Here is a 72,089-nt window from a genome sequence, read left to right as displayed (position 1 = left end):
TTATGTTTCAGATTCAACCAGCAATCCATTCTGATGCACAGACAAAATGTATTGTTATGAAATTCACTGCGATAATATTGAAAAGTCACTTTAACAAACAATAATGAAGTGGTTTTAATAGCAGAAATCAAAGAAGAAATAGAGTCACAGTCCCTCCAAACACTCACTCACACTGACACTGACTGACTCTGACTCTCCCTTCCCACAGCTACTGACTGTGCAGTAGCAAGAAATGTTACATGTTGTCTCTCAGCCATTCAGCATCATTCAGTTTCATGTTCTCACCATCTGCAGAATTTATTATTATTATTTTTTGCTGTCGAATAGTTATTTCATGACTGATTTTTACTTGTTTTTAATGGAGGAGGTAGGTTAGAAAAATCAAGTTTTACACAAACAAGCAATCGAAATTAAAATTTTGTTCTTTCTTTCTTTCTTTCTTTCTTTCTTTCTTTCTTTCTTTCTTTCTTTCTTTCTTTCTTTCTTTCTTTCTTTCTTTCTTTCTTTCTTTCTTTCTTTCTTTCTTTCTTTCTTTCTTTCTTTCTTTCTTTCTTTCTTTCTTTCTTTGTATTTTAACTGCAAAAGACCATAACATTTCTTCAAGCCTTCATGGTACCCCTCTGAGGATATTGCAGCCCCACAAAGGTTCATGGACCACAGATTAAGAATCTATGTTCTATGCATTCTCTTATTACTTTAGTTTGTATGATTTGTTTAATTATGTAAACTGCCCTGAGTAGTATTTTACTAAGCCAGGCAGTCAAAAAGCTCAATACATAAATAAAATACATAAATATTTCCTAAGGCTTCAGAATCTTCAAGGTTGGTCTGCTCCAGCATATCATTTCACCCAAGAGGTATCACTCATGTGTATGTCCGACTAACCTTAGCTAACAGTTTGATTATTTTATGCAATAAAATTTTAAGCTTCAGTATCCAGTCCTATATATTCTAATACCTGTGCAGATTTACTTCATATTTGTTATTTGAAATAGCATCTCAAAAATAGATGCCATTTTTGTCACCAAGATAAATGTACTGTTTGATATTCTAATAAAATCCAACATTTCTTATGCTGTGCCAGTTTGATTCAAGATGACATTTTTAATAGACTGAGAGACTGTGCTTGACCAAGCAGATATTTTATTTTTCATGTCTTAAAACACTTTGATCTGGGCATTCAAATACATGAACACAAGAAATGAAAGATGAGAAAAGAAGAAGCAGAGCTTTGGGTAAAATTTGCACACACCCACACACAAGAATCAAAGCAATACACATAGGGTCACAGTTATGAAAATCAGGCTTCAGAATGTGACATCTTTGGACACTGCTAGGGCTCCAGCAGCATAACAATGAATTGATTGTTGTCACCTTGACACCTGCCCCCGCACATGACTTTCATCTCATGTGAGTCACCTGTGCTCCAAGCTCAAACAGGACGTCTTTAATTAGTCACAATTTGTCATTGACTACGACACCAATCACAGACACAGGTTAGCAACAGGATACTGGCCATTAACAACCTTTTGTGTCACATATGAAGACAGCTAGAATTCCATGGGTTAATTTTAATTTAATGTAAAGTCAACAAGTATATAGATTTATAATGTACAGATGAAAAACCAGGCGCCTTGACTGCAATTAAAAAAAGGAATACAATACAATACACCTAACTTCTGTGGGGAAGACAGCAACGAAGTGACCAACTTGTTTCCTCAGACTGCTGTCTGGATGCTGAACCATGGAACTCTTTAGGACTGAAGAGAAGGATAGCATAGCATGCCACGGCATAACTCAACTCTTCATAAGCAACTTCAAGACTTCCTTTTTGTACTTAACCTTGTAAACAAACTTGGGCTGGATAGTGCTTCAAGGAGTAGATGTTTTACCTAGCAGCCTTTCAAAACAAAATATTTCCAGTGTAAAACAGTATTAAACACACGGCCACCCTACACAGCAGGAACCCATTCCTTCTGATCCTCTCAGCTATTTCTCTCTGTTGGAAGAAGCCTCGTACTGCATGCATTAAGTTCATTATGTTAGCCTCCTCTTCTCAGGTGTAGTGGTCTGGCGGAAACAGATCCACCACAAGTGCTAAAAGAGTTAAATCACACAAAGCGTTTCATATATAATATATTACGTGATTACTAGTCCCAGTGCTGCATGTTTGCTGACCACATTATTCCCCTCTTATCTGCATGTGGAGCTTAGTAAGTGAATTTCTTTCTTGCAGGCCAGTTCCCTTACTTTCATCCATTATGTGCTCCGGAGATTAGATGTTCTGGAAACAGAAAAGAACAAAAAGAAGGGGGGGGGATCCAAACTTTCCATTAGAAATGCTGTTTGAAATAAAGGAACATCTGGCAAATTGTCTATAAAGTACGCATGCATAGATGTAATTTTGGAAACCCAGAGGAAAAATTTGTCTTGAACATCATGGAAATTACATTGCTTTGCAAGTCAGAAGATCTGCTGATTTTAAATCGGGGCATACTAAGGTTACTATCCTGATATGTTTGAAATCTGGAAAACTCAGAAGGGTATTTATTATATCTTCTGAATAAAGGGGGCACAGAACTTTACCTAACGCAAATGTACTCAGGGAAAAATATTGGAGCAGTTTTGATGGAAGCCAAAAAAAAAGGTTTTGATATTTGTCTGGTGCATAAATACTCCTCACAAAACACAAGAAAACATCTTTGTAATGTGAAATGTCAGTGGGTGAATGCTATTCTGGAATTGATCATTGTTATCTTTCATGGTTGCACATTGTATGTTCTGCATTGTCTGCTTGGGATATATACTCAATGAGTAGTTCCTTGTTTACTGGTTTAGAGTGGGTTCTGTTTCAAGACAAAGGAGTAATGTTTATTAGAAACTACAATGTTTTGTAATAGAGAGGGATGCCACAGCTAGCAACATGCCTAGAGAAGAGAGGGTTTCAACTGAGAGTGAGGAAGTGAACCCCCCCTTAAGATTATAGGTCTATTCAGCCATTAACTATTTGTGTCTACTCATCATATATAGAGGAGGCCGTTTTAATCTACTCTGTCCCCAGTTTTGACACCTGTTTGTGGGGACTCTTCATATGAGCTAGAGTCCTGATTTTCTCAGGTTCCAAGCTCAGAAAGGTTCAGAACAACAATTAGAAATTTGGGCACCTGTGGCAACTGATACCATCTTCCATCTCACCATGATGTATGAACATGAGTATGGCCTCATAAGGTAAAGGAAAATGAGAAATGTGGTGCTCTCCTCCCTACCCCCCCCCCCCCAAAAAAAGAAACATGCTTTTAAAAGAGGAAGCAAATAAGGTCAGAAAGTGTTCGTCCCCCAGAGCCAACCCAGGAAGAATGCAAAATGTAGGCAGATGGGCTGGCCCATATCAACAAGTGAGGAGCAGGTCTTTTGTGAATTGAATGGCTCTTTATTCCCCACCCAAGACAAACACATCCTCAAATACTTTGCATTACAAAAAAGGCAGCTTGCAAGAACATCTGTTTCCTCAGAAAATCCATTTCTGTCCCAGCTCCTGAGAGAAGTGCAGGTAAGTAAGCTTACGGAGAGAACAGAGCAGTCTGTGGAGGTGGTGGATGGCAGATAGTAATGTCATAGTCCTTGCTACGTAGAAAGGCCTTAGATGCTTTGACCCTGCAAGCCCTGGGTCCACTACCACCCTCTGCACAACCATATTTTAACCATCTTCAGTGCACAGAAGTCATCCACAATACAGGGCATTTGACATAAACCAGCTTGTATAAACTGAGATTTCACTAGCTCAAAGCTCCGTGCCAGGCCCAGCCAGATGCACCATTACCTAAATATAGCACCTGAAAGACTAAGAAGTTGTATCTAGGATTAACTTCTGTGGAATGCCATCTCCATCATCCAGCACATAGAGTGTTACCTGAACAGTTAACAGTCTTCAGGTGAGAGGGTAATCTACGTATGTGTCTGTGAAGAACTGCAAAATCAGCAATTTCCCATTCCCTGAGATTTAAAGGATGAAACCGTGCCCATGGATTTTTCCACGGGCTTGAGTAACTGTGTGTACAGACAATGTCGATTTACTGCACCCCTCCTAAACAAAGATTATGCGAGTAACATATATATGTACACATTCACACCAAGTCAGATGAGCCCTGGTGCCACCACACGTAATAAAATAAATGTTTCCTTGCTTTAAGATTTTTCTCCCCCTTCTACTTCCCAAATCCAAGGAAGCATAGTTATTCGCTGAGTCATGAAACCTGGCAACCATATGTAGATGAGAGGGAGACAGGTCAAGAGAGAACAAAATACTTCCTTTTTATTACACTGATAGTGTGTTAAAGTGAAGGACAAACCCTGAATGGCATGAATGGAGGTTAATGTCTGTACTTGGTATGTTGGGCATAACGTAATCTTCCACATCAAAAGTTAAAATGGATATAACCCTTGGGATATTTTCTAATGTATTGATTCTAAACCGATAACCACCAAGGAAAGGAAATGCCACAAGAAGCAGGAAGATGATGAATGGTATTGGTGTGTTATTTATATTATGCAAAGCAAGAGGCTGAGTGAGCAGGCAGGACTGCCAATGAAAGATGAAGAGGCAGAACCATCAATTTTAATTGTACACAGTGATGCTAATGTTGCCTTAGTAAGTTGACACAAATCACTTCATTTTCTTTTTAATTTTATTTTTTATTAACTATTACAAAGACAACTATATAACAACAGGGGGGGAAATGGAATTGACAGCTAAAAACAACAAAAAATGTATAAACAGGAGGATATTTGTTTTCATACAATATCTAAAAAGCTCTTGACTTCATGACTGTGATGTAGTAATCTCTAATGCATTCTCTTATATCTGTTTCTGGGCCCAATCGTAAAACGTTTTCCAACTTTCCTTAATATATATTCTCAGGTTCTCACGTAGTGTCTCTGATAAGCTATCCATTTCTGCAATATCTAATAACTTTTAAGGTAAGTCCTCTTTCTTCAGAATTCCCTGCATTTTCCACCTCTGGGCCCAGTTCAACCTGGCAGCTGTGAATATGTGCAACAGCATATACAGTAATTGATTTTTTTATCAATAATTTATGGAATTACACAAACCACTTCATAAGCATAAACCTACTATTATTCAAAAATACCAGACAATGTCAATCAAAATTATAAAAACACTGACTGGTATTATATAACAGATACAAATTTTAAGCAACAACCTAAGTACAGTATCTATTAAATATCAGCACAGTAGGTATGCTATTCCTAATACTGTATTGCTGATTTTTTATAGCTCTGATGGTGTGATTTCTGAGATCTGCAACTGCTTATAATACAGTGTGAAATTTCTTGGTGTTGTTCCCAAAGCCCCAATGACTATGGGGACCACTGAAGTGTGTTTCATCCACAAGCGAGATGTTTCAATTGCCAGTTCTTTGTAATTCGTTAGTTTTTCCAATTCTTTATTTTTAACTCTGGCATCCCCTGGAACTGCAGTGTCAATAATCCAGACATTTCTTTGTTCTATTCCTACTATGTCTGATGTGGTATGTTTGGATCCCGAAATCCCACAAGATCTTGACTTTGTCATTTTCTGCATCTCTTGCTGTGGCTATTTGAGGAAGTGCTGGGAGTGTCTTGGTCACATGTTTAGTTACGTGCTGAAATGCACAACGAAGACACAACCCAGCACTTTGTCAGCTAGCTGCAATTACTTACAGCAAGTAAATAAACCTTACTTGAATGCCAATAAGATTCTGGACATACTGGAAAAGTATTGACCAAAAGGCTATATATTTAGTGATGTAAAAAAGGTATCTCAGGTTCATCTAGCATGATTGGGAGTGCTTGGAAGACTCCTACATCTGCTATAAGGAGGGTTTTGTTTGGTCTGTATTTCTGCATTATTCACATTTCCAAGATTGGAAGCTGAATGGAACACAGTTCGTGTTCTCCATTTTTTTCCTGTATACAGTACTTCTTGGGTATGAACCATATATCAACATTGATTTCATTGACTGATTTAACTTAAAATGCCTATAATTAAAATGCATAAATTAAAATAGTTGTATAATATCTATTTCAGCCTTTGGATGCCAAATGCATATTTTGTGATTGATCAATTGTTTGATTGTAATACTCTTGGATTGATGGAAGAAATAAAGCTGTTACTGAACATAAGTGAAACAAATGAATAGCTTTTGTAAAGCAAGATGCAAGACCGCCCACTCTGGAGATGATTTGTCTGTGACAATGATCTGTGACATTTATTCCTTTATCAATGATTAAATATAATGGTTTCAAGGGCAGTACACATAGTGTCTCTTTTGCTAAAGCAGAAGAGCTCTGGTTACTGTTTGGAGGGAAGGTACAGTAATCTTAAAACCTTACCCAAACAATCTTGAGTTCTGTGGGAGTTGTGACGAAGATGTTTGCTCCTTTTGTCCCAGAAAAGCACACTTTTCTAATGTAATGTAAGAGAGAGAGAGACACAAAATATTTTGCAATTTGAGACAGATCACCTGACTTCTGTTTCCTCCTCCTCCAGTGCTCTGCTTCTTATCTTTTCTACACCTTTAATTCTGCCCACCATCAGATGGCAGAGCGATGGTTGATGTATTTACCTGTTGCTCTCCAGGTATCTGTAGGAAAAGCTGTAATACAGCCTACAAAATGTCAGTGAACTCTATCTAGCCACAGGAACAAAAGACTAGCCAACAACACCCATCAATCACAGTGACAGATCATCTCCCACCTTATTACAACAAAACACCCATAACAAAAAACACCCTGATCACAGGAAATGCCCAATCTCCTGAAAAGAACAAAAAGTTGATCCCACAGCTACAAATATTCAACTATCCCACACACTACACCAGAACACAGACAGAGTTCTAGCTCCTGTCCTCTGAAGATGCGGGCCACAGGAACTGGTGAAATGTTAGGAAGAAAAACCTCCAGAACACAGCCAAACAGCCTGAAAAATCCATAACAAGCAAACACAGGATTCATTTGTCAGTCTGATTATTCAAGTATGGCACTTGGAAGGAATTGTATATCTGGAAGTAAAACGACATCATGACAAAAAAAAATTTCTTTAATGTGTGCTCTGATTTGCAGCTGCAAAGAGAACATTCTTCTTACATTTCTACAGAGTGGGGGGAAAGGGGTTTTTCTCCCCCACGTGTGTTTTTTTATTTTATTTTTTAACCAAGTAAGATGACAGTAAGACTCCTGTGCTTAAGACTGAACCAGAGGCATCTCAATTCCACCAATTTCTGCAAAAGGCACAGTGCTTTCTCACAAAGCGTAAAAATAAGAATAATTTTTAAAAGGATCAAGATCTGAGAAGATGTTGGCCCTAACTAGTGCTACTGTTGCATTATCATAGGTGGAGTGGGGCAGGGACAAAAATATTTTTTTATAAAAACATTTTTCTCACCCTGTTGAAATGATGATCATGACAGGGATTTGTTCAATGTGGAAAGATAAACATAGTTTCTTCTTATCCAGTCATAGCACGACTATTAATGGACTTACTTGTTCCTCTGAAACTCTGAAGCAATTTTGGTCTCAGCTCCCTGCCCATTAATTATAAATTAGCTTGAAATAAAATAATGTTACATTAGTATTGTGTATTAGAGCCAGTGTTATTCTGATCCTAAGGACTGTGTCTTTTGTGAACCGTTTGGTGTGGTATCTGTCTGTCAGTCTCACAAGACAAAACTGTGCACTGTGAGAAACAACATGGGATTCCCAATCCTCCTTAGGATAATGGTGAAGTGATGTTGCACTTGTTCAGGTAATTAAGGTAGAAAGGTATGTTACAGATAACCTGTCATTATAGTTGAAACAAGTGTTGCAGAGCACTGCTCTGGGCAGACTTCTGTTTCTGAGGCATCAGGCCCACAAAGAAAGCTTGTATTCAGGTCTCAAAGACCAATCACCAAACAAAGCACAATAATTGTCAGATTACATGGGGTAGGAAAGCTCCTGAGGTGAGAAAAGCTCTTGCAGTAAAGATCACAAGATATCAGCATTTAACAAATTCCCTCTCCTAAGGATGATTGTCTGGAATGTATAGGTGTGTCCTCACAAGAAAATTAGTACAGTACTTAACCGTTTCCCCAGCCACCAATGCTCCACTACAAGCCCCATTCTCTGAGCATTGAGGTGTGTATGCAAGAAGCAGGATACAATTGGATACAGTGGTGCCTTGCTAGCCGATGATAATACGTTCCACTGAAATCGCTGTTTAGCGAAATCATTGTCTAGTGAAAAGCATTTCCCCATTGGAATGCATTGAAACCTGTTTAATGTGTCCCAATGGGGAAGAATCATCGTTGTCTAGCGAAGATCGGCCATAGGAAAGCTGCTTTGCGAACTGTTCATCAGCTGTTTAAATTGCTGTCTTGCGAAGCTTAGGTCCCGAAAATACCTGTTTTGCGAGCGCGGAGGGGGCTGTCGAAATCGTCGTCTAGCGAAAATCGGTTTGCGAAGCAGGAACCAAACATTGTCCAGCAAAATTCCCCCATAGGAATCACTGTTTTGCGAATCGCTATAGTGGTTGCAAAAAGTCAATGTCTAGCAAAAAAAACTGTCATGTGGGGTAACTGTCTAGCGAGGCACCACTGTACTACAATTGGGTCCCATCAGTGGATCCAAGAATATATAATTTCCATTTGCATGCAGTGCCCACACTATGACATACTCCTTCTCTCTCCCCTCCAAATGCTAACACTGCCTGCCACCTAGTTGGTCTTCGTTTATTTTTCCCCCATGGCCCTGAAACTGAAAAGAAAGTTCAATTGTGGGAAGAATGACCAGTGAAGGGCATTGGCAGCAGAGAATTAGAAAGCCACTCCTGTGGTTGAGCACCTATTTCCCCCTTCACAGGCCTTATTTGCCCCCAAGTCCATGTACAGATTTGAGAACATGTCTTTGCCAAGGTAATGTGTAGCTGCATGCTCGGCTTCCCCTACACGAGAAGGGAAGGCACAGTGACTTCTAAGGATGAAATATCCGTAAGGGCAAAAGGACATGAAGGTGACTAAACACTTTGCCCATCAAGCATTTCATCAGGTTTAGTGACATGTATCACATTTCCTTCTTTCCAAGTCTGACCTCTGGCTGCCATAGTATACTGTTGGTCCATTCCCATAGTTCCTCTACTTGTGTTTTCTCATTAAAAAATGTCTTTTTGGTACTCACTAAGACATGGAAGAAGTCCCAAGAGAACCCGTTTCATAAGGAGAAGAAAAAGGGGCAAAAGAAACCTATTTCACATTTAGATTGTCATATATTCATTTGGTTAGTCTGGACAGAGTTAGTTTGCTCCTGTTCTTGAATCACATTGATGCTAAAGGTTGATTGCAACAGGGATACAATACCCAGCAGCTTTTCAAACATCATAAACTAATTAACCCACTCTGAAAAAAAACTATTTCCATATGTTATCATATACCATGATGCACTCATTTAAATGCCCACACTTGCCACCCACATATGTTCACAATTTCTCCTTATGGCAGCAATTCAACAGCAAGTCTGCTTTAACAAAAGCTTTAGTGTAGGAATATGACAACTCTCATGCTGAGTTTCATTGCATTTCTGAGTCCAGCCTGGCTTCCCCTCCCACCTTTTGTCTCTGTCATGTGAAAATTCTTTCTGTTTTGCTTTCCATGTGGACATTTCTATACAATTTATGTTTGAATTTCCTGTAGCATACTGGCTTACTTATTTTACAAATCTCTGCATGCTTTTCCCTCTTTGGCAAAAATGTACAGTATTCGTTTCTGGTCTTCAGCTGATAACAATTCTAGCTAGGGCAGTGCATAAAAATGTACCACGAAATTAGCGAACATACAAATTCCTAAGGCAAGATGCCATTTGCCTCCAAACAGATTTTACAAGGCAAGAAATAGATAACATTGGCAAGCACCTCAAAATCAACAAAGTTATTCCCTATCTCTTCTTATTTGTCCTGCCATTTATGTAGATGGTGCATGGCACAAAGCCTCATCATTTCTGAACCTTCACTGTCAATATTCTCACATTCCATCTCACACTAAATGAGGAGTGGGTGGGTATCAAATTCACAGGATCTACCTGTTGCTTTCCTGGATGCCCACCAAAATGCAGGCTCAAGTGGGTGGATGTACAGTATGTTAAGAATTAAAGAACAGTGTTCCTATGAATGCAAACTGAGCCAGAAATCAGTATCAGTATCAGTACTGTGATCAGTATCAGAGGCAAGTTCACAAATCATTGCACACATAAAAATCCATTCCTTGTTTTCCTCAAGGATTTTTTTTCCAGCAACTCTCTTCAAGGGTACAAAGATTTTGTTGAGTAAATGGGCGTCAGCCAGACATCCTTGGTGACTGGCTACAAACTACCAAAGATCTAGCACTAGATCTTAATCTACCATCTGAGCTCACCCCACATAAATCTTTTTGAAGCTATGAGTAGACTTTTCTTGATGACAGACTCGGCCATAAGCAGTAGATTCCAGTTACCTGTTTTCCATGAAGTGGTTATGTCTTTTGAATACAAGAGTATTCACTACACAACTCCAATATTGTACAGTATCTGGAAAATATTAACTAGATGTCACTGTTTCAGTATTCTCTTTAAAAACACAGAGCCAACCCCAGGAGAAGAAACAATAGTAAAAAAAATAATACATTACAGTAGGCCCACTTGAATCAGTTGATTTAGTTAATAGAAACGAGCCTGTTCTAACTGCAATTTACTGTGCTTAACGTCTTGACTCATTAAATCCCCCTGATTCAATGGGCCTAATCTAGTGCAGTTTACTACACTAAATAACAGTATTTTTGGCTTTTGTGTCTTTCAGAATAACTAAGAAACATAATATTTTTTTAAAAATTGAAAACTGCTTTGGTGCAATTCATGGAAAAGATGGAAAAGACAAAACGATGGAAACTAAACACAGCTTTGCTCTTTGTGCAGATTGATAGGGCTGAGCTGTCCCCCTTCCCTCTGATTTGGAAAGATTACAGCTGAAAATATTTTTTTTCCAAAATAAATTAAAAATAAGTTTCTTCCCCCACACCATCACATTCTAAAGTTTTGTCCCTGCTCTATTCTCACTTTCATGAAAGAAACTAAGAAGAGAGTCTAAAGGTCTGTCTGTTCTTATCCTTTTCACAAAACATCCAGAGATCACACCAAGGAAGGCTGAGAGTGAGGACCCTGTTAAACAGTGGTGGGATTCAAATAAATTAACAACAGGTTCTATGTCCTAATGACAAACAAACAAACAAACAAACAAATAAACAAATAAATAAATGCCCAGGACAGTGGGATCCAATGAGGGTTTTTTCCACAGTGGTCTCCCTACTGCCTATCATTACAACTACTTCTCACATGATTAAGACATCTGGATAAGTGTATCTGTTTGGGCATACCGCTGCTGTTACCCTCACCGTGGGCATGTGCCAAACACACACAAACAAACACACACCTCACAGTGGGTGCTTATGACCAAGTTTGACAGAGAACTGACACATCTCTCCTTCCCTTTACCTCCTATTTCACCCTATAGCTCACCAGTAAAAATTGCTTCCATCCCCTTTCCTGCTCCTGAAATGACTGATAGCCCTGTTTGCTGTTACCTGGAGGCCGCCTTTGCGCACCTGTTGTGGAGTTATTCTCCCCCCCCCCCGCTTCCTTCTGGCTTGGAAGGTATGGTCTCTTTTCAATCTGTCACCACTCCACCTCAACCCCACCACCTCAATCGGTCCTTCAGTTACTGACTCCTCTGAGGTCTCCTCCTTCTCCATCTTTCCCCTCCATCCTGCGCCCACCACTTCTCCTCGCCAGTTGCTTTGAGGGGCATTGGTGTTGGTGGCGGTGCTGGTTGTGATGATGGCTTCCCTCAGAGCCCTGGCAAGCTCCACCTCCCCCACTCACCCTCAGCGGCCACTTCCTCCTCTCAGTTCCCTCTTTCCCTTCATGCCACCGTGGCACAGGTGGCATGGTTGGCGAGTTGTCCTCACAGCACACCAGACTCATGGTACATCCCATCCAACCATGGTACATCCCATACAGTACCCACCGTGGCAGGTAGGTGCTTTTGACTGTGGCACCTACAGCGGCCTTCGGTGTCACTGAGCTCCGGCTGTCCAGAGGGGGCAGGTCAGAACTCCCTCTCCCCCCCCCCCACATACACACACACAATGCCCAGAGTGCAGGCTCTGCACCTGGCACTTGCAGCTGTGCCTGAGCATGGAAGGGGCTGCTGAGCCTTCTCTTACACACGCACCCTGCTCCTCCCCCTGCTGCCCTCCCTGTTTCGGATTCCTGTCCCCCCCCCCGCACCCCACTATTCCCTGCTTCCATGCCGATCTCTCTTCCCCCCCCCGGCATGCCGTAAAAGGGGTAATTCAAGGATGAAGCTCCCCCCCTCCCGAAACACCTCAGGGAGTGGCAAAGAGGGGAGGAGAGCAGCCTTAGGTGTCCAGCCAGAGGAACTGTTGAATTAGATGGCACCGTGCCGAGAGGGAGAGAAAGAGGGAGCGGGGAAATGACTTTTCCCATGAGTGAGACAGACGGACACGGAGACATCAGTCCAGTGACAGTGTCTCAGAAACAAAAGGCGGCCGAGGTATGGGAAGCTGGTGGTGGGGCAAGTTCATGGAAACTGGCACACACGATTAAACTATCCTCTGAGAGCAACAAAGAGAAGCAGTGTTGGGTGGAGAATGAAAGGCATGGCATAATAATAGGGAAGAGCAGGGCACTCCGACCCTGGAGCGGTCAAGCAGCAGCAGGCAAGGCACAGGGTCAGGATGGAAAAAGGTAAAAAACAGCACAAAAGCTCATCTCCCTTCCCACTACCAAACACACAGATAGTACTGATCCAAATAATTGTTTCCTATTCATTGGAGAGGGCAGCTCTGGTTTACTTCAGCCTCCAGCATACACTCAGGATGCAGGGTTAAATCTGAACGCGCAGATACTGAACATGACAATCTTCCTAAGCTGAGTCCCAAAGAGAGTCCCACAATGCCCACAGCTGTATTGAACCATGCCAACAAACAGGTGCTAGCAATTTTCGTTTCCACCAGGGACAGGTATTTTGTCAAGTTTATGGGTTTTAACTGTCAATTCCAGACCAGCCCATCTCCAAATGCTGCATATTATTATTATGACAGGAGGGATCACTCGCAGCAGTGTGTTGTTGTTAGAAATATGGATTTCCCCACCACTAGCTACTGTGAGAATTGCAGCTAAATTCATGAAACAAACAGGGGGTGTTGCTTTGGGTTGGAGAAGATCCGTTGGAGCTGCTTTCCTGGGGAAGTCAAGAAGATAACTATTTATCCTGCCCTGTGCCTGCCAGGCAGTTTACAGAACTTCAATAGAACTCAGGGTGTTCCCCCAGAAAGAACTCCAGATTCATCATATGGAAGTTAAACTCGCTTTGGCTCACTCCAAAAACTCTCCCCCCCCCGTAATCTTCCGTTCTATAAATGATATTTAATCTATGCACAACCCGGATCTCTCCGTATTTACACAGGAGAAGTCCCCTTGAGATCAAGATGGTTTAAGCAAAGAGAATACACCTGTTTCAATTCACACGTGCATACACACAAACAGCCATGCTTGGATCATCCCTTTTCCCCTCCTGCTAAAAATGGAATCAATCCTGATGATGTTTGGGGGATGGCCTTCCTTTCTCCTTTTACACCCGGGATTTTTCCCCCACAGAAATGGTATGGCCTGTACTGATTTTGGTCAATATAGCACCTTGGAAAGGTTGTGTACCATTCTACATATCTATATTTCTTCATATGCTAAATTACATGTCTCATATTTTAAAAAAATCCTATGAACAAAAAGAAGCATTCTTACTTGAAAGTAATCTCAGAAATGAAAGCTTGAAAGCCAATCTCAACACTCCAGTCCTCTGAAAATGCCGGCCACAGAGACTGGCGAAACGTCAGGAAGAACAACCTTCAGAAAATGGCCAAAGAGCCCAAAAAACCCACAACAACCAATATCAACAAATGTTTGATTAGTATGCTCTCATGTATGTCTTTTCTGGAGAATGCTGCCTTCTCATGATGGTCCCTCCCCCTCGGAGTCCCTCCGGCCCCCACCCATCCCCCATATTGACCTGTGGTCAAGATGCACCTGAATGTCTGGAGAGAAGAGTTTAGATTCCCCTTATCTATTGATATGTTTATGTGTTTTCCTTTCTTGGCCCTGGATATATGGCTTTCAAGAACAGCAAATCTTACTAGTGCTAAAATACTGATAGCTGTCTTCCTCCTTCTAACAGAGTGGGCCATCTGTGTGCCATTTGTCTCCCGAAATTGTCAGTTTTGGGGCAGGAGGAAGAGTTCTTTGTTATTCTAAATGAGGCTTGGAGGTTTGGGTGTGATCTCTTTATGGTGTGAGTGGCTTTTCTATTGCATACCTTGCTTGCATGGATCAGTGAGACTGTCACCGGTTCATGCATTGGATATTCTCTGAGATTAAAAAAAACTGTTGCTAGGCAGAGCAACAGTCTTATGTGGTACCTTTAAGTTGAAAAAAATCATAATAAAACCAGGACGGTTGGGTGTTTGACTGAAGTGGTCTCACCCCAAAACTTTTTCCCTCTGTGTCCTGCCCTCATGCCTTGTCAATCACCCCTCCGCCTCGAGGCCATGGGCTTTCCTCCAGTGACGTCAAGGACTCATCCTCCCCCCTCTTTCCCCCAGTGACGCCTCTGCTCTTTCCAGGGCTTTATCTCTCTCACCCACACCCCACCTCAGACGGCTCAGTGTGGCGTGGGAAGGGAGGCAGCTAATTGTGCCCCCCTCCCCCCTGCTTGTCACTGGTCACCTGGCCCCTCCTCCTTCATTCATCTCAGGCCAGCAAACGGTTCTAAGAACCAATAGTACATTTAGGAAGCGGTTCTATAGAATAGGTGCGAACCTGCTGAATCCCACCTCTGCTGTTAAATTACAAGTGTGGTAAGAACATGCTTTACCAACATCTAGATCAGTGGTGCCGAACCTTGGGCCCCTAGATGTTCTTGGATTACAGCTCCCAGGAAATCCTGGCCAGCACAGCTAGTGGTGAATACTTCTGGAATTTTAGTCCAAGAACATCTGGGGACCCAAAGTTCGGAATCACTGATCTATGTAAGTAGGCATTTCCAATGGCTCCTAATAGGAATAGTGAACTACCAAACAGGGGACGATCAAAATGAAAACAAATGTTAGCTCTGTTACATTCATGAGGAAACAACAACAAAATCCACAATTCGCCATGTCATCATTAGGACCATTTACATTAGCTTTCAAGGGCTGTAGAACTTGGCAACCCTGTATGCACTTGAAATAAGTCATGATGGAGCAGTAGCTTGCACAAAAGTACATGATGATGATGTTGATGATGACAATCATTTTCCCTCTTTGGCCTACAAACCCCATCAACCATATCAAGAGATTAAGGAAGTTACATTCCAAAAAAGATCCCGTTTCTGGTGTAGAAACACTACCTCTGCTTCCAGGTAAGAGGGCTGGTGAAACAAACTGTGATATTCAAAACATAATTTAACCCAGCCTCATTCCGATCAAAAGGATTAGAACCCTGACAGAGGCTCATGGGAAAGAATCAAGATATAAATGACAGACTAGGTTGCTAATTGTCTAAAAATGCATTTCCCAGCCTCCCATACAAGGTGTTTCTGGTATCATATTTATTTTGAAGAAATTTTCCATTTCTTCTTATACTTTCTTCTGAAAGTCTTCATTGTTTAAAAGATTTGTATTTAATCTCCTTTATAGAACTTTGGAAGATGTCTGTAATTGCAGTAATATTGGACTACGGTCTGCAAAAGTATTTGCAAGAATGTCTGTTTCTTTCATTTCTTTAAACAAATTTGTCAATATCCAGCAGGCATCAATTCTTGACCAGCTTTTATGTCTATTTGAGAAATGTGTATAATCTCTTTGTGTCGGATATTTTGTTCTCCATGCATTTACAATACGTAAACCTCTAAATGCTTTCTAATAGGCATGTAAGATTTCTTCTATAAGAAATTTTGATACAAGGGTAGTTTTAAACAAGCACCACCTCCTTTGTGCTCTGATGTGGTTTCATTCTGGCACAAGGTCGTACTGTTCAGAAACAGCCTGGTTGAATCAGCTGTTTCTCACCTTTTTCCATGCTGTGCCAGCAGGACTTTTAAAATTTGCGTACTTCATCATCAACAGTGAAATAGAATAAAAAATTAGTAGTCAGGATTGTTAGCATTTTGAAAGGTATGTTAATTTAATCGGAGCTTTTAAACTTCATATTACCCGTCAATTTTACTTGAGCAGCCATTCATCTTAATAAATTACCTGACTTTCTTCTTTAAAGACAGCTGCAAATACAAAGATAACTCCTCGGATAGCTCTCTAAAGGGAAAAGTGCTATAATGAATATTGGCTGGGAAAAAATACTATAATGAAAACTGCATCAATGATTGTTATTATAGCCTCCATCTGACAACAAATGTGCATTCTCCTCAGCCTTTCTTCTTCTTCTTCTTCTTCTTCTTCTTCTTCTTCTTCTTCTTCTTCTTCTTCTTCTTCTTCTTCGAGTATTTCAAAATATTACGGCATGTTTCTCCACAGTTAAAAGCATCTGACTGAAATATATACCACACTGGGAGTTGGAGAGCTTCTTGGTATTACAAATGGATGCAGTTTGAAACTGTTTTCCCTGAATAATATCCTGTTATTCCAGATCAGTTGGTAAACACAGCAAGCACCCAATGCATATCAGATTTATTTTAGAGTGTCTGTGTTATAAACATAGTGCCATGTATACGTATATAACTTCAAAAACTACGTAAGTGGCTATCACCACCAATTAGTAAATAAGCTTACCTACACCAATAATTTCCCATAATGATATCCCACAGGTAAACAGCGTTCCAAATCTAACTCGCGCTGGCCATGTGACAACGGAAACTGTCTTTGGACAAATGCTGGCTCTCCAGCTTGGAAATGGGGATGAGCACCGCCCCCCTAGAGTCGAACACGAATGACTAAAATGTCAAGGGGAACCTTTACCTTACCTTATTCTAACACCCTCTCTTCTTAGAACTATTCATGTCCTTCCTTCCTTTATCTATTTACGTACCATTTTTCTCCCTATGTAAGGGACTCAAGTAGTTTACAACATTTAAAAGACATATAAAACACAATCAATAAAGCATGAAAAAGCAATAGGAAAAACAAGAATTAAAATCACTAAAGCATGAATAAAACATATATAAATATTAAAATACCAAAGTCTACCCATTTTACTCAATCTAGTCTGGAGGTGCAACTGAGGGGCCTAACGCTGAGAGAGGCCCGGAAGGAAAAAACAAGAAACCGGGTCTTCTTGGTGGTGACTCCTCGGTTGTGGAACAACTTACCTTCAGAGATCCGTATGGCCCCTTCGCTGGGTGTTTTTAAAAGCCAATTAAAACCATGGCTGTTTAGGTAGGCCTTCCCTCCGGCCATTATTTGATTTTTTTTTTCTTTTCCATCTTGAACGATTATTCATTTTATTTTTGGATGCTAATATTATTTTAATTGTGTTGTGTTTGATGTATGCCGCCCAGAGTAGTCGAAATGACTAGATGGGCAGTATAGAAATGTAATAAATACAATAAATAATAAAATAAACTACTGTACTAAACTCCATCTTATTTGCAGGCACATGGAGGGCAAACACTAGAACAAGAAAAAATCTGCATTTCCCACAATGGGTGGTTTGATTCTTAGAATGGTTATGTTGGACAGAGTAAACCAGCCTAATTTGAGCTGTTGTGCTCCTGATGTTAACGGGAACATACAACTCCCCTGTTACAGTAGCTCCCCTGGCTACCAATCCGTTTCCGAGCACAATTCAAAGTGCTGGTTTTAACCTTTAAAGCCCTAAACAGCTTGGGTCCAAGCTATTTAAAAGACCACATCTCCCTCTTTGAGCCTGTCTGGGAATTAAGATCAGCAGAGAAGGCCTTTCTCTTGCCCTCCCCCCCAGGCACACGTGGTGGTGACATAGCAGAGGGCATTCTCCCAGACTCTGGAACTCCCTCCCATGGGAAGCTAGGCTGACCCCATCTTTGCTGTCCTTCCATAGGCAAAGACCTTTCTCTTCAGGCAGACTTTTCCTTAGTGATTGGCATCCTGAGGGTTTTTTTGAATAGGGACTATTGTCAAACCAGTTTTGAGTCTCAAATCTGAGCAAACAAAATCATGGGCAGCTGCTGTACATAGACACCATTCCTACTGTCGGTAAACAATTCTGCTAATAATATTTAACTCCTACGATGAATTATTCTCAGCTACCTCCATTATGCCACAAGCTGTATTTAAAACAAAGTCTGGCAAAATAAATCTCATACAACTTATAAATGTGATTTGCTTCTTCCTGTGAATACTGTCTAGTGAATGTGCAAAGATATTTCTAATTTATATACATATTTATTTCATGTCAGGTGTTACAGTCAGAAGGTGTTTGTGAATGGGTTGTGTTGTAATAAAGCTATTGGGTAAGGGCAGTATTTCTTAGTTCAGAAAGAGGAGGGGGAATAATTGAATGGGGAAAATATATTTCTTTCTCCTCAGACTTTAATCGGGGGCAATAAATGGTGGAATAGATCACCAACACATGGCAAATAACAGGGAAAGGAGTAGTTAGATAAACAGCTGAAGTATGTTTCTCTTTTCTTTTCTTTTCTAAATCTAAGTCACTACTCTTAGGCTTTCTCCTTTCCTTCTTCTTTCTCTGAGGTTGAATCTTTCCTCCCCAATGTTTGCTACAGAAGGGCAGACTCACATGTGGTCTCCATGAGAGCTGCCTGAGGACATAGACCTGTAAACATAGCCTAATGTAGGGCTTTTCTTCAAATAATTTAAATTTCTTTCTATGCACCACCCAAGTATGGATTTCTCTAAACAATAACAATGAAGATCTATGACTCCGTCCCCCACTGTGCCTTACTACCAGTCCATATATTGATTATTTCTATCTATTCAGTAGGCACAGGGCACCTCTCTCTGCTGCCCTGCTGTAAACTCGGCAACCCCACCACCCTTTGCCTTCTACTCAGAGTACATATCCACAAAACTAATGGTTGAACAGTGCTAAATATGGAGGATCTTTCAACTGTCTTGCCCTCTCTGCAACGGCACCCTGCTTAAAAAAAGTAGTTAGACAAGTTGCTATCTCTCAGTCTGATTTCACAGTATATTCCATTTAAATTCTGTGGGACTTACCTTCAATATATTCGCGAAGGCTTTCACGGCCAGGATCTAATGGTTGTTGTGGGTTTTTTGGGCTCTTTGGCCATGTTCTGAAGGTTGTTCTTCCTAATGTTTTGCCAGTCTGGCGAAACGTTAGGAAGAACAACCTTCAGAACATGGCCAAAGAGCCCGAAAAACCCACAACAACCGCTTACCTTCAAGTTCAAACCAACACAAAAAGGGGTAGGTATAAGCTTCTACTGCCCTATCCAGTTTTTCCATGACACAGTCATACTATAGGACTTTATACAGAAGGATTTCTCTTTATTGAAATCGTAGGGCATCTTATTTGATAGACAGAGAGTCGTGTACTTTCCTATGACACATGCTATCTTAAGATCTACAAATCCCATACTTCTTGAATACCTTGTGACATTCTGTATACCTGAAAGTCAACAAGGCAAGTGAGTGGTTGTGAGAAACACAATAACCCTGAGTAATGATCCAAAGAAGCAAAAGAAGGGAGCCATTTCTACTTGTTCATTCATTAATTCTGTATCGCAACCTTCCATGTGGCAACCTAACATCTGTTAACAATTCTAAATCTGCACTTGTCCTTGATGTACAATTCTACAGACTCGTCAGGAGTTTATGACAATTATATTTTGTGATAAAAATATTTCAGAAATAAGTTAATTTGTATTTATATTGTATATATTTGTTTATAAAGTTGTTCGGGTGGATATAATGTATTATTTTAAAATTTTCTTCATTTAAAAATAGTTATATTTATTCATGTTTATTTGGCATAGTGTGAACACACCTGAGCATGATGTAGCAGGAAAAAATGGCACAAGATAATCAAGTGATTATGATAATCTCTTGATTTAGATACACAGAGAACTTGAATGTGAAAAGTAGGATGAAAGCTGTGTTTTATCTTCCTTCCCATGGCATGCTGGAGACTGTTCTGTTCTTGCATGAATTATGGACTTGATCTTGGAAGAAGCACATCCACAATAAAAATGATAATGATAAAATGCCAGTGATTTTACTTTAAAAACCCACACAAATACTGCCTGATTTTCAAAGTTTTTCATTTATTTCGTACAAGAGAACAAACTCAGTCTTGCAATATAATACATACATCATTGCTCTCCTCAACTTGTAGGGTCTACAGTGCAAACAATGATTATAGCCAGACAAATAGAAGAGAGAAGGACACAGTATTAAAACTTGTGACCCCTAAGTGCACTTATAGGACATAAAACAAACTGAAACTGATAGGACTTTCTTTGGAGAAATTGCTCCTATGGAGTTAGCAAACAGTCCTGACAGAACTGCTGAACTAAATGAACACTTAAACCCTATAGCAGGGGAAATAACTACAAACTTACTTTGAACTCATTCAGTAGTGGAAGGAAGAGTGGAAGGAATCATAAAGAACAGGGCCAAAACAACACAACAAAAAATTGTATTACAGCAGTAGTGTATTACAGCAATATAAAACATTAAACATTGTTCATCAAAAATGGTCCATACTCTTTGAGAAAAAGTGCTAATATAAAATAACAAAAATATAGCAACATTATCAAAGAGGCACCGAACAAGGGGAAATCCCAGAAGATGACTCCTTTGTTCATCACTTAGCTACTTCTCACCAAACCACAAAGCAATTGTCAGGGCTGTTTTTCAAAAAGTGAGAATGGTAGTGAGCACAAGGGGGTATCCTTAGACCATCTTGACTGCTGCCATTGGTGTTGGGCTGCCCTTTGCTATGTAAACATTGGCATCCTTTTTGCTGCTGGTAGCGCAGGCAAGATATTGTGAAGCAATATCGGACCATTTCCTGGCATTTTGAATTCTTAATGCAGAAACACAATATTGCACATTCATGAACTGCAGGTTTTTTTAAGAACTGAATTTGCAAATGGATGGAAAGGAAGTTTAAAAAAAATAGCATGTGGGAGAAATGAAAATTGACAGACTTGTCCATATACACCTAGTGTTTTGACTGCCTAATTCTTCAAATCTTGGTTTGAGGTTCCATGCATTTTAGATATGTTACTGTTGAATCCGAGTGGCCACCTCTTTGTGTAAAACTCCTCATCCTTAAAATATATATGGACATAAAGGTCCTTTCCATGCTGCAAATAGTGGCATCTACTGAACTGTGCAAAGAATTTACAGAAGTTTCAAATAACTTTTTTTAAAAAGCAGGGAGGGATAAAGGCCATAAAGGAACAAAAGGAAGCAATTCCGAATGCAAACAAAAACAAGATATTTACAAATCAGGATCTGCATCAACTTAAAATAAATAAAAAGAAATGACAGAACAAATATTTATTCCAATATCTTCCAAGCCTATTAATCAAATTCAAAGTGTTTTAAAATAATGACCATAAAACCCAATTTGAATGTAGAGATCCAAATATCAAAAGGTCAAATTAAAAAAATCAGAAATATTTGCAAAATCAGAAATACACATACAAAAGAGGGTTTCAACTCTAGTTGACAATTACATGCAGAAGTTTCAAAACAACATCAAATGCATTTTGACCTTTTGGTCTTCTGCAGTGGCTTTTCAAATACATGATAAAATGAAGGCCAGACTTATGGGACACCCCAGGAAACTATTACTACAGGTAAATGTCAAAATGAAATGAAATGAAATAAGATAAAATATAAAAGCTGTACATTTAGCAGAAAAACAATTCTAAATAATGTACATTCTCTCCTCTGAGCTGTGGCACTGAAAAAAAATTAGTCTACAGGTTTAAAGTAGTGAGATAGAATAATCCTCAACAAACTGTTTTTATAGCTCCATTCAAACATCCTTTAAGGATGGTCTAATAAAAAGTAGACAACATTATTTGATTTCTCATTTAACAATGAACCTTCCATTGAAGAAAAATATATAAACCACATAAAAACTTTAGTAAGCATTTATATAAAAAGAAACCAATATGTAACTGGTGATATTCAAACCACATACAAGTACATTCCTTCTCAGTTACTGTATCATCTCTTAAGAACTATAGGGTAAACTATTGTACAACATCACATAGTGACCAACTGCTATGGCACAACAAAGTTTCTTTCAATAATTGGCCCTGGGTAATCAATATGCTGTTAAGTTGTTGTCTCAACATTATATAAGAAAGTAACAAAATGGAACTGCTTAACTTTTTTTCCCTTTGTCTTTTGGGTCAGATAGCTTATTTGGCCAGCCAGTTATACAGTGCCACATAAACTATAAACAGTCATGTGAAAAAGAGAGCGCAAACTCTTTGAACTCTATGGTTATACATATCAGGACATAATAAAAACCATCTGGTCCTTAGTAAGTCTGAAAATTAGGTAAGTACAGCCTCATATGAACAACAACTCTTGATATATTACACTGTGTCATGATTTATTTTATAAAAATAAAGCCAAAATGAAGATGTGATGAGTGAAAAACTAACCATACCCTTACTGATTCCATAGGAATTAAGAGTCTAAGTAGCAGTCAGGTTCTGCTAACCAAATGCCCTTGAGTAACTGAACATCAGCAAGTATGACCACCTCTATAAAAGCCAAAGTTTTACAAGATGGTCTGGATCATTCTTGTGTGAGCTAACACAATGCTATAAGAGGCAAAACAACAGAAATGATCTTAGAGAATCAGTTGTTGCGGCTTACAAATTTGGGAAGGGTTATATGGCCATTTCAAAACAATTTAAAGTCCATCATTCTACAGTGGGGAAGATTATTCTAGAGTCAAATGTGAGGCCATCTGTCTGACAGCCAAAGCTTAGCTGAAACTGGGTCATGAAACAAAACAATGATCTCAAGCACAACATAATAGCTGGAAAAAAAAGAATCAAGGTATTGCAATTGCCCAGTTGAATTCAAGACCTCAACCCAATTGCAATGCTGTAGTGGGCCCTTAAGAGACCTGTGCTTTAACAAACGCCCACAAATTCAATGAACTGAAGCAATGTTGTGAAGAAGAGTGGGCCAAAATTCCTCCACAACAATGTGAAAGACTGATAAAGTCATGCAGAAAACAATTACTTCAAGTTATTGCAGTTAAAGATGGTTCTCTAAGTTACTGAATCATAAGGTGTACTTACTTTTTCACACATGACTTCTCAATTTTGGCTTTATTTTTATAAAATAAATCATGATACAGTGTAATATGTCATATGTCTGAGGTTGTATTTAATCTAATTTTGAGACCTGCTAAGGACCAGATGGTTTTTATTATGTTCTGATACTTAAAACCATAGGATTCAAAGAGGATGGATTTTCACATGACTGTATGTAAAAAACCTGTTCTTTCACATGCCTCACTTGGAAACTCCAACCTTCAGGTTCATTTAATTTAACAGACCAAAAACTAGACTCCAAAGATGGTTAGCTCATTAACTAGTTCCTCAAAGACAAATTAAATGTTACAATTCTCAGAAGCTCAGAGCTGCCCCATAAAGTCCTCACTAAATCTACTTCAGGTGTTCAAAACGTTGAGAGGAAAATAATAGAAAAGGAAAAACCAGAGACCTGTTCAGGAAAATTGGAGATATTAAAGGAACATTTTGTGCAAAGATGGACATGATAAAGGACAAAAATGGAAGGGACCTCACAGAAGCAGAGGACATCAAGAAGAGGTGGCGAGAATACACAGAGGGATTATACCAGAAAGATTTGAATATCCCGGACAACCCAGACAATGTAGTTGCTGACCTAGAGCCAGACATCCTGGAGAGTGAAGTCAAGTGGGCCTTAGAAAGCCTGGCTAACAACAAGGCCAGCGGAGGTGATGGCATTCCAGTTGAACTGTTTAAATTCTTAAAAGATGAGGCTGTTAAGGTGCTGCATTCAATATGCCAGCAGGTTTGGAAAACTTAACAGTGGCCATAGGACTGAAAAAGATCAGTCTACATCCCAATCCCAAAGAAGGGCAGTGCCAAAGAATGCTCCAACTACCGTACAATTGCACTCATTCCACACGCTAGCAAGGTTATGCTGAAAATCCTACGAGGTAGGCTTCAGCAGTATGTGGACCAAGAAGTCCCAGAAGTATAAGCTGGATTTCGAAGGGGCAGAGGAACTAGAGACCAAATTGCTAACATGTGCTGGATTATGGAGAAAGCCAGAGAGTTCAAGAAAAACATCTAGTTGTGCTTCATTGACTATGCAAAAGCCTTTGACTGTGTGGACCACAGCAAACTACGGCAAGTCCTTAAAGAAATGGGAGTGCCTGACCACCTTACCTCATGGCGCAGTGGTTAAACTGCTGTACTGCAGCCAAAACTGTGCTCACGACCTGGGGTTCAATCCCAGGTAGCTGGCTCAAGGTTGACTCAGCCTTCTATTATTCCGAGGTCGGTAAGACGAGTACCCAGCTTGCTGAGGAGGCAATGTGTAGCCTGCATAATTAACTTGTAAACCGCCCAGAGAGTGCTTGAAACATTATGGAGTGGTATATAAGCAGCACGCTTTGCTTTTTGCTTTTATCTGTCTCCTGAGAAACCTATATGTGGGACAGGAAGCAACAGTTAGAACTGGATACGGAACAACTGATTGGTTCACAATTGAGAAGAGTATGACAAGGTTGTATATTGTCCCCCGGATTATTTAACTTATATGCAGAATATATCATGTGAAAGGCTGAACTGGAGTAATCCCAAACCAGAATTAAGAATGCCGGAAGAAATATCAACAACCTCCGATATGCAGATGATACCACTCTGATGGCAGAAAGTGAGGAGGAATTAAAGAACCTCGTAATGAGGATGAAAGAGGAGAGTGAAAAATATGGTCTGATGCTCAACATAAAAAACAACAACTAAGATCATGGCCACTGGTCCCATCACCTCCTGGCAAATAGAAGGGGAAGATATGGAGGCAGTGACAGATTTTACTTTCGTGGGCTCCATGATCACTGCAGATGGCGACAGCAGACACGAACTTAAAAGACGCCTGCTTCTTGGGAGGAAAGCAATGACAAACCTTGACAGTATCTTAAAAAGCAGAGACATCACCTTGCCAACAAAAGTCTGAATAGTCAAAGCTATGGTTTTTCCAGCAGTGGTGTATGGAAGTGAGAGCTGGACCATAAAGAAAGCTGACCACTGAAGAATTTATGCTTTTGAATTGTGGTGCTGGAGGAACCTCTTGAGAGTCCCCTGGACTGCAAGAAGAACAAACCTATCAATTCTAAAGGAAATCAAGCCTGAGTGCTCACTGGAAGGACAGATCCTGAAGCTGAGGCTCCAATACTTTGGCCATCTCATGAGAAGAGAAATCTCCCTGGAAAAGCCCCTGATGTTAGGAAAGAGTGAAGGCAAGACGAGCAGGGGACAACAGAGGATGAGATGGATGGATGGTGTCACCATCATGAATTTGACCCAACTCCGGGAGGCAGTGGAAGACAGAAGGGCCTGGAGCGCTCTGGTTCATGGGGTCATGAAGAGTCGGACACGACTAAACAACTAAACAACAACAACAATTAAGGGTTTTATGTCACATGAGGGATAGCAAGGATTTGATGTCGAGGGCATTTTGCTGAAAATGGAACGTATTGGGGGCCACATTTCAGCAGTGGTCATGTACATCTCTCTTTCACCACTTTCACATACACACATGAGCAAACATGTGTGCATGCCCACACATGCAGACCCCCACACACACACACACCACACATGCACAGGTACATAGAAAAACAGACAGGAAAAAAGCAAAGAGTAGGATCAAAAGGCTATGAGGTCTATTCAGCTGTGTGCCTATGAGCAAATTTCAAATTAGGCCTTGCTCTCCAGTGAGAATTTGCATATATTCTCTGCCACCACCTTTCTTTAAAGATTGAACTGCTCAAAACAGCATAAAATAAGGTGTGAGAGGCAGGTTTATGGCAGGCAGAATCACATGATCTTATAATATATGGTACTGATGCCATCAGGTCACTACTGAGCATCAGCAGCAGCCTAATTGTCTATGTTGACAAATTCAAATTTTTGCAGCATTTTAAACAGACAAATGGATTCTCAAAAAAGATAAAATTATCCATACAAGGTCTTCCATGAGCAATTAGTAAAATGTTATTTACAGAGTTTAAGATGCTGTAATTGAGACATAAACTACTTGAAAGGCTATTAATGGCTGAAAATTTCAGAATGTATATTGAGGACTGAAAATTTCTTATGAATATTTTGTGATTTCTATTTTGATACCTTAGCTACATCTCATAGATGTTAGTAACATTTTCACTTCTTAGGGACCACCTCCAGTTTTTACCCATCTTCTTGCATCCAGACAAGTTGAGAATCCCATGAGTGAGAGAGCAGGGTCTTGATGGATCATCTGAGGGTCAAACTGAAGCCGCCTAGAGTGGTCACAATTGACTAGATAGGCGGGATATAAATGAAATAAATAAATAAATAAATAAAATAAAGATTATGGCTAACTTATCAATAAAAGTAGCAGTTTTCCTAGGTGCTGAAATACTTGTCCTTGTCACAGCAGGAGCTTTTGACATCACCTCTCGTTGGCACATTTGCTTGTTTCTTTTGTGGTCCTTCTGAATCTAAACAGAGTAGCCATTGCAAATACTGTATGACTGCTCGGTCACAAAGGCATGTCTCAATTAGGTCTCTACAACATTAACAGATTTCAGCTTCTGGTAATGGGTGAACTGTAATGCACAGTCTGTCACTAAGCAAAATAAATTATTCAACAGTAATCAGTAAAATCTAAGCAGACTGATAGATGAAACGTCATAGCAGATGACAAGGCAATCTGAATATAATTTTAACAGTACATCTTCTGTCTGCCTATAACACTGTCATTCAATGCACAGCCTGAACTAGACAGGCTGGTAGGTATATATGCAGTCAAGTACTATTAGGTCACTGAGTCTTCGGTCTGTTTTACAGTTATTTGATTTATGTAGAAGAGAGATCGTTCTCAATCACAGTGCAGCCTATGTGCATTGCAATCAGAAAACTATACCTGTAAAAAGGTATATAGGCACAATCGCCCTTGCATCATGGCTAATGCCATGGGAACAACTTGTGAGATCATTTCAGAGAACAAAACCCATTACAAGGGGAAATATTCCATAGGGAGCTATTATGTTGAAACAAATGACTACCAGCTGAGTGTTGCAATTAATGAACTGACACTAGACAGTGTCACCTAGATGATTATGTGGCCTGAGGTAACTGATGAGCATTTTAGGCTTCATTACCTTTGCTTCTGTACAAGTTTGCAGACAAATTTTAGGCTAAGAATTTGAATTTCTAACATGGATTTTTTTACATTGCCTAATTATAGGTCACCCAGTTCTCAAAATGATGTGCTGGCACAAAACCTATTAAAATTACTGGAGCTTGCTACTATAGATCGCCCCAGGACTGCACTTGTTGGTATAATTGGGTAGTTGTTAAATAGAATACATCAGTCCTTCTGCAGTTTTAGGGGCTGACAAGACCAGAAATAATCTAATCCTATCTCCTGCTGTGCAAGAAAGGCAGAATAAAGTGGTTTCAAATATTCTTTATAACAGTGGCCCTTTTCACATAATTCATTTTACAATTGCCTGTATGCCATTTGGTTACTTAAAGCATTCTGCAGAAGTAACAGCAGGTAAAACACCGCATAGCAGGCTGTTGAAAGAGTTGTTTATCACTCCTATTGTTTTCTCAGATGATGGAGTCAGTAATTGGCACCTCATGGCCTAAATCTTGGCTTGTTTCCCAGCTACCAATCCAGAAGCAAATATTACTATGTCAGGACTGTTATCATAAAATGATTTAGGAATGTATCATCTGGGGATGAATTCCATTTTTAAAAGACAAAATCACCACTACTGCTGCCATCACCTTGCATTTCTCATTACGGTCTTCCACTACTGAAAATGCCAAAGACACGCTTCCCACAACTCATTGAAACCAGTTCTCATTTCACCTTAAGTAATATGCCTGATCTCTGAGTTTTATTCACAAAACCTTGTGTTTAATGTTTGATTTTTAGTGGTCTAATCAGTGGTTCTTAATCTTGGGTTACTCAGGTGTTTTTGAACTGCAACTCCCAGAAACCCCAGCCAGCATAGCTGGTGGTGAAGGCTTCTGGGAGTTGCAGTTCAAAAACACCTGAGTAACTCAAGGTTAAGAACCACTGGTCTAAATAAAGGTATCACCTCTTCTACTTTTGGAACATGTAAAGGACTAGCTGGCTATCTCTGTTGTTGTTTTAAACCCTTGAGGATACCTGGAAAAACATGTCTCAGCAAGACCAAGGGAAGTACATGGACTGATGGGCTTTAAACATTGTCAGGCTGGATTACAATCAAGAATAACACCTACCTGTTAAAACTCACCAGAAAAATTTGGCTGTAATTGAGCATTTACTATCTGGTGAGTTAACCAAAATGTATCCCAGCTTTAGGATGAGGATGGCTAAGTCTCTGTTGGCATTTCTCACACACACCCAAACGCCAATAAGGAAACCTGATTTCCAAACAGGAAACATGAGTTAGGGTGGGGAGAAGGTACTTTCAGGGGCTATTTCTTGTTCTGAGACTGAATGGAAAATTCCAGCCAAACAGCACCAAGGGAGAGGCATTTAATACACCCCTCCCCAACCTGGTTGAAACCAGCTTTCAAGTCTCATTAAGCAATGTGCCTGGCGGATCATCTCTGCCATGACCATGTTGGGATTTTCATTCATAATGTTTCTGCTCCAAGCCTGAAGAAGTGAATTTTATCTGTGAAAGCTTGTGTTTAATGTTTGATATTTAATGGTCTAAGTAAAGGTATCACCTCTTCTACTTTTGGATTGGGTAAAGGACCATATGGTTATCTCTGTCGGGGTTTTTTGGACATAGGGTATGACCTTGCTTCAGAACAAAGTTCCAGCTAAGCATCAAAAGAGGAAAAAGGATGTACATGTGAAGCCTTTCCATTTCAGCAGAATTCCAATACAGTGGGGTCTTGACTTAAGAACAGCTTGAGTTAAGAACATTTTGACTTAAGAACCACTCTCATAGGAAAATATTGACTTGACTTACATACTTAGATTTGAGTTAAGAACTGAAAAAAAAAAAAACCTGGGAGGCAGGGAAAGTGCAAAATTTGAACTTTCAGTTAACTGTTGGCCAGTGAAAAGGGTGTCTGTCTGCTTCCTCACTCCTCCCAGCGTTTAGAGAGTGGATTGGGAGTCTTCAGACTGCCTGGTACTGCCTGGACTGTATTTTCCCTGCCTTCCCCGAACCTTTCTTGACCTAAGAAAAAAAGAAACAAAATATCCCCCTCTAGTGGTCGAAGGCAGAATAGCTGCTTCCCATTAGTTTCTATGGATGGAAAAGAGCAGATACGGATCAAATGGTTTTCAATGCATTCCTATGGGAAATGCAGATTTGACCTGAGAAGTTTTTGACTTGAGAACCGCCTTCCAATACGGATTAAGTTCTTGAGTCAAGACCCCACTGTAACTTCAGAAGAACAATTGATAAAACAGCCTACCATTTCTTCAATAAAGATTATCCTCAAGTAGTCTTCTTTATTTCTGGTGAATGGGATTCATGTATTGTATTATGTTTTTGGTTTTTGATTTTGATTACAAGTTTGATGAAAACGATGAGACAACATTAAAACATAGAAATCTAGAGGTTGGAAAAGTCACCTTCTTGCAGTACAAATCCCAAAATCTCCCAGCCAGTATGAAAAGTGTACATTTTGCCTAGGAATTATGGGACTTATAGTCCAAAGGGGGGAACATTTCCACAGCCCAATTCAAATCTAGAAGACAACATTCTTCCCTCCTTCCTTAGCAATTATGCTCATTTTTTCCCTTCTCCCAATCTGGCACAAGACAGGAGTGGGAGAAATTCTTATTTCAATGCACTTTTTCTGCCAGAGGCCATACATTCACAGAGACATTAAGTTCTGTGAAACTGCCTTCCAAGGAAATGTGCACAGCATTTCAGCATGAAGTAATGTAAGAGCTTTCCCAAGTTCTGAATCCAGCAACATTAATATAATTACATTAATAACATTATTAGTTTCAGGAAATCACATAACCTATAACCTATAAAACCCTAAATGAGTCCACGTTATCTAAAAGACCACATCTCCCCGTATGCCCAGGTTTGGGGATCATTAAATGAGGCCTGTCTTTTGGTCCAACTACCTTAATAGGTGCATTTGGTGGGGACATGAGAGACAGCCTTCTCTGTCACTGATCTCAAACTACGTCCCACAGGACGCCAGGCTGACCTTATGTCTGCTCTCCTTCTGCAGGACAGCAAAGAACTTTCTATTCAGGCAGGATTTCTTTCAGTGACTGGGTCCCTAAAATCTTAAAATGAGGCTGTTGTGTTGTAATATCTTAATACGTTTTGGATTTTTATACTGTAAGCCACCTTGGGTGCTTTTCAGGAAACAAGAGGGGTATAAATAAATAAATAAATAAATAAATAAATAAATAAATAAATAAATAAATAAATAAATAAATTGAGTTTTTTCTTTAACATTTTATGTACCCATGGATCTTGGACCCAATTTAAACATGATATAGAGTATTTTATTTTTAATCGATGTCGAGTACTATATTTTGGAGGTGACTAGGTACAACTCAGTTGATACTTGGGAAGATTTATGTCTTTGTATGGAAAGGAGGAGGAGGAGGAGGAGAGAGAGAGAGAAGGGCTTTGTCACGTTTTCTAGACAGTTCTTCACCTGCTCTGACCTGTGTAGATTTTCTTTTAACCTTAGATTGCTGTTCTTAGGGTTGTTGGTGTCATTTCTTTTCTTCTCACATTCTTCCTTTGTTCTCCAGAGATGACAAGTGCAGTCCAGACTCTTGAACTCTGCAGCTAAATTGGCTAGTACTGGGAATTCTGTCACCTTTCCTGTCTGAATGTATTTCTTTAATAAACAAAAGTTTTCTTATTTTTGAGAAAGACGTGTGCACATGATTCCTTTAAAGAAGTGTACTGATGTACTCATTCTGTGCTTCAAACGGCTGAACCCAAAAATTTATGTTGTTTCTATGCCACTGTTTTACTTTCTCTTCAACACTGTCCACATGACATCACTTCAAAAACTGTTTACCCATAACAACACACATAGCAGAAATAGGGACAGGTGGGAATTTTGTTCAGATTCTGTCCCTAGACTGTGTACACCTAATCCAGGCATTACTTGCATGCTAACAGTTGCACCAGTAAACATCCTATTCCAAACATGACCTTAGTTACCCAGAACTATAATTTTTAACAATATACCATCAAGTTTAAACCATTAAAATATGCTCATGATGCTGATTGCATTGTGGGCAGCTCAATACAATTACACACATTACTTCCAGTGTGCTTAAGCATATTACATGGTGTCCAGTGTGGTGTTGCAGAAAGAGCGATGTACTAGACCTTAGGACATTTGAGTTCAAATCCCCACTGGACTATAGAAACTCATTAGGGGGTTGCACTGATAAAATGACACCTTAAATATTTCACTTCTCTTGAAAATCCTATTACTGTATATGTCTGATGCAACTTGACAGCATATAACTCACATAAGCATATTGTAAGTCCTTGAAGGGAATAAAATCAGAATCTTGCCAACCTAGAGAAAGAAGCAGCACTGAATTCACCTCAGAAGGGCTCAATGTGCAAGCCCTGAGGGAACATTAAAGAACAGTGGGAAGCAGATTAGGTAGCAATAAACTCCATGTTAAAGTTCAAAGTGGACTTCATCATTTTAAAAAAGCCACACACGTTTAAACTGGGCACATTGAGGGGAAAATGGCGAGGCAAGCCCATACCAGCTTCCTACTGAAAATTATCCCAAATGAGCCCACAACAGGCAAAGAGAATACAGTTTTCATCAGGAAATTAGTGAAACTCTAATCCAGACTGAGAGCATATTATAAATCAGGGCCTAAGACTTCTTCAGAACAAGAATGGACAGCTGAATACACCAGTGCTCCTGGAAGAAAATGCCTCATCTCAAATGCCCTTTAAGGTGGTCTTTATGCAAACAGCATCTTCACGAGCAAACAATAGGAAGACAGTTAATTTTCAGCAGGAAGCTTGCTCAGTTCTTTAACCCATGTTTTGAATAAATTTTCAGGCTGAGGTTCCAGGGCTGTTATCCATAATTAAATCGATCACTTGACTACAAAGAGGGACAATTAAGTGGGTAAACTATCAGTAGAGAGGAGAATATGGGGCCAAGATTATTTAAGATCATTTAGATGGTGCTATTTCTTTGTTAAACTATGCAAGAGCCAGCTGAAATCCAGACCCTATAATGATGAGAAATAATGGGAACGTTTGGAGGGCCAACAGTTCCCCATGCCAGCAGTATAAGAACAATTCCTCCTCTTCCTCCCTTATGTTCCAAAGACTGCTACTATTCTTAACAGCCGAGCAGATTCAGCAATCCAGGCAGCAAGCAAGCAACTTGAGCACTTTTGTCCTCCAAGTAAAAACTAAATCAATCTGGAATGTATTTAAGAGCGCAATCAGAAGCTTTAAAACCATTATAGGATCAGGATTTGAACGTTCTGTTGCACAGTTTAACAAGTCAAAAAAAAAACACACTGGGTCATGATGGCAGTTTTTTGTGTCAGATTGTGGCTAGATTTTAGAAATCTGTTCATTCATTTGCACTACTTCTTACAGAACATTATGACACACTGGCATCAGTGGGAGATATTTCCACATTAGTTTTATATTCTAGCTTTGTACAGGCTGGCATAGCCCTTCAAGCACTGTTCTCCAGCTGTTTCCAAGATTTCAAGAAATCTTACACTATGCGGCTATCATTTGGACACACTGTGCCCACTCATCTGACTAAAGACATGGTCACTGGAACCCCAAAACAATACCCATTGCTGGGGCGCACAAGAAGGCTTGCCTGCCACAAGGCGGATCAGTCTTTCAGCTCTGTTTCTCTGATCATTCTCCTCCCTGCCTCAACGTGCAAAAACTATGTTCTTGTTAGGGAAGTCAGCCAGCTAATGACCAAAATGAATAATGCAGCTTTCCAACTCATGGATACATTTAAATTGAATGAAATTGATACATTTTAAAAACAAATACTTGCAAGATAAACACACATACCCCTTCCAGGAGCTGGGGTTTCATGTTCTTGGAACTATGGCTCTAACAGATTCTCTTTGATCCTTACAAGATTAAACAAGAATTCTGTGCACATTATTGAAAAAGAGTGACACTTACTTCAGAGTTAGTATACACAGGACTGGGCAGCATAACAGGTTAGTCTTATACAACTATCCAGAAGTTACTCCCATTGAGTTTAACATGGTTCACTCCCAGTCCCACAAGAAATGAAATGGGAATTCCTGCCTTGCATCTAACTCAGGCCCATCAATAGCAACTCAGAACAAAGGCAGGCTTTTTCTTAGTAACCGGCTACCCAAGAAAAACAGCTCTGCTACATGCATGTGTTCAATGTGTCCTTAGGACAGTTTTAAACTGTTTTTAATCCACTCCTTTTTGATGTTTTGTAATAGTAATAATTTATTGAATTGGTTTTTTAAATACTGTATTGTTTTTGGTATTGCAAGAGTGATACCTTTATTGAACCACTGAAAATTCATACAAATTACAAGCTTTTGTGAATAAATCCCACTTCTTCAGGCTGGTCACCACCCCTTCATGGATAGTGCAGAAAAAGTGCAGGTTAAAGTCTTCAAAAGTTGAGTCCATTGGTATGAGACAAATTCAGTGTTGGGCTGTAAAGTTTTTTTTAATATTCTCAGCTTCATTTGGGTCTTCCTGAGTAGAAAAGCACGTTGAAAGAAAGAAAGAAAGAAAGAAAGAAAGAAAGAAAGAAAGAAAGAAAGAAAGAAAGAAAGAAAGAAAGAAAGAAAGAAAGAAAGAAAGAAAGAAAGAAAGAAAGAAAGAAAGAAAGAACTGGAAGGGACCCTATGGATTATCCAGTCCAACACCAGTCAAGGAGGCATAGTGGGGAATCTCTACTAACCAACTAACAGTTCAATAACAATGTGACTTCAGTGGAGCTGAAGAGAAAGAAGGAGGGCATGCAGGATCAACTCCCTGGCAGCTATCATGTTTCCCAGAAAATAAGACAGGGTCTTATATTAATTTTTGTTCCAAAAACGCATTATGGCTGATTTTCAGGGGATGTTTTATTTTTTTTCACATACAACAATCTACATGTATTCAAATGCAGTCATGTCACCTTCTTCTGGCTGCTGCACAATGCTGCCCGTGGTGGAGGGCAGGGTTTCACTTAAGTGGGGCTTATTTCGGGAGAAGGGCTTATATTATGAGCATCCTGAAAAATCATACTAGGGCTTATTTTCAGGTTAGGGCTTTTAATAGTGAGCCATTATCGTTATGAAAAACCCGTTTCTTACATGTTGGCACCATGCACCAATCCAGCTGCCTTCATTAGGTTCTCTTTATCGGAAGGCACTGGCTATGGGGAGACTGTCACTTCCAAATTCACCAGGACCCCAAATAAAAAAAAAAGGGCTACAGGACTGCCCTCCCTCCCATCAGGCGGTGGCCTATTTTCCCTTTGGCTTCTTCAGCAACACCGCGGGGATACTGGGTAGGAAAAACTCTTTGCCAACCATGGCGTTATTCACAAGAGCACAAATAATCTTTACCCCAGCAGCTGTCTACCTGTCTCTGCTACCATTTTCACGCTAATCTAGCTCCCAAATACAGTACGCCTCCTTCCCTTCCCCTTCCCCAGTTTTCTTTTAATTGGGGCCCGCCTCGTCCCTCCCGTTTATTTATTTATGAATTTAAATAATGCGCCTGGTGAGGTCACGACGACGTAAATTTTGTGAGGGGAGGAAAAAGAGAGAAGGAGCGCGACGGAATGGGAATGAAGTGACGGGCGCGAGAGTCACCGCCCCTCGACGCTCCTCGTTCTTTCTTTCGTTTTTTTCAACGCCCCCCTCCCCTCTTTTCTACCCGCGCCCCCAACGTTAACGGGTCCCCCCTCCTTTTCGCACATGCGCTCTAGCCGGCCCTTCTCTCCCAACCGGCCCACAGCGAGAGAGAGAGAGAGAGAGAGAGAGAGAGAGAGAGAGAAAATCGACGGGATAGGCAGTGCGCCGGCCATCGGGCGAGACTCCACAGTTTGGCGGCGGCGAGGAGGAGGGGGGGACGGAGTGGGGGGAGGCAGACAGGCTCGCGACGGAGCGCGCGCCCCCTCGTGAGCCTCAGGCGTCGTTGCCGCGGTTGCTTGTGCGTGAAAAGGGATCGAGGCGGCGCCCGTGTGGAACCGTTTGGGCTGCGTCCAGGCGACGGCCGTAAGCGGCGTCGTGGAGGAAAACTGAGGCGTAGCGCTGTGGCGCGGGGAGCCGAAACGAGGTCTTGGGGGTCGAAGAAGAGAGAAGAGGAACCGGAGTGTTTTGAGGGGGAGAGAGGGCTCACGGTGTTCCGTGTTTGTTTTTAAACCCCACCCCACCCGAAAGTAGCCTTTTTCGGATACTGTATATTTCTGAGGGCCGCCTTTTTGCCTCTGTGTGGACCCTCTGACTCATTCAACCCGTGGACGGCGCCTCCCTCCTTGCGGCGGAGTGGGTGACTCTTCGATCTATCGCTGGGTTGTTGTTGTTGTTTTTTTTTCTCTCTCTCTTTAAGGACGTTTTAGACCCTGAAAGGGCGACGTTGGTCTTTCCTTTATTATCGTCATTATTTTAAATTCTTCAACTCCCAGACCGACAAGATGGGCTGCACGCTCAGCGCCGAGGACAAGGCGGCGGTGGAGCGGAGCAAAATGATCGACAGGAACCTGAGGGAGGATGGCGAGAAAGCGGCTCGAGAAGTCAAGCTGCTCCTCCTCGGTAAGGAGATACCCTGACGCAGAGTGGATGTCTTCGGATATCTCTTTCCTTCCTTCCCCGTGCTGCTCTATCTCACCTCCTTCTCCCGGTTTTCTTTCTCCTGTGGTGTCCAGTGGCCAAAAAAATAACAAGCCCTTGGACCGAAGTGTCTGTTGATCTACTCGCTCATGGGATTTTTTTTGCTCGTCACTTAAGCTCTTAATTACTCTTCAGAGCCAGCAGGATTTTTAATGCCACATCCCCAAAATCACATCCTTATTCTCCACTTCCACATTTTGATTCTTACAAAATTTTGTGGTAACGAGGTTCACTGTTTCAGTTGTACTGTACATTTACATTGAACGTGGCAGGAGGAATCTTTCCTATGAAACACTTAATAAGGTTGGGCCAGGGGTCTTGCCTCTTAAAGTGTCTTTAAGAGATACTTCATCTTTATTAATTGAGTTTGAAATCAGTGAGAAGGGCTATTTTTTTACTGTTTGCACAAGTCTGTGTGCTTAAATATATACTGAATGCCTTCATGTGATATGTCATGTGGGCCTCTATTGTGACCACTGGTCTGTTTCTGTCGCTAACAGAAGTGGAACTAAGTACTGTAGTTGCATAGGTGAAACATGGATTACATTGAGGCTTGGGTTTTTTGGGTTTTAGCAGTGGGATTTACTGCCAAGGAATTTTCTTAGGTTTGGACTGCATGTTTCTTGGAATAGTTGATTTCAGAATAAGAGTTTAAGATTGCACTGGCCACCTTTTAAAAACATATTCCCTTCAAAAATAGGAATATATATGAATTTAGATTAAGGAAAAGAATATATACAGTATATATGTAGTACATATGGGAAACCCATGAACATTTAATGTGTTTAGAAGTCATATTATGATGTCTAATGTGGAATAAGACACTAAGTAGGGTGTTTTTTTTTTTCTTTTACCAGAAAAGTTTATATTCATCTTTCTCAACTCTATTTCATTTAACCAATGCATTAGGCTGTTTCATATGGAAGCTTGTGCCACACAACCAAGCTACCAGTGCTTTATATTTCGCAGGTATCTTTTTCATAGATAGCTGTTGCTGAATTTAACATTACATGTGATAACATTATATAGTATTGTTGATTTTTGGGGTGGGGGGAGGTTGCAGCCACCATAATTTGGCGCTGTTTTGTTTTCTTGCTCAGTAAATATCTCTGGTGTTTATCCATGCATTACACTAAGTACCTCTTGAATATAGCATACCCTATATGTATAGAAAAAGTGCTTTGACTAATGTATTCAGAACAGCTTGACTTAATATATTACATGTTTACTTGCCGTCTTGGCTGACTGCATTGGGGCTGAAGTTACAGAGGAAGTTGCTTAATATCAAGCAGAAGCATTGACCCACCAAGCTCAAGGCTGCCTCTGCTGTCTGGCAGCAAATATCTAAGTTTTCAGAGAGAATTGTTATCAGGCATACATGCAGTTGCTATGGACTGAACCTAGCAACTTCATGGGTTTGACTATTAAAGCAATGTAAGTAAGTGTACATAGGATTATAACCTAATCTTTGTATTTACTGAGAAGAACATCACAGTCCTCTTAATCAGTATCACTTAGATGTATGACATTTACAGGCATCCCTCAAGGTAAGTCCCCCTGGATTCAATGAAACTGGTTAGAATAAAATACTTTGAGAGCTGTAATTGAATTTTGGGTTGCCTGGTCAAGCTCCCCTCTCTGTATTGGAATCTTGCAACCACAATCACTGGCACATGATCATCCTATCTGTGGTGAAGAAAAGCCCAGCACTTCTCAAGGCAATCTGTTTCACTGCAAGTAAGTCTTGCTGTTACCTAATACTTACCTGCAATTGGCTTCCTTCACTTTCTACCCATTAATTCTAGTCCGGTCTCTGCAGCAAGAAAACAAGTCAGCACATCTATTACATGACAGGCCTTCAGATATTTGAGACAGCTGTCATATCCCTTTCCAGGCCAAACAGTTCTTTTAGCTGTTCCTCTAAGATTGTGGGTTTCAGACTTGTCACTATCATGACAGCCCTCCTTTGGAAATGCTCTAGTGGAGAGGTGTGCAGCACAGGGTTCACAGTCCATATGTGTCTGTTTACCTCTTCGTTTCAACCACTGTCCCTATCCACTGTCACAAAAATTGTAGGACAGAATATTTCTAGGTTCTGGAAAACAGAGAGACTGTGGTGCATAGCATGCATACTTCCATCACCCCACTTAACTTTGATGGTAAATGTGGAGATTGCTGCAGAATTTTGAATGTGGTGGAAGAATATGAGGTGGTGGTGCATCTCATCTAGGTTCATACTCTAGAATTATTCTTATATTCTGGCACCTGGAACTAGAGATAGTACTTCACATACAGTGCAAGTAGTGTAGAATAGAGTCAACCCATTACTTTCAAACATTTTTCTTTTAAGAGATACTTGCTTAGGATTGTGTTGCTTATACAGTGGTGCCTCGCTTAACGATTGCTTCGTACAACGAAAAATTCACTTAACGATGGCTTTTTCAGAGCAATCTTGTGCTTCACTTCACGATTTTCCCTATGGGCGATTTTCGCTTAACGATTTCGGGACCACGCTTCGCTTAACGATGACAGTTTTAGGTCCCCTTATTTCGCTTAACGTTTTTTTTACAGCCCCGTTTTTGCTATTTTTAAAATATTCTAAAATGTTTAAAAAATGTTTAAAATGCTTGGAATCGTTAGTGCACCTAATAAAACCTTCGTTAACTTAATTTGGCTTTGTTCTGAGTCTTTTTGAATTTTTTGTGAATTTTTTCCCCCCATTGAAATAGGCTACAATGCATTTCAATGGGTTTCGCTTAACGTTTTTTCCTATGGGGATTTTCGCTTAAGGATGGTAATCCGTTCCAATTGGAACGGATTATCCGGTTTTCAATGCATCTCTATGGGAAATGGTGTTTCGCTTAACAATGTTTTCACATAGCGATTTTTTTTTGGAACCAATTAAAATCGTTAAGCGAGGCACCACTGTACTGTATACATGTCTTGGATTTACTGTTTTAAAAGCTTTCTACTTTTCAGTTGTGAAAATAAAGTAAAAGAAAGAGAGAGAGAAAGCTGTCTTGAGATGCTTATAGGAAAGACAAACCAAAAATGAAATAAATATTATAATCTGAATTTGCATATCAGTTACTACTTAAACTTTAACTTAAGGTTTATTTGTGCAGGGGGCAAAAACCTTAAACAGTTTCTTGTATTACTTGTTTTAAGGTGAGCATCTGAAATTATAGCGGATTATAGTGTGCAGTCTACAGTAATGCATCATTCTTAAAGATGGGTGTGTTTTAAAAAAGTTTTAATTGGACTATAATGTTAATGTAATATTTTTCTGACTAATATCATAATTCTGAAGACTGATGATAAGAAGATGTAGAAATCTTTTTTTCCACAAATAATAATTTTGCCACTATTTTCCTTTTCACTGTGATAGATATAGTAGAGGGAGACTTAATTCTATTAAACGTTGTGTACATATTTAGTATTAAAAGACCAAAGATGAATGTGACAATTCATATGCTGTAATACATCTATTGAGATAAATTTGAAGAAATTTGTGCATATAATTTCTGTGCATTAATAAAATTCTTTACACAAAATTCTTCAAAATACATTTTATATTTGCATATCAAGTGCATCTAGTACAAATGTAAGTGCTGGATGGTGATTTAAAATAGTCTTTAAGCATCCTCTTAGGAGTGTGTAGTCCCCCCTGCTCCCAAGTGTTGTGCAACAGGTCTGGGCAGATTTCAGGTTTGTGAGACTTATTTTGTCTCTTTAATAGATCAATTGTTAGAAGCAGCTACACAGTAATTCTTGAGTGAAGAACCAGATGAAAAAGTTGTGGCTTAGACTTAGAGACAGTTGCCTATTCCAGATTTACAGAGGCATGACCTCTATATGGAAATACAAAACTACAGCTTAAACTAATACAGACTGGACATCCTAAAGCCTTATTTAAAAGGATGGGGTAGTTATTATATTGTTGTAATTGTTAAAGACTCATGAGTGAAACTGGCTAACACAGAAGACCCTTTAGTGATTATTACTAGCAGATCTCCTTATCTACCCACTCTAGTTGTACGATAACTACATCACTCATAATATTTGGTACTATCAAATTCAGCTTAACTTTTATGAATAGTTGGGCTGTTGAATTGTTTTTCTATAGATTCTCCTCAAAATATTGGAGGGTATTAGTCTTTTATCTCATGAATAGCAGGACATTAAACTATGTATATATCAAACAGATACCACTTCAAAATCACTTATCACAGAGGTAAAGAACTTGGGCATTACAGAAACTAAAATATAAATAATCATAGAATCCTAGTTTTAGTAGTTTTACGCACTTTTAAAAAACCCTGATATTTAGTTTTAAAAATACTGTAATCAATTGTATTATTGGTGCAGAATTCCATCTTTTTCTGTTGAATAGACCTATATCTAATCTTCAGCTTTCAACAAAGCAAGATGTCATAAATAGATATGTAAACTGATTTCTTGCTAACTGCATAGGTAGCTCAAATTCTGGTGGGAAAACAGTTAAAATAAAAAAATATTTTTCAACCAAGTGAAAAAAAATCTTTTGTTAAATCACCCATATGTACCACTGTTTTATTAAGACCTGTGGGATAGTATTTAATGTTTATAAAGTAAGTGAAATAAAGAAAGGTCACATCTGAAGACTCTTTTGATGACCAGGGTGGATTTAATTTTTAAAAAAACGGTTTTTTAAAATTTAAATTGAAACATCAGTTTTGAAATTTAAATCGTGATTAAATAAATTTGATTTTAAAAAGTAACTGATGTTTATCTACCCTGATAAGTATATGAAACAGGAATGGCATACTGTGGAAATGTGTGAGCTATAAAATGCAAACAATTATTAGAGGAAGTTCTCATGAGTTTTGAAAATTACAGGGTTTTAGTGTAAAAACAGTGGTTGTTCTGTATTGTGATGGAATGCAGGGCAGGGCAGATAGATTAGATGGTCTGTAGCAGAATTTAAAGATAATTGTTGAACCTAAGGATTGAAAACAGTGGGAGGAGGGGAAGTCTCCTGTATCAACAATAGGGAAAGAATCTAAGCAAATCATAGCAAAAGATATATTCTGGTCTCAGGTAGAATTAAGAATGTATAAAATTGAAAAGTAGCGAAGGAAAACAAAACAAAGTGTGCTGTTTATATCCTACTCCATAGTGCTTAAATAATTCTCTGGACAGTTTACAATTATGCAGGCTACACATTCCCCCCCCCCCCGGTGAGTTGGGTACTCATTTTATCAACCTCAGAGGGATGGAAGGCTGAGTGAACCTTGGGCCAGCTACCTGGGATTGAACCTTGGGTCATGAGCACAGTTTTGGTTGCAGTACAGTAGTTTAACCATTATGCCGTAAATGCCACAGTTTAGCATTACAGTCTACTTTTATTTTTGATAATTCTATAGTAAATGTTTTCATAAAGTGTTAAGCATGTTAAATCCATGGTTTGAAGTTTTTGTAACCTTGGAATCCTGCCTGACATTTGCACAAACTCGCCAACAATGGATGCAGGACAGAAGTGATCTTGTCCATTACTTGTAACATACTAATACTATAGGAGAGAAAAGTAAGGCACACTTTTTTGCCATTGGAAGTACGAAACATCTAACTGTATACCTGCACAGTACTCTTTAGACATTCCAACCAAGTTTTAATTTTCATCCATGCCAGTGACATTGTATGTTTCTGGATCTCCATTTAAGAATAACAACATTCTTATAAATGGGCAAATGCAATACTATGATTTGATATTGGGATAGGGGCTATGCAACAGTGTCAGTTTTGGGGATATAATAAATATCGAATGTGGTGTGCTGTATGGGGACCTTCTCAGGTGTGGAAAGTAACAGCTGCACTTTGACCATGAAAGGAAGAATGAGCCATGTCTTTAGTTCCTGTCTAGTCTCGGGATTCTTTACATTTTAAGGTTACCCACCTCCCATTATGCCTCAGTGCTTCTTCCCTTGCCATGATTCTCCATAGATTCCATTCCAGGAAAACTGTCACTGCCAATGTTGATTTCCATTTTTTTCCTCTGGAAGCAGGGTAATTCTGTCTGCCTGGCTCCTAACTTATCCTGGATAGCACGAGCTGGCAGGGTGTGGGGGCAAGACCCACCTAATGCCTTGTTTACTCAAAGCCCAAACCCACAGGCATACTCATTCACACACACAGTCATTCCTGAAAGTTTGGTAAAATAAATTAAGCTCTTAAAAAATTATTAATAAACTTAAAGGCTGATACATAGCTCTGTGAAATGGCTAGCTGAATTGCGGTTAGGAGTATATATGACATGCTGATCTCTCTCTCTCTAAGCCCTCCTAAGTGCATCCAAAGAAGAATGTGGACTTTACTAGAGAGTTTAGGTGCCCCCTGCCATCTCTTTTGTTTCCAGCACTTCAGTCTGCTAGTGTTGAATATACTTTCAATTTTGCCTTTTCTCATTTCAAATAACTGGCCTTCTTTGAAAGCTTCTTAACCCTCAGTAATGTCAGGTAGAACATAAAGATTCCTTGTGTGTGTTTGTGTGTCACTCTGTCCCATAGGCCAGGGGTCTCCAACCTTGGGCCTCCAGATGTTCTTGGACTTCAACTCCCAGAAATCTTGGCTAGCAGAGGTGGTGGCGAAGGCTTCTGGGAGTTGTAGTCCAAGAACATCTGGAGGCCCGAGGTTGGGGACCCCTGCCATAGGCAACCAGAGATGCTCTGCTTTGCCCTGTAGTTACCTTGGAATCACACATGTACCCTACTTTGAGCTGTTTTTGCACATTTGTCCAAGGACGGTGCATGTGATATTTCATGGCCCTAAAACTTTAATAATTTGTTAAGTTAACGTGCAGGCATTTTCATACTGTTTACTGTGTGTTAGATTAGCTTTCCCTATTAGATTATCTTGTTTTTAAAATGAATTTGGACTACATTTCTTGTGTTTGCAGATTTGTGCGTCCCAGTGGAAGTACATTTTGGAAAGAGATGAGATATATACTGTACTGGTTGTGGTTTGAAACAGGGAGCAAATGGCAATGTTTAATAGTGTTTTGCATGTTTTTTTTTTTAAGGAGCTGGTGAATCAGGAAAAAGCACAATTGTCAAACAAATGAAGTAAGTTAGTTTTAAAAATTGACAGCCTAAAGTTCATAAAGTTAAGCCATGTTAGATACTAAAGAACTGCTTTTTTTCTTGGTAGGATTATCCATGAAGCTGGTTATTCAGAAGAAGAATGTAAACAGTATAAAGCAGTTGTCTATAGTAATACAATTCAGTCTATTATTGCTATCATTAGAGCAATGGGGAGATTGAAGATAGACTTTGGGGATTCCACAAGGGCTGTAAGTATTGATACATTTTCTAATGTAAGTTTTTTTAAAGTGTTGTACTTCATTTTGAAAAACCATTTACATAAATTCAAGAACTTTGTTATTCATTGCATTTTCCTCCTTTTTCCACACTTTTCTTATTTTATTCTGGGCTAGGGAGAAAGGGAACACCTTGGTTCCTAGGATTAGTTTTCATATGCCAACTTTCTGGAACGTATGTGAATGTTAAATAAATAAATATACAAGCTTTTTAGTCTTTTCAGAGGGTTTGGGTAAAACTAACAGGTGCAGAAGACAAGTCTCCCCTACTAGTGCTAAGTCCAGCTTCTTAAGGGAGCTTAAGTGAAATGGTTGTTCAGTGTTTCTAGAAGAGTTATATTTTAAAGAATTTTCATTAAATGATACATTTATATATCATAGGCAAAAAATAAAAGTTCATTCTTCCATATGTATGGTTGGATATTTTAAACTCTGATTTGGAATTGTAAATGTCCTTAGGGAGAAGGAATATCATCTGAATATTGTCAATAAATAAGAAAAAAATTAAAAAAGAGAAGTCTGTGGGGAATACAGTATATGCTTCAGCAATTCTTGATTTTACTATTACATTGCTATCCCAACTTTACACTAAAAACTTTAGTACCTACGTCAGCTAATGACAACTTATGAAACAACTTATTGTCACTAACAACAAAATTAAAAAAACCCCAGTATATTTGACAGTCAGTAGACGTGGTGGCGCTGCGGGCTAAACCGCAGAAGCCTGTGCTGCAGGGTCAGAAGACCAAGCAGTCGTAAGATCAAATCCACGCGACGGAGTGAGCTCCCGTCGCTTGTCCCAGCTCCCGCCAACCTAGCGGTTCGAAAGCATGCAAATGCAAGTAGATAAATAGGGACCACTTCGGTGGGAAGGTAACAGCGTTCCGTGTCTAAGTTGCACTGGCCATGTGACCACGGAAGATTGTCTTCAGACAAATGCTGGCTCTATGGCTTGGAAACGGGGATGAGCACCGCCCCCTAGAGTCGAACACGACTGGACAAAAATTGTCAAGGGGAACCTTTACCTTTACCTTTACCTTTTTTAAACATCAGAACAGTTAAAAATACCAGTTGAAAAATATGTGTCTTTACACCCTTCCTGAAAGTTGTGAGAGTGTGAACCAGTTACACATGTGGAAGCAATACGAGACAGTGAGCCCTCTTTTGTGTCCATGTCAAGCAGGCCTCTAAGGATGATGACCCAAGACAGCCTGTCCTGTGTCCTGAATATCTTGAATCCTTATTACTTCTCATAATTGAAAAAGAAATATATCGAGAAGAGAAATAATTTTTTTAAAAAAATTGTGTAGGATTAGATGTCTCTCAAATTCTTTTAGTTAGGACTTTCATATTAGTCATTGTATCTTAGGTGAGAAACAGATATTAATAGTTGGTGACTGTAAAGGGAAATTTATAACTAATTTGAATGCCTGGGTGTTACCCTGGAAATTTCTGTCATCAGGGATTATGCAGATCGGCTTGCTTTGTTTGGTAATTGTTCTTGATTCTTTTGAACCCTGATTTCACAAATATAGAAAGACTGCTTCAGTTACTTCCCTACAGCATTAATGTTTTTTAGCACTAATTGTAAGGTGTCTGTTTCTGGCCATCAAAAAGCTACTTTAGAAAGCAATATATAAGGCATGCTTTAATATTGGATTGATTTCTTTCATATAGGTTGATTTGTCATCCCCCAGGTTATATATATGATTTGCAACAGTTATGTAACAGTCATGTTGCCTTTATGGCGACATAAAAAATTGTGTAACTGCTTCTCTCACTAAATGAATGAAGTTACTTAAATTCTTCATAATTTTCTTTTTTAATAGGATGATGCACGCCAACTTTTTGTTTTAGCTGGAGCAGCAGAGGAAGGCTTCATGACAGCAGAACTTGCTGGAGTTATCAAGCGATTGTGGAAAGACAGTGGAGTTCAAGTTTGTTTCAACAGATCAAGAGAGTATCAGCTTAATGACTCAGCAGCATAGTAAGCATAAAACAAGAATTATGCCTTCTCCCACTTGCAGAAGTATTATTTCTTGCTTTGTTTATTGCACATGTATGCTGCCTTTCTCTCAAGTGGTGGGACATAAGGCAGTTATGGTATCAAAATACGTCTTGTTGAAAAAGGATGCAACATAGCAAGGTGTACAAATAAGAAACACTTGAAAGCTCTCTTTCTCTCTCTCTCAAAGAGATGTACTGTAAATGTCTTAGGAGCTGAATTGACTCGGATTAAGAAATCACTATAGATATTATATGTTGTATACTGAATTGTATGACTTACATTCTTTGCATTACACTGGGGAAAAATCCCAATAAGATTTTGGTCACAGTAATTAAAGTCCTATGCCAGAATGATGTTTGAAATCATGGGAGGCCTAAATTTGTAGTATGTGCATAAACATGTGTCCCATACAGCCACACATCAGCAAAACCTTTAAAAATTTAACATGAGGATCTGCAGGGGAGCCTGTAGAAGAGCTGGACATATTTGCAGTGGCCCCATGATTGTTTATGTGATAACAGAGACAGTGGCTTGCTCCATTACATCCAGCAGTAGATTTAGAAAAAAACCCAAGAAATCTGAAAGGGAGTTTGGAAAATTTACTAAAAAGAAACAAGTTATTAGAATGAAAGATAGGTTGGAGAAGATTACTAACAGGGATCAAATAATAGCAATATTAGGACTGGAAAGAATATCTTGGCTTGATTTTATCCAAATAGAACAATGGACTAAAGAATGGGTAAATAGAAATGGTAAAGATAGAGCTCTTACAGGATTTGAAAAAAAGAGTAGTATTGAAGAAAAAAAGGAGAAGAAAATAAGACACTGAAAGGCATTACAAGTAGAATTTATAAGCTGTTAATAGAAAATGTTCTCAACTCAATATGGAAATTTGATTTGAGGGAAGAATTAAGCACTGAGCTGTGGAAGAATATATGGAATAAAAGAATATAAAAGTGCAAGGATAAAGGTATTTAATGATGAAATTAAATCTTATGTATACTAAATATTCTAAATTATGTTGGTGAGGATGTTAGGAAGTAGGTACTTATTTTCATACATGATGGGAATTGGGATTATGAGAATATATTAAACTTTTGAAGGTTGGTCTTTAAGGAGATAAATAAAATACTAAAGTTAAATACAGAATTTCCCCCTAAGATGGCTCCTTTATCAGTACAGTGGTGCCTTGCTTAACGGGTGCCCCGTTTAACGATGAATTCGCATACCGATGAAGATTTTGCGATCGCAAAAGCGATCGCATAATGATGTTTTCAATGGGGAAAAATCGCTTTGTGATTTTTCCCTGTAAGCCCCATTTTCGCGCAGCTGATCGGCGGGGCTTCGGGATGATCACAGGGAAGCGCTGTCCCTCCCATCATCCAGAAGCCCCGCCGATCAGCTGGGCGAAAATGCTGGCTTCAGCAGGATGGGGGAGGAGGGATTCCCCTCCCCATCCTCCGGAGCTCAGCGAAAATGCCGGCTTCGGGAGAAGGGAGGGGAAAGGGATTCCCCTCCCCATCCTCCGGAGCTCAGAGAAAATGCCAGCTTCGGCTTCGGCAGGATGGGGGAGGAGGGATTCCCCTCCCCATCCTCTGGAGCTCAGCGAAAATGCCGGCTTCGTGAGGAGGGGGGGAAAGGGATTCCCCTCCCCATCCTCCGGCGCTCAGAGAAAATGCTGGCTTCGGCTTCGGCAGGATGGGGGAGGAGGGATTCCCCTCCCCATCCTCCGGAGCTCAGCGAAAATGCCAGCTTCGGCTTCGGCAGGATGGGGGAGGAGGGATTCCCCTCCCCATCCTCTGGAGCTCAGCGAAAATGCCGGCTTCGTGAGGAGGGGGGGGAAGGGATTCCCCTCCCCATCCTCCGGAGCTCAGAGAAAATGCCAGCTTCGGCTTCGGCAGGATGGGGGAGGAGGGATTCCCCTCCCTATCCTCTGGAGCTCAGCGAAAATGCCGGCTTCGTGAGGAGGGGGGGAAAGGGATTCCCCTCCCCATCCTCCGGCGCTCAGAGAAAATGCTGGCTTCGGCTTCGGCAGGATGGGGGAGGAGGGATTCCCCTCCCCATCCTCCGGAGCTCAGCGAAAATGCCAGCTTCAGGAGGAGGGAGGGAGCCATCCCTTCCCCATACCTTCCCCCAGCTGACTGGTGGCGGCGGAGGAGAAGATGGGGGTGAGGGGTGGTTCAGGGAGAGCTGGGAATCAGGGCAAATCCCGGGTGTTCCGGAGGCCCTCCTCCCGAGCCCTCGCTCGCCCGCTGCCCAAGGACGCCTGGTGTCTCCCGGGCTGGCTGGCTGGCGAGCGAGCGCTGGGTGGATGGCCCACCCCTTCCTGCCCTGGGCGGCTGCCTCTGAGCCCTCGCTCGCCCGCTGTCTAAGGACGCCCGGTGTCTCACGGGCTGGCTAGCTGGCTGGTTGGCAGTGCTTTGCCATGATCGGTTCCCTGCTTGGGGAACAGATCATGGCAAAGCAATGCTTTTTAACAGCTGACCGGCAGTTTCAAAATGGCCACCCACTGTTTTCTGGACAGATTCCTCGCTTAAGAGGCACGGAAAATGGCCGCCCCTATGGGCGTTCCTATGGGGTTTTTTGTTCCGTTTAGCGATGTTTCCGGAAAGCGACGTTAATCCTGGAACGGATTAACGTCGCTATGCGGGGCACCACTGTACTTGATAATGATCAATGGAGATGGTGATGAATTTCTTTTTAAATTTATTAACAGTGTCAGTAGCAAGGAATTGGAAGGTTAAGCATAATTTTAAATTGGCACAAAGAAGTTTGGAATATAGCAATTAATGACAAAAATAATGCATTAGAAAAAGGCATAGGAACTAAAGTACATCATTGTAGTGTCTGTGGTTTTTTTCAAGGAAAAAGTCACTCTAGAAGTTTTGAAGGGCAATGATACACTAAGATTAAAGAAAGAAATCTGACAGTAACTTGAATTATGACAAAAGTTTTAGTAGTTGAAATTTTCCTTCTTTGAAAAATATCCCCTGCCCCAATGATTGCTGAATTGACTAGTACCTGCCAACTGACCACATCAGATCATTTTAGCTAGCACACCCAATTTATGTTATAATTTACAGAACCTTTGTAGCCAGCTTCATAGATCTCAACAGAGAGCAAAAGTGACCATCACTTCTAAGTGAAGAACTTCTGGTTGATTGTTTCTGAGAGTACTGTAGTGCATGCAGTGTACTTTTAGAACCTTTTAGAATTCTTTGAAAATGCCAACAAGCATGTGGATGATGGCGAAGCAGTGGATATTGTCTATCTGGATTTTCAGAAGACATTTGACATGGTCCGTCACCAAAGGTTGCTGAGAAAACTCCACAGTCAGGGCATAAGAGGGCAGGTCCTCTTATGGATTGAGAATTGGTTGAGAACCAGGATACAGAGAGTAGGTGTCAATGGGCAATTTTCACAATGGAGAGAGGTGAAAAGCGGTGTGCCCCAGGGATCTGTCCTGAACCCGTGCTTTTCAGCGTGTCTATAAATTACCTGGAGACAGTGATAAGCAGTGAAGTGGCCAAGCTTGCAGATTACAGTGTTGCCTTGCAAGACAACATTAATCCATTCCACATTTAATGCCATCCAGTGAAAAGGTTGTCTAGCGAGGTACGGTTTTCCATAGGAAGGCATTGAAATTTAATTAACGCGTTCCTATGGGGAAAAAAGTCCAAAACAAAAAAATAAATAAATCACTTACCTCAGAACAGCAGGAAAAAGAGCGCGAAACAGCTCAGAGACAGCACCCAGCAGGGAGCTGGCAGCCATTTCCTGCTCTTCTCCACTCCAGCCCCTCCCTGCCTTACAGCTGATCGGCGCTGGTTTTAGAAGCTTCCCCAGGTTTTTCCAGTAGGTAAACAGGCAGTGGAAATGCACTGGGCAAGCCTCTGAAACCTGCGCTTTGCCAGGGTGGAGGTGTGGGGGTGTGGCAGGGGCAGGCCCACCCCCCTCGGCAAAGCACCGCTTTCAGAAGCCTCCTGGAGCTTGTTCAGCAGTGATAATGCACCTTTGAAAGCTGCGCCTTGCCTGCGGGGGGGCGCGGGGCGGTGGCGGGCCTGCCCCTGCCATACCCCCCCCAACCCCAGCAAAGCGCAGGTTTCAGAGGCTTCCCCGGTGTCTGTTTACCTGCTGGGAAAGCCCAGAGAAGCCTCTGACACCCTGCGCCGATCAGCTGTTAGGTGGGGAGGGGGGCGGGAGCAGAGAAGAGCACACACGCCCTGCCCCCCCAGCAAAGCACCACTTTCAGAAGCCTCCCCGGGGGGTTTGCCTTGCAAAACCGGGCCATAGTTAGAGTCGTGAGGCACCAAAACCCTCGCCGGACCCAATCGTCCAGCGAGTTCTTCATCCTGCGAGGCAATTGTCTTGCGGGGCACCACTGTACATGAAACTTTTCTGGGTGGTGAAGACAAGAAAGGACTGTGAAGAGCTCCAGAAGGATCTCTCCAAACTGGGAGAATGGGCAGCAAAATGGAAAATACATTTTAGTATAGGAAAATATAACGCATATTAGGGTGAAAAATCAAAACTTTACTTATCAGTTAATGGGTTCTGAGCTGTCCGTGATGGATCAGGAAAGAGATCTTGGTGTGCTGGTGGACAGCTCAATGAAAGTTTCAACCCAGTGTTGAAACTTTCATTGAAGAAGGCAGTGAAGAAGGCCAGTTCCATGCTAGGTATCATTAAAAAGAGGACTGAAAATAAAACAGCCAACATTATAATGCCATTGTACAAAATGATGGTAAAGCCACACCTGGAGTATTGCGTACAATTCTCGTCACTGCACCTCAAAAAAGACATAGTGGAAGTGGAAAAGGTGCAGAAGAGAGTGACTAAAATGATGACTGGGCTAGGGCACCTCCCTTATGAAGAAAGGCTATAGCGTTTGGGGCTCTTTAGTCTAGACAGAAGGCTCCTGAGGGGGGACATGATTGAGATGTATAAAATTATGCAGGGGATGGATAAAGTGGATAGAGGGAAACTGTTTTCCCTCTCACGCAATACTAGAGCCAGGGGACATCCACTCCAGTTGAGTGCAGGAAGAGTGAGAACGGACAAAAGAAAATATTTCTTTACCCAGCGTATTGTTAGTCTGTGGAACTCCTTGCCAGAGGATGTGGTGATGGCATCTGGCCTAGATGCCTTTAAAAGGGGGTTGGACAAATTCCTGGAGGAAATGTCTGTTACAGGTTACAAGCCATGATGGGGATGTACAATCTCCAGCCTTAGAAGAAAGGTACCTCCAAATGCCAGATGCAGGGGAGAGGTATCAGGAGACAGGTATCTAGTTGTTTCGTGTGCTCCCAGAGGCATCTGATGGGGCCACTGCGAGATACAGGGAGCCGGACTAGATGGGCCCTTGACCTGATCCAGCAGGGCTTTTCTTATGTAATGCATCTCTAGCAATGATAGCTATTTCTTCCTTTTTAGCTGTTCCTGCGCTTAAATGATAGGCATAAAGGCAGATAGTCTTTCAGTCCTTACAAGTCCCAAAAATTCCACTGATATGTCTTATGTAAGGAAAGCTGTAATACACAGTATGCACTTAGATACATGGGCCCCATTTGATTTGCAGATGGCATGTGCCCCTTGCTTTCATAGCTCTGGATCCCTATGACTCAAATTTTTAAAACTAAAATTGGGGGAAGCAAACTCCAGGAGGCATAGTTCCCTTGAAAAATAAGACACACATCATTTACTCCTCTTATGTCAGCCAAAAAATTGGATGTGTTTATTTAGTGACCGAAAGTCAGTCAGTCTGTCTCTCTTTCAAGTAGGATAAAATCACCTATAATTACAATTTATCTAAAATCTCAGTGTTTAAGATTAAAATAGATAAGCCTCCTATACTTTGAAATTAGACACAATGAAGTGTTTCATTATTAATTAGCTGGAAAAAGCCAGATGGAACCTAAGAAAACAAGCCACTGGGATTATTTTCTTGAGAATCTTCTTTGTTTAATCAGATTGTTAACATTGCTGTGTAACGTTGGTTACATTGACGGTTGAGAGATCTCCTTATAAAGCCATTTATTTTAATTCATTCTAGCAGTTTATTCATCCAGTGAAACAGATTTTTATCAGTTTGAATCTTGTAATATCTGTGCAATGGATACCAGCAATGCCAAGAACAGTATTCAAGAGAGAATGCTCATTTTCTCAGTATATGTTCTGTTCCTAAATTTTTAAAAATTATAATTCTAAAGGCTGTAATACTGGAAAATGGAACTTTTCCTACACATTGAAATTAATATTGGTTATATAAATAGTCATGATGCTGTCTTGAGTGCAGACTGTTTCTGCCTAATCATGCATAAAATCAGTCTCATTTTTCTCTAAGTTTATTAATGTGCTTTATAATAATATGTGGAATTGAACTTTTAAAAGAATAGTTTTGCTTTGTAAATTAACATTTGTACCCAGTAATACGTACTACTAAAACTATGGCTTATTTTTAGAATTCAGTGTGATAAAATAATTTTTCTCTAATCTAGGTCCTTGTCTATATTAGCCTAGAAATAAATTGCACACATCATAATTGGACTTATTTTCAAGCTACATCTTGGTGTAGCATTAAATTTGATCTTTCTTGTGCATACTTTATTGTAAAATTGCATAATATAAAAGTATAATTATCTCCGTTATTTATATTTAATTGTACATTATTTATTTTATATTTTCAGTTACTTGAATGATTTGGACAGGATAGCCCACCCTCATTATATTCCAACACAGCAGGATGTCCTCAGAACTAGAGTGAAAACTACAGGAATAGTGGAAACACATTTTACTTTCAAAGATCTCCATTTTAAGTGAGTAACCACATGAAATGTGAAAATACATTTTGTTACAGTTTTCAATAGCAGTAGTAAATACACCTTACATTTTCCAGGTAAAGATACTTTGCTGATATGCATTGGAAAATCTGTCATTTAATATGAAGCATGTTAACATGTGTGAACACTTGTATTGCTTATACCAAAGTTTAACTATTTTCTAGAAAGTGCTTAACAGTTTTGATGTTCTCATTGGCAAGATCCAAGAGCGTATGCAATCCTGATGCTTAAAAACATATTAGGAAATCTAACAACAGAGTAATTCATTGTGCATATCTTTATAGGGAGCTATTTTACTATTAAACTGTAACTCAGAACCTGTTATTGGCAATAGTTCTTTGTATTTGTTCTTGCTTGGAAAATTGAGACCTTATGGTCACCAGCTGTTATAAGCGAATGGAGAGCTCAAAACTATGATGAGATCTTGCTCCAGAAGAGTGCTTTTCTTTTTCTGTTAGGAAAAATGTTGACATACTTTCTTGACAACCAGTTTCTACAAACCAAGTTCTACAATCATTAATTCAGTACCCAATTCATTCTGTCTCCCGGTGTTTATCTGTTATCATTTTAGCTAATCTGTTACTGAATATCGTACTTCTTGATATCACAGCTTGGTAATAACAGCTAATATTTCTGTGAAGATTCTCAGTTATCCAGGTGAGGTTATCTGGAAGTTGAGTCATGGCAACTGGACTTCTTTCTTATTAGGTTGAAATGTTTCATTACTCATCCAAGACTGAAGAAGCTACTTGGATGAGTAGCGAAACATTTCAACCTAATAAGAAAGAAGTCCAGTTGCCATGACTCAGCTTCCAAACAGCTAATATTAGGTACTGCTCACACTCCTTTTTTCTGCCTTTCTTTGGATAAGTGTAGATGCAGTTCAAGATAACCATATATAGCAATCAGAAAAAAAACCTTACTGTACTGTTGCAGTTCTTCATAATAATGTGATTCCAGTTACCTGTTCCCTTAATGTCTTGCTGTACCCAGATTTAAAATAACAGACTTAACTCTAATTTACTACTTTTAGTTGCCAGTGGAACAATACATTTGTGGTCAGGTACTGTCACCCTGAAAATAGCATGTAATGTCCTTAATCAGAACTAAGTACAGTGATAGTAGACATTTTAAACAAAACTGCACCTTGGCTGTAAAAAACAAAACAAATGATGAGCAGAGACAGAGAGAGTGTCAGGCAGAGCCAGGGTCAAGTAAACCTGATATTTATTTATTTATTTAACTTATATGCCGTCCACAATACCCAAGGTCTCTGGGCGGCTTACAACAATTAAAATACAGTTAAAAAAAAAAAAAGAAAACGATTAAAATATATACTCTAAAAATTGCCATCAGGTTCCACAGTTGATATTATTTCAATTAAAAGCCTTCTGGAACAGGAAGGTTTTGACAAATCTCAATTGGGATGGTGTTCCATAATCTGGGGGCAGCTGCTGAAAAGGCCCTTTGTCTACAAGCCATACCTCTTACCTTCTTGAGGGATGGTTCTTTCAAAAGGGCCTACTGGCTAGATCTTAACTGCCAGATAGGTTCATATGGAAGGAGGCGGTCCTTCAGGTATCCAGGGCCCAAACCACTTAGGTCAAAACAAGCACTTTGAATTGGGCTCGGGCAGCAACTGGTAGCCAATGTAATTTAAACAGAATTGACTTGATGTATCCTCTAGTGACCCCACCACTCACCAGCCGCTCAAATCGATTCTGGACCAGTTCCAGTTGCCAGACCGTCTTCAAAGGCAGCCCCACGTAGAGCGTGTTGCAGTAATCTATACGAGATGTTACCAGTGTGTGTGTAACTGTCATGAGACTTTGCTCATCCAGGTATGGTCGTAGCTGGTATAATTTCTGCACCTGAAGGAAGGCATCCCTGGCCACCGAGTCCACCTGGGCTTCCAGAATTAGACTGAGGTCGAGCAGCACCCCCAGGCTGCAGACCATGTCCCTTAGGGGGAGTGCAACCCCATTCAGGCCAGAGAAATGGCCCTCCAGTCTGTCTGGCGAAGCACTCACTAACAGCACTTCTGCCTTGTCTGGATTGAGTTTCAGTTTATTAACCCTCATCCAGTCCATTGTCAGGTCCAGACACGAGTTCAGCACAGAAACCGCCTCACCTGGATTGATGGAAAATGAGAGGTAAAGCTGAGTATCGTCAACATGTTGCTGACTCCTCAGCCCAGACCTCCTGATGACCTCTCCCAGCAGTTCCATGTAGATGTTAAACAGCATGGGGGACAATATCAAGCCCTGAGGAACTCCATGACATAAACGCCGTGGGACAGAACAACTGTCCCCCAGCACCACCCTCTGGACACGGTCAGCCAGAAAGGAGCAGAACCACCATAAGGCAGTGCCCCCAACTCCCAACCCAGCCTGCCTATCCAGAAGTACACCATGGTCAATGGTGTCGAAAGCCGCTGAGAGGTCCAGCAGTATCTTTTTTTTTAAAGAGGTCCAGGAGTATCAACAGGGTCACACTCCCCCTGTCTCTCTCCCAGCAAAGGTCATTGTACAGGGTGACCAAGGCAGTCTCCGTACCAAAACCCAGCCTGAAACCCGATTGAAATGGATCCAGAAAATCCGTTTCATCCAGCAGCACCTGGAGTTGCCTGGCCACAACCTGTTCCAACACTTTCCCCAAATAAGGGAGGTTCACCACTGGTCGGTAGTTAACCACCAGCCTTGGGTCCAGGTTAGGCTTTTTTAGTAGTGGCCGAATTACCATTAAGGTGGTAGGGACCACTCCCTCTCTCAAAGAGGCGTTCACGGCCTCCTGGACCCAGGTGCGAACCCCCCTGGCAGATCTTCCAATTAGCCCAGATGGACAAGGGTCGAGCAGAGTGGTGGTAGAACGGACAGATCCAAGCACCCTGTCCACATCCTCAGGTCCCAACAATTGGAACTCATCCATTAATACTTTACCTAAGCACGGCACGCTAGACACAGCCTCTGATTCTGCAGTAACGGTGGGGTCTAACCCACTGTAAATCTGAGTGATTTTCCCTCACAATGAATGCCAAACTTATCACAGCGAGATGATGAGCAGTCCGGGACCTCCACCGGATTTCCTGGTTGAAGAAGATCCCGGACCACCCAAAACAGCTCTGCTGGATGACATTCTGAGGAAGCAATACGGCTGGAGAAATATTGCTGTTTCACCAGCTGTATTGCCACAAAATAGGCACGATAATGGGCTCTAAGTCGTGTTCGATTGAACTCCCAATGGGATTTCCTCCACCTGTACTCCAGCCGTCTCTCCTCTCGCTTCATCGCCCACAGTTCAGAAGTATACCAAGGAGAGCTGTGTGCAGGGAGAGGGCACTTAGGCACAATTGTGTGAACCGCCCGGGTTATATCCCTATTCCATAAGGTGACCTGAGCTTTGACAGGAGTGCCGACCATATCAGATGGATAATCCCCCAGAGCATTCAGGAAACCATCTGGATCCATTAGTCGTCTCCCCTCTCGCTTCATCGCCCGCAGTTCAGAAGTATACCAAGGGGCTGTCTGGGCTCGGCGAGCAGGGAGAGGGCACTTAGGCACAATCGTGTCAACAGCCCGGGTCATCTCCTTATTCCATAGGGTGACCTGAGCTTCGACAGGAGCGCCGACCATATCAGATGGATAATCCCCCAGAGCATTCAGGAATCCACCTGGATCCATTAGTCTCCGAGGGCGGATCATCTTAATAGATCCCCCACCCTTGCAGAGGGAAGAAGAAGCTAATAGACTAAACTTGACCAGGAAGTGGTCTGACCATGACAATGGGGTCACAACCAACCCTTCCACATCCAAACCACCATTTTCCAGTCCCATTGAGAAAACCAGGTCCAAGGTATGGCCCTTCTCATGCGTTGGGCCGATGACACATTGAGACAGCCCCATGGTTGTCATGGTGGCCATGAAGTCCTGAGCCACCCCAGTCAAGGGAGCCTCGGCATGAATGTTGAGATCCCCCAGCACCAACAGCCTGGGAGTCCTCAACACCAGGTCCGAGACTACCTCCGTCAGCTCAGGCAGGGAGACGGTTGGTACGCAGCAGGGTGGGAATCTCTAATCTGTCTTGCAAGCCCAACACACAATGCAGGCTCTCAAGACCTCCTCTCAAAGGGATAGGAAGCCTGGTCAAGGAGATAGAACTCCTATAGACTATAGCAACTCCCCCTCCCTGACCCTCCGAGCGACATTGGTGCTGGACTGAATACCCAGGCGGACACAGCTGGGAGAGGGGAACACCACCCTCCTCTCCCACCCAGGTCTCAGTAATGTATGCCAGCTCAGCACCTTCATCCAGAATTACATCATGGATGAGGGCAGTCGTATTTTGTACTGACCTCGTGTTCATCAACAGCATCATGTAGCTCGAGGGTTTGCTGATATGGTCACCTGGTACCATCTGGTTGCGGGTAGGACTAGAAGAGGGGATAGATGTAAGATATCTAACCTCTCTTCTCCTACGTGGGCATGTTCTACCCCCACCACCATTCCTTCCCCTACCCAGCACCACCTCAATGGCTGCCCCCTCCAATGCCCTCCCCACTTCCTGTGCCCTCAGATCCACTGTGGGTCTCTACATACATAACCTGATGGCAATTGATAATCACAATAAAAACCCCTTCTAAAGCCCCTTCTCCCCCTGAGCCAGGTGGCTGATGTTGAGGAGGAGGAGGAGTGGCAACCAGAGGCAGCAAGGGCCCAGTCCTGCAAGGCTGAGGGAGTCCAAGCCAAACTGCCCCAGGAAGGCTGGCAACCGGCAGCAGCACAGGCACACTGTCTCTCACTCAGTGCCTGAGGGATGGCAGATGATGAAGAACCCCCCCCCCCAAGCAGGAATGCTGGTCCAGCAGGGCCCTGGCACAGGCTCTGGTTTATAATGCCCCCTCTCCCCTCCGAGCCAGGTGGCTGATGTTGAGGAGGAGGTGGGGAAGCCAGAGGCAGCAAGGACCCAGTCCCACAAGGCCGAGGGAGTCCAAGCCAAACTCCCCCAGGAAGGCTGGCAACCAGCGGCAGCACAGCCACACTGCTTCTCACTCAGTGCCTGAGGGACGGAAAATGATGAAGACTCCCCCCGTAGGCAGGAATGTTTGGAAGGAAATGTTCCAGTTTCGTTCCAAAATTAGAATTATTCAACTAAGCCTGTATGGCTATTACCCAGCAAGGTCTTGATTAGTGTGTTTAAATTAATATCTAATTACATACCCTCCTTTTCACCTTTCTTGGAAAATAAACTGATTTCCCTGTAGAGTTCACAATAGGGGACAGGACAGTTAAAATTATCTTGTAAGAAATTTCTTTGTCCAGTTTTGATATCTTGCCCTCCCATTTACTTTTATAGTTGATTCGGAGAAAAATAAGAAGCCCAGTTCATGCATGTGATGTTGGAGTTACCCACTGCCTTTATTCCTACTTTTGCTACAGCAACAGAAATAGTCATGAAATGTGATTTTTTTTTTTTGGTCTTTATTGAAAACTTTTCAGTATAAACTTCCAAGTGACAGGTAATCCACGCAGCATCATATTTGGCCTTAAAAGTTCTATGCAGGCTATGCCTTGGTTAAAAACTGCTGCTTGAATTAAGGCAGCATCCCAGCATTTGAAAATGAATTCTGTGTATTCATATTCTATTGGGATTGCATATGCTTAAAATAAACATATACAGTAAACCTATTCTGTACAATGGTCTTTGGTTCACTTTTTGAAACCGGCAATTCTCTTTTGCCTTCATGAATTGAATATATTTATAATTGTGTTGCAGTTTTTATATACATTGTATCCTCATTATCCTATGATAGTTAGAAATAAGTTGTGGTACATTAGAATTACTTTGTTTGATGCCGTTTTTGTTAGTTCTTCATCAGAAATTTCTGCTGAGGCAGTTTCAATCATTCTTTTCTAGTTTGGAAAACTTTTTCAAAAGAGGAGAAATTTCTGAAAAATTCAGAGGGTCAGAATTCTTGCTGCTATCCTGCTTATGAGGAAAATGTATGTGTGTGGTGTCTGACATTGTACTAGCATCTGTGGCTATCACCTGCTGCAACCTGGAGCTTCCCTCATATAAATAGGAGAAGATCTTAAGGAAGTAACTATTCCCACAGGGCTTCTTCAGATCAGGAGGTGGCAGGCGATAAGGGAAACTGCAGAGTGGTGGAGAGATAAAATAGAAAGAAAAACCAGATGGAGCTATTTTGGCCCAATTAGGGGAAATACTGATGTATTTTTAGAATAATTTCTTGTCAGTCAGTCAGACTTTGTTTTCTATATTGCAGGATGTTTGATGTTGGAGGCCAGCGTTCAGAAAGGAAAAAATGGATTCATTGCTTTGAAGGTGTTACAGCCATAATTTTTTGTGTGGCACTTAGTGATTATGATTTGGTCCTTGCTGAAGATGAGGAAATGGCAAGTAACCTGTTTTGAAAACATTTTACCTAAGACAGTTGCAAAGACTTTTTCAGAAAATTAATCTCTAATCTACTGCTTTTCTAGTAATACATCATTTTAGTTAGTCTAGAAGTGTGTTGATTAGAGGTGGGAGCATTTGTATACGAATACAAATATTTCCATGCACCTAGACTTAATGAGGGTCCACTCTTGGGGCGGGACCGTTCACTCACATGGCCGGTGCCAAACCTGCTCATCCTTCTAATCACGCCTGGAGAGCCACTCTCTTCCCGCTCAGCTGGCCGTTCGGCAGCTGTGTAAGGAGACTTGTTCTCCCTCCCCCTGGCCAGCTGAGCAGGAAGAAAGTGGTGCTCCAGGCATGATTGGAAGGATTGGGGGCACCGGCAGCGTCAGACACGTGAGTGGATGGTCTGGCCCCGGGGGGTTGCACCCTCGTTAAGTCTAGCTGCAGGGGGATATTCATGTTCTTATATGACTATGAATACCCCCATCTCTAATGTAGATATTTAGAAAATATTGATGGAAGGAACTGCATAAAAACTTCTCCCCATTGCCAGGATGTCCATGAAATGACTGATATTTCAATCAGTTGTATGTCCAATACCATGGATGTTGCACACACATTTTTTTCCAGATAGGATCATGGCCTGTTATCTTTTTATCAAATAGTAAAATAGTGTTTGAGCAAGCTAATTTAAATTTTATCTTTGACATAATTATTAAATAAATAATAGCTTCATGTTTTTATTTTCCATACATAAATAGATTGTAGATGTAGCTTGTACTCTTTTAAAAATGGTCTTCACAATTACTGAAATTTTGAGAGAAACAACCATATTCCTGTGGCATCTTAAACATGTATAACATTTTTAAAGCATACCCATTCATCTGCAGTTGGCTACTGGTATATGACAGAATGGGTTATAGTCCAGATAACATAATGCTATAACAGGGTTTAGGGTGTCTCAGGACTCTAAATTGTTACAGACAGTTAGGAATGGACTGAGGGAATGCACTAAGTTGTGAATTGAGTATCTTGTTTACTCTTCCTTTGCTCTAACCTATTTTGCTATTGAGTTCCAGTCTCCTTGGCAAATTAGAATAAAATTCTAAAACTATTACAGAGGGGAATATAGATATCAAGAGTTTAACAGTTTCTCTCTAATAATGCAAAATTAATTTGTCAAATTGCATATATAATTTAATCTATTGGGAAACCTACAAAACTTTGTAAATGATGAACATTATTTTTATGATACAATAAACTGTGTCCCTTATGATTTATGGAAAATGAAGTAGTGTTCTTATCTTGCTTCCAGCTAACCCATCAGCAGATTAGAAAATAATCTTTATATTAAAAAATCCCAGAAGCAACAATTGTGTAATACAATAAGGGAACTTTAGTTGGATACTGCGTCATTGACAAATCATAGTTGTATTTATTTCTACTTATCACAGTTATATTGCTTCCATAAGGCAGCAAATCCTTCCATGATAATTTACATCAACAGCCATTAATAAAATCACAAAAATATTTGTTTACTCAGTAACTGAAATCCTGTTTCACAGCTTTGCATGCCAAACAGGGATGACATCAGCGGCGGCAGCATTATATCACCACTGATTAAAGGTAAAATGTGACTGGTTAAAGGTGATTCCGGAATGCACACAACTGGTACCCAATGCAATGAAGTCACATATACCTCGAAATCCCCAAAGGAAACCCATAATCATGATGGTTTGCAGTTGCTACTGATGCAATCCCTATTGTGCATTTGGAGCTATGCAACAGGGTTTCAGCCAGTATTTGTTTACTCAGCCAGCGAGATGATCATGGGGCTCTTACTGACACCAGGTGAGCAGATTGGGATCTGCTACAGCAAGCTACACCTATAGATACATATACTGTCTAACATCAGACAACTAACTATAAAAAATATTTCTATAATTTCAGTACTGCTTTTTTTCATGCGACTGTGAGGCTGAAGTGTGAAGGAATGTTGTCATACTTTATGTCGTATTGATCTTCCAAAACTTGTCAGAGGGCTCCCGCCCTCTGACAAGGCAAACACTGTATCATCTCCAACTCCACGAAGATAAAAACAGAAGGGGATCTCGTATTGTTTTGGAGTTACGGAATCAAAATAATGTCCCGTTTGAATTGGCTGCTGCACTTGTGAAGAGTTAAATAACTGGGAGAATATCAGGATACTCAATGTTAGGAAAAGAGATATTTTTGCTGTTGCTATGGAGAGAGGGTTGAACTGATATATCATCTCTTTCAACTGCAGAACAGAATGCATGAAAGCATGAAATTATTTGACAGCATCTGCAATAATAAATGGTTTACAGATACTTCTATTATCCTCTTCTTAAATAAGAAGGATCTCTTTGAAGAAAAAATCAAAAGGAGTCCTCTTACTATTTGTTATCCAGAGTATCCAGGTATTTATATTTTAATGTGGAATAAAACAACACAGGGATGTTAGAATGGAGACATCTTGATTTGAAATCACTGAGTGTAATAGAAAAATTTTGTAAGTAACAATTGTTGTCTAGCAATATTTGGTACTGCATCTCAGACACATTGGCTGTACAACTTATATGCTCTGATGTGACCTATAACATAAGGTGGTATATACTAGCAATTGGTATAGTTTTATGATCATATTAAATAAATCTATATGTGACATCCCAAAAACTTAACTGTGAATTATTATACCGGGTGCCTCTGAGAGATGCATTAGCAAGCAGGAATGTACTACCACATCTATTTTCCACCTGAGGTCTTCCACCAACTCCAAACCAGCCTGAACTCAGATTGAAGAATATTGAGATAATCAGTTTCATCCAACAAAAGCATAGAACTGCCCTGCTATCCCTATTGCAACACCATACTTTAAAACGAACATTTTGAAACTGCCTGATAGTTATTTAATATTTTAGGATACAATAAAGGCCTCTTCAGCAGACATTTTACAACCATTTCTAAAAATTTGGAACATAACTCTTTTCTAAAGTATTTAAAACCTAAAACATCCAACTTGCCAACTCCCCTCTAGCAGATATCATTAGGCAGCATAGATATATGTCAGTAGTTGGCCTCACAGCTCCAAACAGCTGTTCAATGTCCTCATATTGAACAAATTGGATGTCCTCTATCAAAAATTATCAAGTTGCCTCACTGGAATATTCTTGTAATATGGAGCTCATGTCTGAGCTGCCTTGAGTGCAGTTTTTGGAGAAGGCCAATATATGTCAGATAAATAGGAACAGTTTTGCCAACCAGAGTGTTTTATAAATTCACCACAACAATTAATAGTACTTTGGAGTGAATGTGTCACTCATCCAGGTCATCTCCCTGCCCCACTGGTGAATTAGGGCTTCAACAGAATCACCCGTTCTAGCAACTGAAAAAGTCATCCAGGGATTCAGAATTTTTCTGATTCGTCTCTGAAGGTACACTACAATATTTTAATAGGTTCACTAGCCCTACAAAGTGTAGGATTCCCAGAAAATAAAATCGTAATACTTAGAGATCTGTCCACTATAATATAAACTCTGCTAAATAAGGAACAGTCTTTTCTAGTTGGTGATTCTCAAACCTGTCTAACAACAACAGTTTTGGAAAAAAGGAAAGCATAGGTTGCAAAAAGTATTCCAGTACCAGTATATGAAATTGCAAACTAGGTGCAGTGGCTCTTTGGATTATCTGATCTGATCTCCCACATATTTTTAGAAATGTGAATGCATAGCCATTAACAGGACAGTATTTTAAAAAATGCACATGCTGGGAAAAACCTGAGCAATTCTTCAAATTTTCAGAGGCAGAAAAGGGGAAATTAGTTATTGTTAGCCTTTTTAAAAGTAATGTACTACAGTGTTTTGTTTCAGAATATTAATCTTGTGCATTTTACCATTATTTTAGGGTCAAATACATATGAAGAGGCAGCTGCATATATTCAGTGTCAATTTGAAGACCTGAACAAGCGAAAAGACACAAAGGAAATTTATACTCATTTCACATGTGCCACAGATACTAAGAATGTACAATTTGTCTTTGATGCTGTAACTGATGTTATCATAAAAAATAATCTGAAAGACTGTGGTTTATTCTAAATACTTATATCAAATTGTAGGTTTTTAAAAAAATAACCAAATGAGTTCACCACTTTTTTTTAAAGACCATTGATACTTTTTGAGTTTGTTCTTATTTATGTAATTTGATTTATCTTGTCCTGGATTAGATTGTAGAGCCATTTCACAGAACTCAGATCACCTTATATGGTATATGGTAACAGAAGCAAAATAATGGCCAGATCAATATAATACTTGGTCCTTTGAACAGTTTTATTTATGTTTATTATATATGTTTAAATACCATGAGCCAGCAGTTAAAATATTTTGACTGTGTTTGCTTTTGAGTGTATGTGTTTTGTTAATAGAAACTTTGAACAAAATGTTTTAATAATATGAATTTGTAGAGTTCCATGGTTAAAGAATTATTGTTTCTGTAAGACAACTTTGGTTTTTTATCTTTTTGATTTTCCATTATTTAAATAGATTCTTTAAATATAAATTTCTGTATGAATGTTTTTTGTTACATTTTGTTTATATATCTGTAATTTGTAGGGAAGAGTTTTTATTGCATAAAGGATTATTTACGCTTGCTCAGGATTAAATGGGAATGTCTCTAAATTTTCTGAGTTTGTGTTCCTCAAACTTTTAGAAATCCCTTTCTGATAGTTTAAGGAACGTCAAATGTTATATTTTTCTTTGCCAGGCATTTAACAGAACCTGGAATCCGTCTATGCTGTAATCCAGCATTGTGGAAGCAAGATGCTCATGTACATGGGGAAAAGGTATTCCCTGTACATTTGTATTAGAAAGTGTAACATTGGGAACCTAATGCTTTTCTGTCTGGATTATTTTGCAGCTGGTTGATATTTATTTGGAGTGCCTTTTTGTTAGCTTGTAAGTATCTCTGATGTAAATTACTAAAAGAAAATATCCTAGAATTAAAGTGAGGAAGGAGTTTTAGATTTCCTGCGGTTTTACCACGTTTGGCTTTCTTTGCTTTTTCTCAGGAGATTGGCCATTACTTTTACCTGTATTCCATTAAGTAGTTATGTTGTCTTACAAAGTATTTTTACTCAGATTGGTAGGAACAGTGTTTATTATAATCAAAAGACAGAGACAGTCTTGGGAATGGATTTGTGTCAGAGTAACTTAATACAGTACAGCTGTTGGAATCTAGAAAACCCCATCCATATATGCAACAACATTCCATTCTCAAATGGGAGAGAATATATGGCAGATATTCTATTGGCACTGGTCTGGAGAGCCCCTGACCTTCAGAGTTAGATTTGAGCAACGTATGTGCTGTTGCAAGTGTAAATCTAGAATATGTAGAACAGCAGACATAGAAGGGGCATTTCTCATCAGTCACTCCAATTCCTGAGAAGACAAGCTGTTACCATATACTTGCTGCTTCAGGAACAAGAACTTCTGCAAGAAAATCCAGCTTGTATTAATCTTACAATTATGTAAAATCACTTTGATTCACTGCCTTATGGTAGTACATACAGAGGGTTTTTTAATGTGTACAAACATAAAACGAGGTTTTGAAAATAAGTATTAGTGGAGCTTTCTTGGTTCTATTGTCTGAAATACACACATAACCAAGTTGCAAATGCTGCTTTCTGTTAGTGTGTTGCAGGATTTTTGAAATAATGTGTTTACAAACTCCAATTTTTTTCTTTTCTATTGTAAGGGAAAAAAATTCTAAAGCAAGCTGTTTAGTGTTATCTATGACTGAACACTTCCAAACATAGCAGATCCCTAATATTTATTAATCTAAATAGTCAAATTAACATTTGATAATATCCTTGAATTATGCACATTTGAATCTGAGACATCAGTATTAATCGCATTGGCATCCTGGCTTTCCTCCAAGAAAATGAAGGCAGTGTGTAAAAGAGTAACCAGGGAAAAGTAATCCTTTTACTAAGGGGAAGAATAGCATTTGGTTGAACAAGTATAAACCAGACTTGCTTTCTGGGAAACGGTTTCGCATAAGTGTTCTGAAACAGTCGTGCAACATAGTACTAAAGTCATAATTATGTCAACTGTTGTATTTGGTAGTAATTGTATCTATATTGTTACATTAGTTTTTGTACATTGCAGTTTTTTAAAATCAAGAAAAATTACAAGGAGATTTCAGTCAGATTTATTTGTGCCTTGTCTTGAAAGAAATATTTTTTCATTAAACACAACTGATGGAAAGCCTTCTGTAACCATAAGTGAAATGAAGAGATAATAAAGAATAAGTTTAACAACGTGGAAATACAAAAACATTTTTGTAATAATTGCTTTGGTGTGTTCATAATTTGACTAATCATTAATATTTCCTCCACCGTACCACTACTTAATGTTCAATATAAAACATCTATTTCAATATATTCTCTGAATCTTTTTTAAATGTATGCCAATATGTTGAAAGTACCTTTGCTTGTTTGCTTCTGCAACTAAGTAATATTGGTAAAAATATAAATAACCTCAAAAGCAATAGTTATAATGGGGATAGTATTAATTGTAACCAAATAGGTTTGGTTCTGCTAAAATCTTGAATTTTCATTTCAACAATTATAGTTCATATATGGGTACTGTGCTAATGATTCAGTTGAACAGCCAGCATTACAGTGGTGCCTCGTTTAACGAGCGCCTCGTTTAACGACAAATCCGCATAGCAACGGATTTTTGTGATCGCATAACGATGTTTCTAATGGTAAAAAAATCGCTTTCGATGATCGGTAAGCTGTTTTGCTTACCGATTTTCACATAGCGATGTTTTAAAAACAATTGGTCGGCAGTTCCAAAATGGCCACCGGAAAAAATGGGCGCCCTATGTTTTCGCGCCAATTCCTCGCATACTGGGCAGCGAAAATGGCGACTGTATGGAGGATTTTCGCTTAAAGGTGAGTTTTAAGCCCATAGGAACACATTAAACAGGGTTTAATGCATTCCTATGGGCTTTTCCTTTTCGCATAGCGACGAATCCGGATAGCGATGATTTTTCTGGAAGGGATTATCATCGCTATGCGGGGCACCACTGTATTTGTCAAATGAAATTGTCATTTAGCAAATGGGCTGGCTATTGAAATGAAAAAAGGGTACCTCCTGGACTTTGACTAAAAAATTCACTGCTGTCATAGGTGTCAACAAAAACTCAACCTGAGTAATGTTTCTTAACCTGTTCACAGAGTGCACTATTAGTGTATATTCTGCTGTGACTGGTGCTGCATTAAGGAATAATTGGATGGGTAAGACACCTGCATCTTTTCAGTAGCCATCCTTAGTAAGTAAAAGAGTGGCGGTAGGGCCCTTCTAGTTCTGGATCAGCTACCCTGAGATACGTTGCATTGGGATAAACAGGTTTAAATATTTGATCTGGAGAATATTTTGCGGATGGGTAGAATTATATTCTATGGACTAGAATGAAGCCCTTTTCATGACAGATACTAGATATACTTGTAACAAAGTCAATTACTGTTGAAAAATCTCCATGCTGAATTATGTCTTGCACAGAAATCATTTGTATGAGATACTGTGTTGCTCCGTTTCTGCTGAATGCAGCAGAACCGAGTAAGGATAAAGTGTTGGTGGTTTCGTAGTCTATACAGCCATTTGAAGTGGTTGTTCTGTTCATCAAATTAAATTGCACGTGCTCACATTTTTTTCATGTTAGCCTGGTCCAGGCTTTCCAGTATGTTATAAGCACTTCCCATTGCAACATTTTAACATAGAGGGCTGTCAGACTATATCTGGTGTGCACCTGTGTGGGTTTTTCCCCCCTCTCCTTGATGTTGACTACTCTCACTAGGGTAGTTCACTGCAGGCTGAAATAATGTAGCAGCAAGTGCACAGATGCAACTGAGAACACGAAGACCTGGATACTTTCTCCTCCCCGGTTTGTCTTTTACTTTGTCTTCTACTGTGTCTGTAGTTCTCCCCCTCACAGCCAGTACGAAGCAAGAGATGTTAGTCCTATTTCCAAGGCTGCTTCATGGCTTACATTACACCACCTTTTAGCATGCGGACTTGCTGTCTGGCAAGTGAGATGGTTTTTCAGCACAGATCAAGTGAATGCAGTTGTAAAGACAGTACTGAAGCATCTCCAGTGACTAGAAGCACACCTGAGAACTGGCAATAGCACCCAGTGGATCCCTACAGCAGAAGCTTGCTAACTCCAGATTCATTTGAAGATGTGAGATTCATGAGTCTTATACAGGGTAAAAATAAATGAGTAGGCATACACTGATGGAACAGGGAACAGTCATTCATGACATTTATTGAAAGATGGTTGCCAACTTGTGGCACAGTATGGAGTAACTGTTGCAGAAGAATCTTTCACCATACCGGTTCAATGTATCTCCAAATATTAACACCCCAAACAAACACAATGATGGACTCTGCTTTGTAAAAAAATAGTGAATTGTTACTGATATATTGATCAGCCAGACTGTTCCTCAGAGTGGCTGCTCAATGGTGAAGTCACCTGTAGACTCTACTGCATCATACAAGCAGCATTGTCAGATCTCATGTACGATTTCTGTGGTGGTCATGGCAGCAGTATATCTCTGATAGCTCTAAAAGGCAATCTAGTATAAGCCATCACTGCTCTCATTGTTTGTTCAAATGACAGATCTAGTGACATGGTCTAGATCTAGTCGCTTCCTAGTGCATTGCAAAAATCAGAACTGCAGCTTTAGGTGTCTCAAAGTCCACTCAGTCAAAGTCAGCATCATTTTGTTTGTGTCTTTGCCTTCCTGAACAGAAGTAATAGAAATCATAGAAAAGGGCATCCCCAGTATCTATAATGCAAAGGGGAGAATGGCTGGGTTTCATGCTGCACTCCACACATTTGAGAGTGATAAGCAAACAGCTTGGTCCTTGTTGTTGTTGCTTAGTTGTTTAGTCGTGTTCAACTCTTCATGACCCCATGGACCAGAGCACACCAGGCCCTCCAGTCTTCCACTGCCTCCCAGAGTTGGGTTAAATTCATTTTGAAATCCAAGGCCAAACTTTCCTGTTGTTCCTTTTATCTCTTGACTCCCTACTTTAGCATTCCAATCCCCTAGAATCAGAAGAACATCTTTCTTTGGTGTCAGTTCTACAATGTGTTGTAACTCTTCATAGAATTGGTCAATTTCAGCCTCTTTAGCATTGGTGGTTGGTGCATAAACTTGGATTATTATGATGTTGAAAGGTCTGCATTGGATTCATATTGAAATCATTCTATCATTTTTGAGATTACAGTATATCCCATTACAGCTTTCCCCACTCTTTTGTTGACTATGAAGGCTATTCCATTCCTTCTACGGGCTTCTTGCCCACAATAGAAGATATGATAATCATCTGAATTGAATTCACCCATTTCTGTCCATTTTAGTTCACTGACACCCAAGTTATCAATGTTTATTCTTGCCTTCTCCTGTTTGACCACATCCAGCTTCCCAAGGTTCATAGATCTTACATTCCAGGTTCTTATGCAGTATTTTTCTTTGCAGCATCAGACTTTCCTTTCACTTCCAGGCGTGTCCGCAGCTGAGCATCCTTTTGGCTTTGGCCCAACCACTTCATTAGCTTTGGAGCTATTTGTACTTGTCCTCCGCTCTTCCTCAGTAGCATGTTGGACGCCTTCCGACCTGAGGGGCCCATCTTCCAGCGTCATATCTTTTAGTCTTTTGTTCCTGTTCATGGGGTTTTCTAGAAAAAGATACTGGAGTGGCTTGCCAATTCCTACTCCAGGTGGATTGCGTTTATTCGGAACTCTCCACTATGACCTGACCATTTTGGGTGTCCCTGCACAGCATAGCCCATAGCTTCTCTGAATTACTCAAGCCCCTTCGCCACAAGGCAACAATCCATGATGGAGAGCTTGGTCCTACTGAATGCCTATAAAATGGAATACCACAAAATACTATTGATTATGTGGAGGATCATCATCAGCAAACTGTACAACTGAATTGTGAAGTTGTTGCAATTTCTATTCTTTGCGTCTGGGCTGGAGGGCTGTTATGGGGGAAAGGATGCTGTGCACTCCACTAAACTTATCACATGGGGGGCCAGCAGTATTTTTAAAAGCAAGTTTTTTTACAGTAAGTTCTGGATTTTCTCTTGGGAAGAAAATGAAATTATTAACACAAAACATGAAATATTTAAAAACATAAGATACTGAGTTGGCGGATGAGTACATCCACTCCAGTTGAGTGCAGGAAGAGTGAGAACAGACAAAAGAAAATATTTCTTTGCCCAGCGTATTGTTAGTCTGTGGAACTCCTTGCCAGAGGATGTGGTGATGGCATCTGGCCTAGATGCCTTTAAAGGGGGGTTTGGGCAAATTTCTGGAGGAAATGTCCATTGCAGGTTACATGATGGGGATGTACAATCTCCAGCCTTAGAAGAAAGGTACCTCCAAATGCCAGATGCAAGGGAGAGGTATCAGGAGTCAGGTATCTAGTTGTTTCGTGTGCTCCCAGAGGCATCTGATGGGGCCACTGCGAGATACAGGGAGCCGGACTAGATGGGCCCTTGGCCTGATCCAGATAGACTCTTCTTATGTTCTTGCATACTACTTGTGAAAATACTTTCACCACAAAATAGATCAGATCCTCACAGACCCCCTCCCATAGGCTGGATGTAGGGTTCCATAAGCACAATGTAATTTGCTTTAGAGGGTTGATGCTGTGGGATATTGGTTTCCATATTCAGAATTATCTCTCAGCCTTAAACTCTCATTGTTTCTCCAGTGCGCTTAAGGGATGCAAAATATTCACAGTGGATTTTCCTTGAAGCCATTATTCAAGATAAATAATCATAAAAGTAAATGCTGGCTCTTGAAGCAGCAATTTGATAAGTGCCTCTGCAAGCAAATAAAATATTTAGCAGTGGTCCAGTGAAAGTGCACTCAAGGATATTGCTGTGAATGGAGCTCAAACCACAGCTATGCTAATCACATTTGGAGTTCTACTGATTCTAGTGTTCTCTTTCTCCACACACCCCTTTAAAAAAAAACCTTGCCATCAACTATCACAATAGCTTGTTTTTCATTTTCAGTTATGGAAGTTGCAGAATTTATATTAATTTCTAATCCTGTATTTCTTTTCAAACTCGACACCAGATTCCATAGGCTGCAATCTATATGGAGCACTTTATACCTCTCTACCCAAAATGGAGCCCCCCAAAATCTTCAGACTTGAAAACTGGCAGATCAAATTGGAGAATATAAAAAGCTATGGATGTGCTATATAAGGGCTCATGGAAGTTGTCGGTCCCATCTTTGCCCTTTTGCATGCAATCCAAGCCTAATCCCTATCAGATTTTTGCAGCTCTGGGAGGACATCCACTCCTAAGAATGTAGAAAAACAAATGCCTGCAACTTTGGAGGGTTGCACAGTACCATTAGAATTATTTCTGGCAGAATCATCTGCCCAGCTCCAACCCAGAGGACACAGCTGTTATAAACTCTGGCTATGGCACCCCTACACCCAAAAAAATGAAACAAACCAGAAACCAAAGAAAGGACTGCATCTCCCAAGATACCCTATTATAATAGTGACAGTGGAATACCTACACCACACAGAGTACAGAAAGCTGCCTTCTACTGGGGCCCAATTTAGACATGGTGGCTGAAAACGCAAAGAATGAACTCTTTTGGCTTTCTGCATGCTTAGCTTGTGCACTGCCACCAAACAGCACATGCTCTCCTAATTCAAGGAAAAGGGCGATGGCTAGAGTTTCACTCCACTTTGCTCCATGGATCTGCAAGACATCTGCACAACTATGATCTGACAAGATTTGTGCAACTGCAACTGTGATTTGACCTGGATGGGAATGTTAAGCCTTGACCTCAATTTCTTCTGATCTCCATCTTTTTAAAATACCCTTTTGAAAAACAAAGGCATTAACTTGATTAGAGAGAGTTTTATCCAGGTGTACTGTATTCAGCCAGACAGTTGCATAAAACAGCCATATCATTTAGAGAATGAGAGAGAGAGAGAGAGAGAGAGAGAGAGCAGAGAACAGCATTGTTTGCTTATAGAGGTGCCTGCTGGTAATGATGTTCAAGGTTGTTTCTATAAATAGGACCATCTTTCTTCCTGTATAACTGTGTTTACACTGTCGGGGGAAAAAAATTGATTGCTATGGCCTGAAACAGGAAACTTTCTCTTTCCTTGGCCAACTCGCAAGGAATTTGCAGTGATGTCAGAGCCATCAAAAGTGTGGGTGAGGGCATAAGAAAAGGACTATTTGTTTTCTTTCCTACAGCCATGTACCAAAATATTACCGGGTGAAGTACAGTTACTGGACTGCTCACTTTGAAAGCACACATTTTTAATTATTGCAAAAGCCATGTGTGACTGGGGACAAAGGTCTGTTATGAGAAGAAAAGAAATTTCCCAGGTGTGTGGAAATCCTTTGAAGTTGATTCTTGGTTAAATTCCCACTTAAGTCAAGAAGCTGGTAGGGAACCTTTGACCCTACAACTCCAGTCGGCCCCACCTGTTATGGCTTGGACAGTGAGAATCGCAGTCCAAAACACTTGGACGATTAGGTTTCTACTCAAGATCTTGTAGATATTTCTGGTACTCTGACAACTAGAATGGCACTTCTCCTTCTTCCTTTCTGATTTAAATGGCAGAAGGCTGAATGAAGTAATGTTCTGAGGCACATTCCAAATATTCACCTTAAAAAAGGGAAATCATGTTAATTTCTGCCACACTGGGCTTGTTTTGAAAGGGAGTGTGGCTTTGTTGGAGAAATGTGACTTGGAATTTCAAAGTAGGCTACTATGCCGGGAAAGAGTCATCATAGTTGCCACAGAAACGGCATGGATGTTGTATGGCTGCAACATATCTAGAATACTGGATATCCTCAGCTCCTGCTACAATGAAGCAACAAGTATGATTTTGTTTTTGTTAATGCTATATTCATTGCAGATATTTTTGTTATCATTTTGGCTCATTGTCCTTTTTAGCCCATTTTACTAACTCTCTCATCTTCCCTTGTTCCCTTTCTTGTCCTCCTGGAGATTTTGGGTTACAACTCCCAACGATCAGCCAGCATTGTCAACAGTGATAGTTGATGGGAGTGGCAGTTCCCACCCTTTTATACAGTATGTTCAGTTTTCTCTAGGTCACTTTATTTCTCTCTGAGCCTTTTTTTCTCTGCTACTCTTTCCATCCTTTCTCCCTCCACTGCCTAATGCTCCTTGCACACCACACTATGGTCTCTCTCTCT

At 40.3% G+C, this 72,089-nt stretch overlaps 1 protein-coding gene across 1 annotated transcript; it reads left to right on the top strand.

Annotated features, from left to right (window-relative positions):
* The first annotated feature begins 35,486 nt into the window (after positions 1-35,486).
* Positions 35,487-65,141, top strand: GNAI1 (G protein subunit alpha i1). The gene is made up of 8 exons (XM_020790003.3): positions 35,487-36,092; positions 43,228-43,270; positions 43,356-43,497; positions 45,354-45,511; positions 52,219-52,347; positions 58,655-58,784; positions 61,079-61,232; positions 62,716-65,141. Exons 1-8 carry the CDS (start codon positions 35,975-35,977, stop codon positions 62,904-62,906), a joined length of 1,065 nt encoding a protein of 354 aa, XP_020645662.1. The 5' UTR covers positions 35,487-35,974; the 3' UTR covers positions 62,907-65,141.
* The last annotated feature ends 6,948 nt before the right edge of the window (positions 65,142-72,089 follow it).

This window comes from Pogona vitticeps, chromosome 5, assembly GCF_051106095.1.
Source record: "Pogona vitticeps strain Pit_001003342236 chromosome 5, PviZW2.1, whole genome shotgun sequence".
NCBI lineage: Eukaryota > Metazoa > Chordata > Lepidosauria > Squamata > Agamidae > Pogona > Pogona vitticeps.
The sequence above is the reverse complement of the archived record's forward strand: the minus strand, read 5'-3'. Positions and strand labels throughout refer to the sequence as shown.

What these genes read in the sequence shown, in the direction of transcription:
- GNAI1 (XM_020790003.3), top strand. Translation starts at nt 35,975, where the DNA reads ATGGGCTGCACGCTCAGCGCCGAGGACAAGGCGGCGGTGGAGCGGAGC. An exon ending in ACAATTGTCAAACAAATGAA is followed by an intron (nt 43,271 to 43,355) that starts GTAAGTTAGTTT and finishes TTTTCTTGGTAG; the next exon opens with GATTATCCATGAAGCTGGTT. An exon ending in TTGGGGATTCCACAAGGGCT is followed by an intron (nt 43,498 to 45,353) that starts GTAAGTATTGAT and finishes CTTTTTTAATAG; the next exon opens with GATGATGCACGCCAACTTTT.